Raw genomic sequence first — 67,016 nt, 5'->3', positions numbered from 1 at the left:
CCGGAAGGTGGCCCTGGCAGCGTGCCCTGCGGGGAGGGGTGGCTGCAGCAGCAGGTGCACCTGAACTTGAGAGAGCAGTTCTGCCAGTCGAAGGGGAAGTCAGTGACGGAGATGGGGCAAGAAGAGCGGAAGATGGCGGGTGGCAGCCAGTACACGTAGCCCGAAGGGTAGAGCAGCACATTGCAGGAGTAGGAGATCTGGAAGGAGCCGTCATTGCTGGGGGACAGGGACAAGGGCCACAGTGAGCATGGACCAGCTTCAAACGAGCAGTGCTGGGGGACGCAGAGGCCCTAGGGCAGGCAGGAGCTTGGGGCTGGCGGGAGGGGCGCTGAGGCCGCAGGAAAGGAGGCAGAGCGACGTGGGGAGGCCAGGGAGGGCTTCGGCTCAACTTGTTCTCCAGCACGATGTCCGGGAGCCACACGAGATGAGCCGGCAGGCGCAGAACGCTGATGTTCCCGAATTCTTCGGCGTCCCACTGCAGCCGGCTGTCCGTCCAGCCCTGGAAGCCGGGGGGAAGGTCAGCAGTAGGCTCTGCCGTTGGCCCGGCTCCCTTACTCCCTGCAGTTTCCCCGAGGGAAGACAGGTCAGCATCTGGGGCCATGACAGAAGAGGTCTGGGGGTGGGTGGGTGCAGGTCCCCACATACGGCTGCATAGGGAGCACATGGCACAGCCACGGGACCATTATTTCTATTTGGACAGAGAAGACTTATGTCTATACTATGAGTTTCTGACAGGTGACAGAGGGGGTTTTCTAATAACATCAGGATACGATGACAATTTTCTTGCAGATGAAGAATCTCATCCACCCCAAGGCAGGCTCTGTCTGGGCTCGGGGCGGCACTAGGTGGAGGGAAGGGTGAATGGGCCATGGTTTCTCTTCAGGCAGGAGCCAGAGCCTCCTGGGGACAGTGTCTCAGGCAGGCTGGGGATCCCCAACCAGAAGCAGGCACAGGGCATCTAGACCCTGCCCCCTCACCGCATCCCACCCTCGGCTCTGAGTGGGATATTCTCCTTACATGCTCAATCCACACGTTAGTGGTGAGGGTCTCCTCAACTTCTTTCTGGAATCAGACAGGAGGGCTGTCCCCCAAGGGCCAGCATCATTCTTTCACGGGCTCGCATTCACGAGGCACCTCCTCCCCACGCCCACCCGCACCCCCCCACCCCAGGAAACCATGGCAACCGGCCCAAGCACTCAGGAGTGGGCAGGCAGATCAGGGAGCAGGAAGGACACATGACCTCTGAAGTGTGACAGAGTGGCAGCTGGAGGGGAGGGGCATCAGCCTGAGGGCCTGGGGGCAGCACAGGGTATGGAGAAAGAAGCTGCCATGGGCCGGGCCACCCTGGAGCCTTGAGCTTCCTCCATGGCCCTCCCAGTGTGGGAGAGAGCCAGACCTCCAGGAAGCTGCCCCTGCCCTTCCGTCCCCAGCCTGGCCCTGGAGGGGCAGCTCACCAGGGAGATGAGGTTGGAGAGGGTGAGAGCCAGGAAGATCTCCACGCTCTCATCTTTGTGAGCCACGGGCCGGAGCTCCTTGTTGTAGCCTTTCTCCTTAAACAGGTGCCGGATCAGCCGCTCCTCCTCATTGAGACCCCAGCTGCCTGGGGGTGGATGGGACAGGGACAGGGACAGGGTGCCTGCTGGCCAGGGTCCAGGAAGGAAGCTGCCCGGAGGTCCTGCAGGGGCACCCATCCACTCCCCAGAGTGCTGGCCCTCCAAGAAGAAATGGCAGTGGGAGTGGGGAGGGGGCCTGAGGCTGGGGGTGGGGGAACCACCATGTAGGAAGGGCAGGAAGGGACCGTGCTGTGGGGGACATGGGGGGTGGGGTGATGTCCAGTCTTACCACGCACGACCAGGATGGCCAGCAGCCCCAGCACTAACACAGGCCCCTCCATCCTGCCCCTCCGGCTAGGCGCTGCGTCTGCTCCTCCTGTCTACTGGTCTGGGGATGTGGGAGAGTGGCAGCCGGGACAGGTGCAGAGTGGGGGTGGAGGGACCAAGGGAAGAGGCAGCCGGAAGTGCAATCCGATACCTCTGGGCTCTGCTGCAGGGTAGAAAACCCTGGGCAGGTGATGAGGGGGTGGGGACAGGAATTGGCTAGTGGGGCAGAAGCCCAAGGACATGAGGCAAAGATCCCAGGCTAGGGGTCCCCACAGCTAGCAGTGGGGTGAGAGCTGGGGGAGGCACTGGACCCTGGGGGCAGTACTGGTCAGCCAGGGACAGGGAAATGGCGACAGGCAGATCCGCTACCATTTCTGGGGAGGCAGACAGGTCTGCTCCGATGGGGCTTAGCAGCCTTCTGTGTCCTTGTGACCTCTGTCAATTGCTCCTTGAGGCTGGCCCCTACTTGGCCTCACTCCTAGAGAGCTAGTATCCCCTCACCCAGTTTCCATCCCAAGAAAGCTCCAGAGTTGCTCCGTGCATCATAAATAAGATTTATTAAAGCAACTGTGATTTTCTGATGACTCATCTGCTAAGACACATGGGGCCCAGGACCCCCATCCCACCCCACACGTCTGGCCAGTTGTGGCCATGACAGTTTGTCATCCTGCTCCCTGACCACTCCCGGCCCCTGGGAGCAGTAGATCCTGGCCAGGGGCTAGGGGCACAGACATGGCTCATGGCTGCTTGGCTGGGGGCACCTGAGAACTAGGTGGGTGGTGTTCCTTCCCCCCATAGGCTCTGGCTCTGTCTCACATCCGTCCGGGCTCCTTGGGGCTCTCTGCCTTGGCCTGAGCAGCCAAGCGGAAGGCCCGCAGGAAGGCTTCGAGCCAGTGTGGCTGCCTCCAGGCCCACCAGACCACCGAAGACCACAGGCCAGCGCCCCAAGTCAGCCCGAACCCAGGCTTGGAAGAGCGAGTTACGGTCTTGGAGCCCAGATCAGCCAGGACCTGCAGATGGAGGAGGGCCCTCAGGGGCCCACAGCCCGACTCCTGGTTCCCTCCTCCTGGCCTTCTAAACTCTCACCCAAACCCACCCCCTTCCTTACCCTGCACAACCCTGCACACTTCCTGCTCACTTGGACACCCCCATAAGCCCCTCTACTCCCCCCTCCCCCCTCCCCACCACACCTTCACACCCACCCAGCACCCCAGCTCACACAGAGCTGCCCTCCCAGCCCCTTCCCTTTGGACTCTGCTCCCCCTGCTCCCACCCGGGGCTGCAGGGGGGAAGGTCCTCCTTCCTGCCGGGGAGGGTGCCCCTTCTGTCCCCCTACCAATCAGGGCTGACCCGCGTTCGCCTTCAGAGACCACTGTGAAGGAGTCTGAGAAGCCTAGCGACCTACCTCCTGAAAGTCCATGGCCAGGCGCTCCGAGGGGACCTGCAGAATCCAGGCATGGGTGTCCTGGAGGGTGGCCAGCTTCTGCCGCAGGGGCTCCAGGCCAGGGCAATCTGCAGAGAAAGAGAGACACCAGCAGGGAGTCCCCACCAGTACCTCAGGACCACCCCCCAGGGGGCAGCTTCCCACGCTCAGGATAGGGAGACAGAGGCTCAGAGCGATGAAGTGATAACACAGAGCCAAGCATTTCCTGACACTGATGAGGGCCCAAAGCCCCAAGGAGCCCCAGAGAGTCATCCGCCTGCTGCAGGGGATGGGGAGAGCGGGGCTGCCCGTGGCCCCATGGGGCAACTGCTTCCCAGCGCAGATCCCAGGAGACTCTCCTCCGGACCTCTGCCAGCTCTCGGCCTACTTCCCTGGCGACAGCCGACAGGCGGCGTGCTTACCGTGCGCGTCTCGCCGCTGCTCTGGCCTCCGCGTCGGCAACCCCGCGCCTGCAGCGGGCGATCCTGGGGAATCACAGGATTAGGGGAAAGCCTCGGCCGCGCAGGAGTGGGACCGGGGCTGGGCTGCGAGGGCTTGGGGTACCTGGGTGCAGCCGCTGCTCTCGGGCGGGGTGCCTAGGAAGCTCCCGGAGCGACGGAGCGCGGCGAGCCGGGGCCGGAACCAGGGGCCACATCCCCGGGCGCGGGCCGAACAGCTCCTGGGCGCTCCGCAGCAGCTCGGACTGTGTGTGGGCCAGCGAGCGAAGCTCTGCGGGCGGGACAAGATTGCTGGAGGTCAGACGTGGGCCCGGACCCCTGCTCCCCGGCCCGCCCCGCCCCGCCGCCGGCGCTGCAGGCACTGCCGATGCGCTAGGGGCGCACCGGTGCCCCTGCTTCCCGGGCACAGGTGGGAGGAGAAGGTGCAGGGTGGGACAGCGCTGCTGGGGGCTCCTCGGGAGGTTCCCAGGCCAGAAGCTCCCTGCAGCTGGGCTCTCGGCTGGAGGGGGCCGCTGCGGAGACCCGCAGGGGCCAGTTCACCCCCGCCCCCCGCCCCCATTTTGAGTTCTCACCCCGGAAACCCTGCCCTGGGGGGAGACCGGCTTTCGGGACGCAGAGCGGGACTGAGGGTAGGCAGAATGGAAACCAGATCGGGCTCGTCCCAGAGCGGGAGCACTCACTGCTCACCTGCTCCTGGAGCCAGGCCTTGAACATGGCCACACGGGGGTAGACCCCAGGCTTCCCTGGCTCCCCGCATCCGTCCCCCCAGGAGGTGACTACATACAGGACCTCCCTGGGGCGGGGGTCAGGCTCAGAACAGGTGAGGGGGCCTCCGAAGTCACCCTGCGGGGGCCCAAGCCAAAACGAGGCAAGAGAGAGGGCACTGCATCACCCCCACCCATGTGTCAGCCTTACACCTGGCAGGATAAGCCAGCTCGGAGCTCTCCTGGGGTTGCCAGTCCTGTACCCATTTCAGCCACGAGGACACTGAGGCTCAGAGAAAACGAGTGACAGCCTGGCTGTAGAAACAAAGCAGGCTGTCCTGCCCCAGGCGGCGGCCCACCAGCGCGCTCCGACCAACTGGGGCTCCTACCTGGCAGGAGTCGATGCTCCCGGCCAGATAACCAGCACAAAACATGGTGCTGCGGTGCAGGCCGGGCCCCAGGGCCCTTCGGCAGGTGTCAGCGCTGAGCAGGGGCACGCGGGCCTCCCTCACGGCCTCAGCCTCGGGCCGGTCTACAGGGAAGCTGCCACGGGGCTCAGGCCTGGAGGGCAGGGCCTCCGCTTTCAACGGCCCCTTTGCCACCGCGTCCCCTGATTCCCTCCCTTTTGCGAGCTCGGGCAGCAACTTTGCGAAGACAGCTAGGCGGAGGTCCGAGTCCTTACTCGCCGGCCTCTCCAAACTCCACCAGCCACGTGCGCGGCTTGCCCAGGCCTGGCCCTGCCGATACCTTCGGAGAGAGCCCCCCAGCCCGCAATGGCGCAGGCGGTGCCGGCAGGGGGCTCCCGGGTTTCCTGGGGGGCTCGCAGGCGTCCACAGTTGCACCAGGGCAAGGTCGCTGTGGAAGGTCCGCGGGTCAAACTAGGGCAGGAGCGGCAACGCAGTGCCAACGAGGTGTGGGGTGAAGACCCCGTTCCCAGCTCCGAGGCCGTCGGGGCTGCCCTCTCCCCTTAGGGTAGGGCAGGATGCAATCCACCCGCACTTCCTCCCATTGCTCCTCCCGGGGCCTCGGGGCCAGCTTCACCGTCCCCAGAAGCTCGTTCGGGAAGCTGCGGGGCGAAGGCTGGGCGATGACTCGGGGCCAGGGTGCGGCGAGGTTCCGGGAGACCCTGCTCCCCGCCCAGGGGCACCACGCAGGGAGGCCGCCCGCCGGGTTGTTTCCCCGTCTGGGGGCAGGGAAGGCGGGCATGGGAGAGGCCGCTCCAGAAAGTGGGCCGAGCCCGCACCCTGGGTGCGCGGCGTGGACGCCTCGAGGCCCGGGAGCGGTGGAGCAGTTGGGTCCGGGGGGCCGGGAAGCCGGGGAGCCGGGGCGCCCGGGAGGGGGGCTGTCGCCGCCAGGGGGCAGCAGAGAACGGCCCTGGCGCGTGTCGGCCACCCAACGATCTAGGAAGAGTCGGACCACGAGTTGGGGACCCGGACGGGGCAGGGGCCTGGGGGCCCGGCGTACCCGGCAAAGCAGTGCGCCGCTGTGAGCATCCAGGACGCCGCCACACAGGGGCTGCCCGTTGAGTTGCAGCCTCACCAGGCAGGACCAGGCCTCAGGCCCTGAGCTGCCCCCCACAATGCGGCCCTGGGCCTGCGTCACATTGACGGGGTCCTGACGCCTCTCGCCACACAGCCCTGCACAGGTGGAAGCGCTGCCATGAGAGACAACTCCTGGCTGCTCTCACCAGCCAGCCCCCTCCAGGGTCCACCTGCTCTCAGCCCTGCCCCCTTGAAACTGTTCTGCACCCAGGGCCGGCTGACAAACAGACCTTTTGAGCTTACTGCGACTCTCCCACCTTTCCTCTACCCCAGGCTGGGCCCAGCCCTCTCTCTGCCCTGGGTTCCCCGTCTCTTGCCCACCCCTAGCAGCCAGGGTCTGTTTCAGCAGCTGTGAACTTCTCGCTGTTCACCACAGGGGCCCAGACTGCTCCTGCTTCCCTGCCCTTGCGCCAGCTTGCCCAGACCCTGGCACGCATGCCCTCTCCGCTCGGAGAGACCTTCTGTCTCCCAGAGGGAGTCGAGTCTGAATGGGGGGGATGGGGTGGACGGGAGAACAGCCGGAGCAGTGGGTGCAAGCTCACCTGCGCAGGGCGTTGTGTGGTTGGTACAGCCTTGGCACTCATGCAGCCTCTGCTGGATCTCCATCGCCACTAGATTTACCGCCCGCCGGGCGCTCCTCTGGGCAGCCTGCAATGCCTTTGTCCCCTGGGCTGACAGAGCTGCTGGGACATGGGGCACAGCCATGCGTGATTGGGGGAGAGCCGCAGGCTTGTCCTCTGTGCCCCAGCTCTGAGCCCTGCCTTGGGAGACCCACAGGGGAAGAGGCTGGACTCCAGGAGCACTGGGGTGGAGTGGGGGGAGACGGGCCCAGGGGCCCAGGGGCCCAGGGACCAGCACTCAGAGCTGATGGTTCTGGATTCCCAGCCCAAGGTAGCTCTGCAATTCAATCAAGCTGCACTGGGGTCTTTGCTAAGGGTCTCTCCTTAAAAACCTTGAAGGAAAAACAGCTCCCTGAAGGCACAGACACCGCGGAACCAGACATACTGACACAGAATGACTGGTTGGATTGCCCACCTTTGGGCCCACAGAGCCAAGGGGATGCTCTGGGTCTTCTCCCCCTTGCTGAACCTGGAAATGTCCCAGTGCATACCCTGGCTGGCTGCCCATCTCTTTCCACCCTCATCTCCTCCCTCCCTCTCCTAACCAGTGTTGCTGGCCCCCCCTCCCGGCAGGGTGGGTCAGGGGAAGCCAAAGGACCTTGTGAATATCAGTGGTGAGCTCCCCTTCCTTCTTCCTCCTCCCAGGACCCACTTCCTCTCCACTCCTCCCTCCTTGGCCACGCCCTCAGACCCTCCCGGCTCACCTTGCAGGGTGCTGGGGGGCAGGCACATGTACAGAGGGTGCCGGTGGGCAGAAGGTGGGTCTGGGAGGGACAGCAGCAGCAGCACAGCCAACAGCATGGTGACCAGAAGCTGGGGCACCAACCTTGTCCTATTTCCCACCGGGGGGGTCCACCCTCCAGGCCCTTATCCTGTGGTGCCTGCCTTTCTGTGCCCCGGGGCACTGAATTCTTGTCCCTCAAACCACCTGACCCTCTTCTCTCAATCAAAGTTACCACTTCCCTTGGCCATCCCTCACCTGGTCCTTCACTACTGGAGCCCACAGGGGAATGGGGCTTGGGGGGCTACATAGAGGAAAGACTGGCAGAGTACTGGCAGTGGGTCAGGGCTGAGGGAGGGCACAGGGTAGTGGGTTTGACCGTCACCTTTGAAGTCTCATCATCTGGCTCTGAGGCCCCCACTTCTGTCAAAGGAGCCCTTGTTTCTGCAGTTCCATCAAAGGGGCCTGGACAGCCCAGAGAAGCTGCCGGTTGGGCTGGAGGCCAGGCAGAGAGGGGCCGATGGGCAGGGGTTGGCTCTGTCTCCAGGACTCAGATGGGGGTGTTTGCATTTGTCTTGACTCCCCGAGGAGTTCACAGCTATGCTGGGGGCAGATACTCTTGCAGGGAGGTGGGCAGGGGGTGCCTGAGGGTCCTCTGCAGCCTCAGCCCCTGAGTAGGTGCCCGAGCTCCGTGCTCCTCTGCCCCTAATTGCTTGGCCGCATCCCTGCCCAATGTGGCCATTTCTAAAGATGATCAAAGCACCCTAGTTAGTGCAGTAATTGCCATACTGGGGGGAGTGGGGTGGGCATAGGCATAGGCAAGCAGACATGGAGTGGCCTCCAGTTCATGCCGCTGATTTCAGGAAGGCGGGAGATGAAAGGCCCCACCAGTGGCCCAGTTAGGGGAGGACCAGTCCCAGCAGCTCCTGACGCTCTCCCAGGCCCCAGGCCCCTGTGCAGGGCCCGCTCTGTCTGTCCAGCATTGTTCTCAGTTGCTATGACCCTGACCTGGCAGAGGGGGTCTTCTGGAGTCTCACAGGAAGGGCCACAAATGGACAGCTTCTCCCGGGACCAAGTCCCCACCTGAGGGCAGAGAGAAGGTATCCTTCTTCTCCACAAAATGTCCTGGGGTCAAAAAAAGAATTCTGTCACCCAGTTCATGCCGCTGGTTCCAGGGCAGCTTTGCCAGGCCTGGTCCTCCCCCAGAGTGGGTTCTGTCACAACATCTCGTTGGGAACACACCGTCCTTTCTTCTCCAGCCTTTGTTCTTCTGCACAGGTGAGCCTGCCCCACGTTACGAGTCAGAGCCCCAGACCTGCAGAGGTGATGGGCGAGATGCAGAAACGCGGCAGCCAACTCCAGCAGCTTCTCCAGCCTCTTCCCTCCTTGCCACTGGGCAGTGCAGAATGGGTCTGGCCTCTTTTCCTCCCCCAAACTCGGTCCCCCCTCAATCACTGTCATGTCCTGGTGGTCCCCCACCTCTCCAGGCACTGATCACAAAGAGAGGCCCACCCCTCAGAACTCCCCTGGGGGTTGCCCGCCATCCCATGGTACCCTGGAGTCGGCTTCTACTGGCTCCTGAGAGACCGTCATGGTCCTCTCTTCCCAAGCCTCTGTTCAGTGACATCGCATTGGTAGCTTGAAATCAGCCATGAATTTGCACCATGGAAATCAGCAGACACCACAGATTAGAGCTCTTTTTCCTGGAGAACCAGAGTTCGGCCTTTATGAGCACACCATTCATTATACAAACTGTCCCCAGATAGGAAGTGTGGCGGTCCTCTCCCCAGGTAACAGCACACTTCATAAAAATAGTGCCTCTGATTCAGGTACATCAGGAAAATGCTGCCTGGGTACCGAGTATGCTGAGTGAATGTTATGAAGTTGGAAATTACCCTATTCATCAGAATATCTATCCTAGGTAGAAACTATATCTAGATAGGGTATATCTTTTTCTCTATAATCTCTAAATTCTTGCGGGGTGGGGGGGTTCAACATGCCTGCATTTGAGAAACTGTCCAAAGGACAATTATCTGTGGTTTCATGAGAGAGCCATCAAGGTAGTAGACCCAGAAAGCAGAGAAGGTGGTAGGGATGCTTCACAGTCCCTGGCATTGCTTCTGGTTGCAGAAAAGGAGCTAGAGCCGTCAGGGCCGCAGCTGAGGTTCTGGGACTCCGTGGCCCAGGCAAGCCCGAGCAGGTGCCCCTGCCTCTCTCCCCACCAAAGAACAGAGAGTTAGGGGAGACCCCCCCCCCCCCGCTTGCATGCTCACTGCAGCTTCTTAAACTTGACCTGGGCCCAGAGAAGGAAGAAGAGCTTTGTAGCCAGCAAGGGATTGGAGTTTCCATGGACAACGGTCAGGAGAAGGTTCTAACCTGGAGGTGGGGACGGCTCAGAATCCAGCCGTGTGTTGGGAAAGAAGCTGCCGCTCCAATGAGAGAAGACCCTGGCCCAGCACAGTTGGGGTGGTGCCTGGAAAAGTCCAATCAATTTAACTCTATATCCTGACGCGTGGAGAGTCCCCAGTAAGCTGGTGAGAGCCTTGGCAGTGTGAGCTTGGTCAGGTGTCCTGTCTGCTGTAGGAGGCAGGGCTTCCTGTCTCCTCCCTGTGTGTCCCCAGTACCTGGGACAGAGCCTGACACACTGCTTGCTAAACAAAAGGAAATGGCAGCGGTCAGCACTTGACCCCCCTTCCTGCTCCGGAGCTGAAATCCCTGCTTCCTGTACGTCAACCTCAATCTGCCCAGATCGGCCCCTGGGACCCCACACCCTGTCAGCTCCCCGTCCATGCAAGGGTGGGCCTGGGCTGCTGCCCCTCTCCTTCTTGCCCACACCAGTCTGCTCATCCTTTTCTTCTCCCTTGGAGTGTGGGTCCAGGGGACAGAGGTGATATCGCTTGTGTGTGCGCGTGCGGGGTGGGGGGCAGTAGGTACCAGCACTCTCCACAGAATGCGGCCACCCAGCCTCAGGCGGCAGAGCTGGGGTCTCCCCTCCACTGCTGTTCCCACGTTCTTTCCTCTTTGCCTCCCCAGTTTTTCAGGGCATGTGTGTGGCCATCAGGGTACAGGACGGATGCAGAAGGGACTCCAGGGACCTGTAGTGACATCTGCAGCCTCTGGATTCTCAGCCTCCCCTCCAGGCTCCAGGCTCCTGCCTGGGAGGGGAGCTGGCCTCGTCTGCCATTGGCTGACCTTTCTGGCCTGGTCCTCCCAGGCCACCGAGGCCACAGCTGCCCCACCTTGATCCCTCCAGCAGGTGGAGGAGGCCAAGTCTCAGATGCAATTCCCACTCCAAGAGGAGGGAGGGAGAGAAATTTGGACCTTTTTGTCTCTGGAAAACCCCAGCAGGCTCGTGTCGGGAGGCTCCAGTGGGTGAGCACAGACCCCTCTCTAGGAGCAGAGGAAGAGGGTGGGGCACCCTGAGCTTCTGGAAGTGGGGAAGACAGAGCCAGGTGCTTGCCAGCCTGAGACAGAAACTGTCTTTCCAGGTCTCTGCACTTGTCCTCCGGGCAAGGACTTTCCTCTTTTCCCTGCTCAGGACCCTCCATGTCATGGTCCTGTTCACCACTCCCTTCCCCCCAAACTGCCCTGGCCTTCCAGGCCCTACTGGGAGATGGGCAGAGGCTGATGGCAGGGAGACTTGTCTAAAAGCAGACTGACTCCAGGCTGTGTGTCTTAGTTCTTAAGTTGAACCATATGATGTTGACATTCTTTCCACCAAAATGATCAGAGATATTCAAAAGAGCACTGGACAGCCTGCAAGCCAAGTGTCGCTGGTTCGATTCCCAGTCAGGGCACATGACTAGGTCGCACGTCAGGCCCCCAGTTGGGGGTGCGAGTGAGAGGCAACCACACTGTGATGTTCTCCCTCTCTTTCTCCTCTCCCCTCTCTCTAAAAAATAAATAAACAAACAAACAAGTAAATAAATAAAAAATTTTAAAAAGAGCACTGGAACAGCTTTATATAAATCTATGTCAGTACTCACAATGCATAGTAAGTTACACCTTTCTTCCCACTGAAGCATGATGGAAACCTTTAGGTAAAGTGGGCATGTCTAGGCAAAATTATTTTAAGTTGCAAATGTATACAATTCGAATATCACTGTTCAACCTTCTGATGAAAGGAATGCAAACCATGTCACGAGTCTGCCTGCTCATTCTCCTTGTCTGTCTTTTGTCTTCCTCTCTTGTGACCCATCAGTTTTCGTTCCCTTTGTCATTTTGCTATCAGCCGAGTTTCTCTGAAACTGGCTAGTTTAACGCCTTCCATTTTTACTATAATATTCAAATTTCTCCTCCTCCTCCATGATAGGTTCTCCCTAAGCAATTTTTTTTTTCTTATTGCTTCCAGACCTTTTTGTTAGCATAAAATGATCTTTTTAGAAAACACTGTCTTTTTGATGAAGAGACATTCACTGGAGTCGTGGTTTCCCTTTGGTGTTACTTCCATTTATTTCCTCTTGTTAAAATAAAATTAGATTTAATAAATTATAGTTAAAATAGTTAATCAGATCCCTTCTTACAGCAATATTTCTATCCATTTATCTCTCTAAGCTTCTATCTGCATCAATGCAAAAGAGATTTCTGGAAATGGTGGTTATTCATTAATCATGGCTATTTCTGATAGGGAGATTTATTTTTATTTTGTTTCGCTTTTTACTGTCTTCTTTGTGCTTTCCCCTGTTGCTCAAATTCTTTAAAGCCAGCAGGGAGCATTTGTACAAATGGAAAACCTGAAGAGTATAAGAGAACCATGCGGGGCCTCAAGAAGAAACCTTATCAACGACACAAAGCCTGTTGATATGACATTTCACCCAATGAATATTAATGTCAAAAACTGGTTAAAGATAGGGGATTCTGTGGGGCTCCTTGTATTACAATTTCATGTATTATAAACCTTTATAATAACTATTGAGACAGGTGTTACCAGACCTATTTTACAGATAAGGCCACTGAGGCTCAGAGAAGGTGAGTGACATGGTCAAGACCACATCGCTACAAACTGGAGAAGCGGAGATTAAGAACGGTTCTGCCCGTCGCTGAAGGTCACCCCCCTGACCTCTGCCCAGCCCTGCCTCCTGAGCCCGCAGATGCTCCTAGACTGTGCAACCTGTCGGGTCTTCAGGGGCCCAACACAAAGGTCAAAGTTCTTCTAGAAAGGGAGGAGGGCTCGCCGCGACGAGGGGGAGAACAGCTGCGCCAAGGCAGGAGGCGGCCAGGCGGGGTGGCTGTGAAGGCACCTGGGGCTGGAGGTGGGGGCCTGCAAATGTCAAGCAAAGCAGAGGGTGGGAGACCGGGGACCCTGGGGGGTTGGAGTGAGGGGGAAGAGGAGAATCCAGGACCACGGATGCCACCCAAGTTTCTCCAGCACCCTTGTCGCACCCCCAGGCAGCTTTACCACCCAGGACACCTGAGGTCCGGGGGGAGGTCACGTCGGGGGTGCCCCAGCCACTCTTTCTGAGTCCAGCTGCCAAGCACAGCGTAGAGGGGGGAGTGCACAGACTCCAGGGACTGCTGGGCAAGGCGTCACCGCCCCCAGGCTGGGCCTACTGGTCCACTGCCTGGAGCTCCAAGCCCATCCTGGGGCGGGGGAGGGCAGCAGAGGCCAGAGGCCAGGGCAGCAGAGGACCAGAGGCCAGGGAGTGGAGGATGGAGCCAATATATCCCCCGAGGCAATTATGGCGCTGAGCGAGGCATAAATAAGGCGCTTTGCCTGCCTGCAGCCTCCCCTCCCTTACACACACACACACACACACACACACACACACACACACACACAGAGCCCATTTTCAGGGTAATGGCTTTGCGACAGCAGAAATTATCTGCAGCATTAGAGGCAGCCAGGCTGGGTGGGGAGGGGCACAGGCTGGGTTTTCTAAAAGAGGAAGCAGGTGCCCATGGGCTAGGAACTGGGCCCCCGGGGATGCTGCAGGGCTAGGAGGCGTGGCAGGAACCGCAAAGGGCTTGGTGACTGGCAGGGCCAGATGGACAGCCCCTGCCTCTAGTGCCCATGGCTCTTTCCTTCCTGCTTCCAAGGCCTGGAAGTGGACAGATCACCAGGGGCACTGACTCGGGACCTGGCACCACAGCTGAGCAGCTCCCTGCTCCTGTTCTAGTCCCTGGGTTGCATCCTGCTGACAGCCTAGAGAGAGGCACCCGGGGTGACAAAGGGACCCAAGGGAACCCCAGGAAGGACACGTACTGTGGGTTTGGTGATGGGGATGGCAGAGTTGGCATCAGTTGACAGTTTTCATCTGTACTGTCATGGAAATGAGGGCCGGGGTGCCCAGCAGTGCCAGGGAGGAGGCGAATCAGGAGGGAGTACCCCCTCCTGCCCCAGATCAGATAACTGAAAAGAACCATCACCTGGTCTTCAGAAAATGCCTCTCAATGCCCACTGCAGGTACAGATGTCCCTGTCCTCCCATAGTCAGCTAGCCTTGGTCGGGGCAGCAAAGCCTCCGTAAAGAAAGAGGGGCAACTGGACCTTCCAGGCTGCTTGATACCCTGAGGCTGCGGTACTGTGGGAATGGGGCTGATCCCTGCGCTCCCCAGTATTCCACCCTGGAACTCAGCCAGGCCTGGTGTCTGTCATGGGGTCGCTGGCAAGGCATGCCCATCAGCCTGACAAGAAAGCCAGGCTCCATGACTCTGGCAGTGGCAGAGCACCCTGCCACCTGCGGGCACACCCATATTGCATTTGCTGAAACACATTGCTCGAGAAAATAAATCCTGCACACATGATTAATGGGAGATAGGGAGGCAGGCAGCCACCACAAAGAGTCACTGGGGAAATGGAGTGACAGTTGGGCACAAAGCCAGTACAGCCATGGGGCCTCTGGGAAGGGGCTCTGGCCACTGCACAGCTGCTGGGGTCACTGTGGCCCTGGCATTGCCACCAAACAGGGAGTCTGAGCCTACAAGCCAACAAGGCCCCTGGAGGCTCAAGGCCAGTCCCCAGCTTGGCTTCCCATCATGGAAGGTGGTGCAGAGGGGGTGGATCTTGAACTTGGAGTACCTCTGACTTGGGCTGACTGCTCCTGGTGATTGGGGGTCCCCACAAGCCAGATAGGGGAGTAAAGCCAGGGTCCCAGGAGAAGCAACAAGGTGGGGGGGAAGAAAGGATTTCCCTTCTGGCCAGCTGTGAGTCCTTGAGCAAACCTCCTCCCATCTCCGAGCCTCAGTCTCCTCACCTGTTCAACGGAGCGAGTTCCAGTGCCTCCCTCAGGAGGAGGTGTACGGGCACAGCTGGGCCACTCAGGCTGCAGAGAGACAGTCTCCTCATTGCTCGGGGAGTGCCCAGTGGTTCAAGCGCCACGCTGGGTAACTGGCAACACCTGCCGAACACCTGCCCGATTACAAACATTCTCATTCTGTAACTACTACTCCTGCTCAGGACATTTTAGCCTATAGATCCGTGCAAAAGCATGCTTATGAGATGATGGGTATGCAGAGATGTTCACTGCAACATTGTTAGAAGGAGTGAAAAAGAAGCAACCACCCAGTTACTCACCAAAAAAGGACTCAGTTAAATAACCCGTGTGCAGCCACACAGTGGAATACTATGCAGCCGTAACAAAGGAACAAGGAGTTTATGAAACAAATGTCAGGATAGATTTAGCGAGAAGAAACTGCAGAGCAGTATACGTAGTATGCTACCATTTGTATAAGGAAGGAGAAAATGAAGGAGCATAGATTTTTTTAATTTTCTTTAGAAAACTGCACAGGAAGTTACTAAAAGTGGCCACTTCGGCTATGTGGAGGGGAGCAGGAATCAGGGGTGTGGGGACGGGGTGGCAGAGAGGCTTTGATTTTGAATCATTTGGATGTATTTTCTACCAATTTTTAAAAATAAATAGTTAAGTGATTTTTTTTTTTCTCCTGGAGGGCAAAGCACAGGTTGGTGGGAGAGGGGGAGGACGGGGGGAGTGGGTTAAATTTAGATTCCACCCCCACCCCCCCGCCCCGCCAGCTGGGGTGGCCTAGGAGTAATTATTCTAAACAAACCAGATTCGGGAACAGTCCATCCATGAACCTTCAGGGATCAGAGGGTCAGAGGAGGTGACCTGCCCCAGGGGTGGTCTCCCCCGGCCCCGGACTCAGCGGGACTCAGCTCCGCGTCGCAGGAAGGCCGAGCGCTCCGCGGGTGGGGCCTGGAGGAGGGACCGGAGCCGAGGGCCGCGGCCGCAGCTAGAGCAGCACCGCGGAGAGTGTCTGGCGGGACGCCGGCCCCGGCGGAGGGCCGGGAAGAAGAAGGCGCGCGGCTTTGCGCAGCGCGCTCGCTCGCTCCGGGGCCGCGCCGCACGCCGTCCAGTTTCGGCCCAGCGGAGGTCCCTCCTCCCGAAGGGTGGGGCGCGGCGGGTCCGGGGCCACGAGGACAGGGCAGGCGTGGGGCGCCTCCTGGTGGCGCTCCCTGAGACACGCAGGCCCTGAAGGGCCGGGAAGCCACGGACCAAGCCCCAGCACCCCAGGGAGGTGGGGGGACTAAGTATTGGGACAAGGGATTTGAACCTAGGAGATTCAGGGGGAGATCTCAGGGCCGTTGATGGAAGGTCTCAGTGATCGTGGCTCCTCCCAGTGACCACCCCCCCACCCCCACCCCCGACTATGGACTGTGGGAGTCTCTTCCAGAAGCACCGCGCAGATGGCGACCCAGCCCTGTGCCCAGCAGAAGGGCACAGCCTCTGCCCTGTATTCTCCTGGGGTCCTGGGGGCGAGTCTCCTCCCGTTCCTGCCCCCTGCCCCCTCTTTCCCAAGGCAGCCCCTTTCTTTTCTGAATGGCCCCTCGCTGCTCAAGCACCCGCGCCCCAGCTTTGGCACGTGAGTAACCCTGACAGAAAAGTGGAGGACCGACTGCATACTCCGCAGGGCCCCTTGTTCGACAATTATCCAGAATTTCAGGATGGCAACGGTAGAGAGTTAAACAAAGCAGGGAGTCTGAGCCTGTCATCCAAGAATCTGAGAGGGACCAGAGGCCAGGGACACAGGCCAAGGAGGTGCTGGAGGGAGGGGGTGCAGAGGGCCCAGGTAACTGGGCTCCTGATCTTTATTGTCCTGCACAAAAGGCTCCGGGCCTGGGGTTTGGCCCCTCCTCTCATCTTTGTGTCTGAGCATCTGTACTTGGGGAGGCTCCCAGGCCTTCCCTGCTCCCCACTGCCTGTGCACGCACGCACACACACACACGCACACACCTGGTCAGAGAGGTCCTCAGAGCAGAGCACTGGGGCCTCGGAACGGGCCGTTGCAAGCTTTATTAAGTAATTATGTGTGCCAGCTCCACTGAGACTCATGGCTCGCCCATCTTGCAGATGAGGAAACTGAGACAGGGAGAGGTTGATGGCTTACCAAGGTGAGCTGGATTCCACATCTGGGCAAGAACCACTGGGGAGATTTGCAAATCCCTAGAGCAGGGATTTGCTCTAGGTCACCTTGCTTACAGCCCATGGCTGGGGACCTGAAGGAAGTAATACAACAGATCTGTGAAGTTCACTGAACCATGAGCATGTGCCAGGTGCGTTCTAGGCTTCCTATGGGCACTGACCGAGAGATCCCTCACAGAAGCTTCATGCAGTAGGGACCACGCTCACCCCACTTTACAGACAGGGACAGTGTGAGGCCCAGTGAGGACCTGCGTGGGGTCACACAACAGGAAGGGCGGAGCAAGGACTTGAGTCCCTGCAGGCGAAGGCCTGCTGTCTGAGCCAGTACACAGTGTACCTCTGAGGGTGCCAGGGGAGGCTGAACCTGGTCACAGAGGCTCAGGCTGTCCCAGGGTCTGTCTGGGGTTCACCCCCACCCCATTGTGCTCTCTCTTGGCCCATCATCTCTGAGCCACACTGTCTCTAAGTCCTGCTCTGGGTCTGGGCCCATCTCCTCTTCCTCCTCCAGAGCTGCCCCGCCCCCACCCCCAGCCTCCCTGCATCACAGGACCCCCAGTCTATGGGGGAGCTGAGGCTTGATGAGGAAGGGGCTCCATGAGCCATGCCGGAGCCTGTAGCTGGAACTAACTCTGTATTCGCCTCTGTCCTGACCCTCCTGGGGAGGTCTAGTCCCCTCTCCTCCAAGGAACAAGCTGCCCAGGGTGCTGTCCCTGGGGCTGGAGGCCCTGCCTCTTGGCCTCAGCCAGTTTTAACAGGGCCACCATCTCCACCCAGTGTCCTCCTGGCCCAGGAGGCTCAGGAACATCAAAGACCAGGGCCAGCCTTGAGGCTGGGCCTCCAGCTGGGCCCTCCCTGGAGGCTGATCTCCACCTGCCCCCCACCCCCACCCCCTCCGCCAGCCCCCGGCCTTGGTGGCCTTACCCTGAGTACAGGCTTCTTTTCTCTCTCCATCCTCTCTCTGAGTACTTGTTTGTCTCTCTGTCCATCTCTTTCTCTCCCTTTGCCCCTTTCTCCCCGCCACCACTGCCCCCTCTCTGTCTCTCAGTGAGCTGGGTCTCTGTCTCTCTCTCCCATCCCCCCTCCCTCTGTCTGTCTGTCTGTGTCTCTTGTTCTCTCTCTGTGCCCTCCACCATGCTTCCCCAGCCCCAGCCCCTCCTCCTCTTCCCAGGCTCTCTTCCCGGCCTTGGCGGGGGCCGAGGGGGAGCCCGAGCACATTTCTTGTTGTCCAGGCCTAATATCTTAATGCAAGGCCATTACTCACCCGGGGCCCAGGCAGGGCAGGCCTCTCCCCTTCTCGTTTGTCATCCAGAGTGAAACCTCTGCGTTGTTCCTTGGGGATCAGATTAAGGGACTGACAGGCTGGATGAACAAATCTAGCTGCCAGCGACACCCACCTCTTCACTCCCCGCTCCCCTCACCCTAGCTCTCAGGCCCCGGGTCCCTGAACTGTCAGTAGGGAGGTCTGAGGCCTTCGAGTCCTTCTTCTCAACTCCACTCCTCCTCAAAGTGTCCAGCAAGGGGTAAGGGATAGCAGAAGCATTTTTTGTGAGACAGAGAAAAGCTGCGTCCAGAGGAACTTGGACCCCTGGAGGCTGTTGAGGATTTACTATAAAAATAGAACAGCGGTCACTATATCTAGTCCTAAAAGCCTGCCAGGCCCTGTTTGCAGCCCTTTCCCCGCGGTCACTCATTTAATCCTTACAGCAACCCTAGGAGGTCAGCATTATTTTTATCCTCATTTTACAGGTGCTCAGAGAGGCTAAGTGACTTGCCCAAGGTCACATAGCTGGTGGAATCTGTGTCAGGCATAGTGCTTTGTTTCTTTGTTAGTTTTTTCAACATATCTCTGGGGAGGGGCTAGTATCAGCCCCTTCTTACAGATGAGAAAACTGAGGCTTGGCCCAGGTCTAGAGCCCTCCCTTTCTCCTGCTTCCTGGGAACAGGTTCAGTTCTTCATGGCTGTTCGCAGAGCAGGTATGGCTGCAGCCAATCTGGGGAATGCAGGAGTGTGAGGCTTCCTGGCGGGGCCTGTCTGCCCCTCAGCCCCCGTCTCTGGGGTCACATACTCCATCCACCACGGCTCTTGGTTTGCAGGGGCAGTGTCCAGGGTAGCCCGCCATCATCACACCTCATTCAGGCCTTGTCACTGGCCATCTGCCATCGAAACCCAGAGCCCAGCGCTAAAAGCTGAGTGCTGCTCTGTGGGAGGGGCAGGGAGAGGCGGTGGAGCCCACCTGGAGCCTTCCCAGTGCTGCCTGGACACCAACTCTTTCCACTTTCCACATCGGCTCAGTTCCCATAGTAACCACTGGCTTGCGGTCTCCTAGCAACTGAGTGGTCCTCAGAGGGGAAGGCAGAGCAGTGAAGAGGGGCTGACATTTGAGGCCAGAGAACTTGGGTTCAAATCCCAGCTCTGCTGTGCCATCGCTGTGAGGTCTTTGGAAAGTCACCCAACCTCTCGGTACCTCTGCTTTCCCATCTGTGTAATGGGGATGATAATGTCCAGGGGTTAAGCATTTTGGGTTACATTGTCAGTCTGTGGAACATGAAGGGCTACGCAAAGGTGTGGAATTAATGACAGAGGCCAGTGGGTAGGAGCAGAGGAAGGTGAATCTGGGTTCAGGTGGGTGCCTGGTGTGGGTGGGCCTCCTCATTATGAGGGACCCCAGCCTTGCCCACCTGGCGGCCCCATCCGGACTCCTTGGCCCTTCAAATCACCACAGCCCTCAGTGGGGTGCTTTGGATCTTTCCAGAGGAACCACACCCGTGACAGCTCTGCCTCCCCCTCATAAACTGCAGTGTGCTGGCTTTTAGAATTGGATGTAACCAGTGTGACAGGTTCCACTTACTCCTTCCCCGCGTCTGATGTGGAACCGGGCTCAGCGAGGTTAAGTGACATGCCAGGCCTAGCAGCTCACAGGATGAAGAGCTGGGTCTGGAGCCCGGGGCTCCGACAGCCTGGCCACATCTTTCCTGCTGTGTCGGGAGAGTTAGGGAGGAGAGTGGGGAGGCAGGGGGGACCCAAGGATGGAGGGGGAGGCCAGAGGACAGACCCTGCAGGACAGGCCCGGGAGCGCCTGAGGTATGGGCCCGGGGACCCGACGCAGAGCCAGCCAAAGCGCCAGAGCGGGAGGACATCTCTACGCCTAACCCGTTCTGAGAAACTGCATGGCGCCCCGGGAACACGCTCGAGAGGGAGGAGGCGGGGCGGGTGGGGGGGGGGGCGCCGCGGGGTGCGCTCGGGAATTAGCCGCTTTTCTCGGCACCGTCGGGTGGCGGCCAGGACACAGGGAGCCGTCAAACCCGGGGCAGGTGGAGGAGACGGCGAGCTGGCGGCCCGCGTGCTCAGGGGCCTGGAGGGAGAGCCCCCGGACCGTGTCCGCAGGGCCCTGGGCCGCGGCCAGTCCGCCGCCCCCAGTTCTCCCGGCGGGCGCCAGGCCCTCGGTCTGTGTCCGCCCGGGGCTGGGGGTTGGGGAGTCGAGCGGGCCCCAGGCCTGCGCTCCCGGCCCTGTTCTCGGCGGGCCCCGCCCCCACGCCGCCCTCCAGGCTGAGCACCCACCCCCGGCCCAGCCCCCAGCCCGGCCCGGCGCAGCCGAGGTCGCTGCGGCAGTTCGAGCCGCTTGATTCAATTAACTAATTCCCGATAAGACAGATGTGCCATTCCGCGTCGCCCGCCGTTAGGCGGAGCGGGACCGGCCCGCGGGCGGGGGCGGGCGGTGACGTCACGGCCTGGCCGCTGACGTCCCGGGCGTGGGGCCAGGACTCTCGCAGCCGCCGGCCAGTCCTGCCCTCTGCAGTGAGTGTGTGTCCGCGTGCACGCGTGGGCGTCCGTGCGCCGTACCTCTGGGGGACGTCTCGGCCCGAAGGTCTCTACCGCGTCCGCGGTTTGGCCCAGTTAGGCAGACTCCTATTAGTGCGAGCTCTGCATATTCTCGTCCAAGCCCTCCTCTGTCCTCTCGGCCACCCGAATGTGCTACCCTCCCGTGGCCCTGGCCTCGTGTCTCTCACCTTGGTGAGCTTTCTGGTGGGCGCGTGCACAGTGAGGTCCTTGAGTGTGCGCACACACACAGGCATGCACACACATGTGTGCACGCAGGGCCCACCAGGGCACCAGATATATGCCCACAGGAGGCACGCGGAGGTGCCCAAGTGCACACCCAGGGACCCACAGCAACGCCTCCCAGCCTCACGGGCACACACGTGCACGCACAGGTGCACACACATGCAGCTCCTCACCCCAGCCCGCGACTTCAGCCCCTCCTTAGGCTCCCGGGCCTCCTGAGGGGGTTGAGGAAGGGCCAGCAGAGGGGGAAGGGAGGCCTTGTCAAGGACACCAGCAAGGAAAGGGAAAAAAAAAATGAAGTGGAAGAAATAAAATCAAAAGGCTTTTAAGGCTGCTCTCCCCAAGTAGTTGATGTCTTGGCTGCGATTGCCGGCGATGAAATATTGTGCTCTCTGATCGCTTAATGCACGGAGTTCCGCAGCCCCTCCCCCAGCCCAGAGGCAGTCCCCTGCCCCTCCCCCTCCCCTCTTTCCCCGGTTTCCCTGGCAGAGCTGCCTCCTCGCTCCCAGAGGGCCCAGAGCGTGTGGTGGAGGGCACAGCTGATGCCCACTTTCAGCCTGGCACTGATGCCAGGAGGGGGCTCCGGAAGCCACGGCTGGCATGGGGTCCCCAGCCCACAGTCTGGGCAGGAGGGGAGAGCCCAGCTCCGGGCTGGGGGCCCTGCCCACGCCTGGCAGTTGTGCTGCTCTGGGCTGTCCCTGCAGAGATGCTGGGTCCCTGCTGAGGCACCTTCGAGCAGCAGCGAAGGGACATGTGTGCTGCACAGGGATCCCCAGGTGCTGGAGAGGATGAGGCTCTGTGTGTGTGGGGGGGGGGTATATGGGGGGTGCAGGGGGGTGAATAGATGGGGTGCGTGGGAGGATGGGTAGAGGTGATCCTGGCCTAATTCTCAGCCTTTAGTTAAAAACTGAGCTCAGTTATGGTTAAAAGGCCTGGCTTTCTGCCTCAGCTCACACTCCAGTCCATCACTTCCTGGCTGTGACCTTGGGCCAGCTCCCAGCTCCTATGCCTAAGTTCCACACCAGAAGGGATGGAGCAAAGAATAGAGCTGGTCTCGTAGGGTGATTGGAGGATGAAAATAGAAAATATATGCCAAGTGCTTAGCACAGGGCCTGTGCACAGTGGGGGAGTCATGAGTGGGGTAATTATCTCTGTAATGTCCCCACTGCTCCATGCCCCTTGCCCAGGACTTGGAGGGCAGCTGGGAGCAACCTGAGATGTGGCTGCCCACTGCCCCCTTCCCCTCCTCCTCCTCCTTCTCTGCCTCTGCCATTCGTGCTTATGGAGACCTTTCCCCACCCCCAGGCAAATATTCACTGTGCCTTTCTGTCAGGGTGGCCAAATTGGCCAAATCTCCGTAATGCTAAAAAATTGGCCCATTAGCTGGCAGGGAACATTGACAGGAGGGAAGAACAGCGTGCATTTGTGCCACAAATGTGCGGGAAGGGGGGCTGGGGAGGGGGCAGGCTCCCCAGGGAGCCAGCGATGCCCAGGGAATGGCCAGCAGCCAGGATGTGGGTGGGTGTGTGGGTGGCGAGGGCCCCACTATATGCCGGACCTGCCGCCTGGCGCCTTCCCAGCACCACCTCATGTAAGCCCCACAGAGCACAGAGGTTGGCCCTGTGATTATCCCCTTGATGCAGGTGAGGAAACTGAGGCTCAGGGCCAAGAAGGGCTTGAGCAAGGTTGCTCGCAGGTGTCAGGGAGAGGACTGAACCCCTGGTCTGAGATTCTACTGGCCTCCCTGGAGCCCCCTTCCCAAGTGTTCAGGAACCCCAAATGCCCTAGGAGCCGAGTTCCTGCTGTTTGCTCTCTGTCCTGCCTCTGGGCTCTGCCCCATGGGGTTTCTCACTTCGCAGGCCAGGTGGACAAGGAGTGGTCTCAGTGGGATCGGCCATGCCCAGGTGCTCCTCAGTGCAGACAAATGGGGTGTGGGAAGGAGGTCACGGGGTGCCTGGAGGGGAGTGGGAGGGGGAGGCTCAGGGCTACCAGCTGGTCCCAGCCTCTCCCCACCGCCGAGGGTGCTTGGAGGAGGACTTCCCACCGGGTCATTCCCCAGCAGAGAAGCCCGGTCATGGGACCAGGCCCTCCCCAACCCTCCTTGTGCATGATCTCAGGTAGACCTCATTATCCTCATTTAAAAAAAAAATTATTTATTTTTTGAGAGGGGAAGGGAGGGAGAAAAAGAGGGAGGGAAGCATAGATCAGTTGTCTCTCTCATGCCCCCCAACAGGGGGCCTGGCCTGCAACCCAGGCAAGTACCCTGACTGGGAATCAAACAGGCAACCTTCTGGCTTGCTGGACAATGGCCGACCCAAAGAGCCATGCTGGTCAGGGCTCATTATCCCCATTTTTGGATGAGGAAACTGAGACTTAAAGAAGCCAGGTGAACTGTTCACAGGTAGGAGATGGTGGTGCTGGGATTTAATCCAGACCCCAGAGCCCAAGGGCCCTCCTCACGGTGGTGTCCCATTGGGGCACAGTTATCATCTTGAAAGTGTTTCCAGTCATTCTTTTATTCCATGAATATTAAGTTCCTCCTGGTGCCAGCCCTGTGCCCTGGGGACACATAACAAGTAAGACCCTTCCCTGCCCCCAGTCGCAGCTGCTGCAGGCAGCTGAGCCAGCCCTGCCTCATTCCTGCAGACCCAGGGGTCCCTGGCCGCCTCCAGCAGCGCTTGCCTCTTCTCTTCCTCCCTCGCTCCCTGGATCTGCTTCCATAACGATGCCAGTGCACTGAGCTATGTGGGCACCGGGTACCCATGCCTGCCCTAGAGAGGCTGAGGCACCTGCTAGTGGGTCTCAGGACCCTTCTGGTCCTCTCTGCAGTCCCCAGCCCCCTTCCCCCCATCACATCAGACCTCAGGCAGAGAGGCAGGTTACCTGGCTCATCCCTGAGGCTCTGGCTGCCCTCTTGGCCTCCCAGTGACATCAAGGCCACGGCCCTGGGCTAAAGAGAGGGAGGTTAGTGGCCTGGGAGGATTCTTCTCTCTTGGTCACAGTCTAGTCCTGTGTCCTGAGACATGACCAAGGGCCCCACTGGGCTGTGGTATGTCCTGTACTCCAGGACTGCCACCTCCCTGCCCTCCACCCCCAACCTGACTGCCCATCCCCAGCTTGGCTACTATCCACGAGAGGTGGACAAGCCCCAGGACCCAGCCACAGCCCAGAAAACGAGGGAACGCTCGGGGTGATGGGACAGACTGACCTCAGTTGGGCTGGAGACGTAAAGGCTCCTGTCGACCACTTTCCTACTGCAGCCCCGGCCAAGTTAGCTGGGCCAGGAGGAAGGGTGAACCCGAGTGGACCAAGTCTCTCCTTCCCCCATGTCCTCTGGCTTCTTTCCCCAGGTTCCCCAACTGAGATGTGGTGACATGTAGTGGTTATGACTTTGGGCTCTAGTACCAGGCAGTTTAGGTCCAAGTCCTCCCTCTGCCACTGCCTGGCTCCGTGACGCTGGGCAAGCTCCCGCACTGTGAGCCTCGGTTCCCCCACCTGTGAAATGGGAGGGTAATTCCGGCAGCCACTTCTTGGGTACTGTAAGGATTCAATGAGCTCAAATGCCTATTGTCTTAGAACAGTGCCTGGTGTGGTGTGAGTCCTGGTGGCGGCAGCGGTGGTGACGGTGATGAAGATGATGGTGATTTTGGCGCAAATGGTGATGTTATGATAATTAAGAAGGTGACAGTCATAATCTGATAATGGTGATGTTGGTGGATGGAGATGACAATGATGATGAATTTGGCAAAAATGACAGTAGAGGAGGTGGTGGCCATGATGATCATAGTTGACAGTGGTGATCATGGTGACAGTGGTGGTGGTGATGACGGTGACTTTAATGAAAATATGATGATGATGACGATGGCAAATTTGGAGAAAATAATGAAGACAGGGAAGGGGTGCTGATGGTGCTGGTGGTGACGTGATGGATGTTGGTGGCGGCGGTGGTGAGGATGAGGACGATGAGAAGGTTGGAGTGATGCAACTCCTGGCCAAGAGGAAGGCAGAGAACAGAGAGAAAGGGGGTGCGAAGCACGGAGCCTCTCAGCTGCCCCACCAGCGAGGCCCAGCTGCTGGGCACCCCTCTTCCCCAGCCAGCCCAGGAGAAGGTCTGGGCCTTGGTCCTTTCCCGCCTGAGCCTGGTGGGGCATTGGTCCAGCTCTGGTCTGGCCGTGGCCTCTTGGCTTCTTCCAGGCCTCCAGGGAACACCCATAGTTCCTGATGGACAGGGAGAGCCCTGGGTCTCCTGGCCTGATGACCCCATCAGCAGTTGACCATGGGGACAGGCATGGAACTGGTGCATGGGCCTTGGGTAGGTGTCCCAAGGTTGTGGCCCTTCCCTCAGGGCTCAGAGGAGGGGGAGGGTGGGCTGTGGAACTCGGGCAGGCTCTGCAGGCTGGAACAGTTATGTGGGCTGGGGTGGGCTGCTTGACACAGTGCTTCTGAGTTGGGGTCACCAGTTCAAATCTGGTTCCACCACTGACAAGCTGGGCAGCCCTGGTTGTTGCCTCATCTCTCTGATTCTCAGCTCTGTCCCTGTCCTGACCCATGGGATGGTAATGGCATCTACCTGGCAGTAGTTATTTTTGCAACAATCATAAGTTAGGAGCTCAGAAAAACACCTGGCATGCAGGAGGCACTTGTAGAAGTCACTGACTTCATGGGTTTTGGTGACTCTGATGGGCTGCACGTACCCTGGCCAGGGCCAGACCCCGGGTGCTCATGTGCTGGGCCAGGAGCCAGGCTGGGGACTCCGGCCGCTGGACCTTCCGCAGGCAGATTGGGCCGGCAGGCTGAGCTCAGCTGCCCCCCTTCCCACCCCCTCCCTGTGCCAGGCTGCCCGGCCCACCAATGCCCCCACCTCCCCGCCTCCCCCTGCGCCCTCTCCACAGGCTGGCGAGGGCTCTGACGTGTGAAATAAAAAGGGATTTTAATTACCTCTCAGCAAAACAGCAATTAGAGAAAATCACAGCAAAACAGCGGTCCCCTCCTCCACCCCCCCCCACCCCCGCCAGGTCTGCTCTCTCCCCTTTATTTCCAGCCCCCACCCAGCTCCGAGGGAGCCTCCAATGCAGCTCGGCCTCCCTGCGCCCCAGGGCGGGGGTGCGGGAGACAAAGGACAGGAGGTGGTCTGTGCTGGGGACAGGCCTCGGGGCTGGACGCTCAGGGGCGTCCACACCGTGGAGACCGCCAGGAGCCGTCGCTGTGCGCGCCCTGGGATGCGGCCGTCCTTGTGGGAGTGCGAGGCTAGCACGTGCGAACACCGTGGGCGCACAGGAGCGTGCGGCCGCGGGGCAGAGCAGCCCTCGGGAGGAGCCAGCCGCGCTGGGAAGGCTGCGCCGATTCCGACAGGCTTTTCCAATAATTGCCCGTGACCCTGAGCCGCAGCTCTCTGTCCACTGGCCGCCCCTGCCCCAGGCCCCTGCTGCCAGGGGTCCCTTCTCTGCCCGTGCGAACGGCCTGGGGCTCCTGTTCTGCACTTGGGGAGGGGGCCAGGGAGGGCAGGCCCGGGCCGTCCCCACAGGTGGCCGGAGGCCGGGGCGGCAGGTGGTGGGTGGCTGATTGAAGCGGTAATTGCAGGCAGCGGGCTCTAGCTAATGCCTGTAATGATTAAGCCCCATTACTGAGGGAGGCAGCTCAAGCATGGGAATGGGGGTGGGGACAGGGGAGGCCAACTGTGATGGTTGGGGCTGGGGGGGGCGGAGCTGACTGACAGCCTTTCTCATGGTGGGGGGAGCAGGCAGCCACTGCCACCTCTGTGGTCCCCTCCGCCTCCAGAGCTGTAGCCAACAGAAGCCTGCCCAGCAGAGTGGGGAGAGCCAGAGCTTAGAAGTGGGAGGGGCACCCCTCAACATACACACCGGCCTCTGGGCAAAGGTTTGAGAGCCCTTATTTGGTTCTCTAAGGGGCCCAGCCAGCCCTGGTGAGAAGCAGTTTCCTGACCATTAGTCTCGGGAACAGAGGCACCCTGGTAATCAGTGCCAAAGAACATCATGCCAGCGGATTGCCAAGGCCACGATGGCTGCAGTTAGACAGCTGACATCAGGGACCCCAGTCTCACCTCATCTCATTGGGTGTCATAGGTGCCAGTCACGCACTGCTCGTGCCCACTGGCTGTAGCTAGCCAGGCCAGAGCCTGCTTATCCTCTGACATGAACCCTGGAGTCTGGCCTACCTGTCTATGGGGAACAGGCCTCAGTGCCCTTCATTTCACAGAGGCCCAGAGAGGTTATGCAACTTTCCCAAGAACACACAGCAATGCTGACTCAGACTTTGTGTTACCCTAAAAAGCAATTTTCAACCTGTGTGCCATGGCAGATACACTGGTGCCGCAAGGATTTTTTCCCCCCCTCAGGGGAGGGTGTGAACGCAGCCCTGCGCTACCACAAACTATGGAGTCAGATTTCCCACATTTGGGGAAATCTCAGTGGTCAGCACATCCGGAGTGCAATGGATAAGCCTCGCCCTGGGAAAACCACCTTCCTGATCACGGTACCTCCCCTGCCAGGTAAGCATCACAAGGATTTTTGAAATATGCAACCCCTGACTATTTAGTCAGGGCACTGACCTCTTTCCCTTAGACTGTCAAAAAAAAAAAAAAAAAAAAAAAGACAACATTCAGCATAATAGCCATCTGGTGTGAATGAATCAAAATTATATTTATTTCTTTGGTCGGATCAGCAAAATATATATTATTTGGTGTGCTGCAGAATTTTAGTAAATAGTTTATATGTGCCATGAGATTAAAAAGGTGAAAAAAAGCTCTGCCCTAGCATCGGAGCTTGGCCACTTACTGGCCATGTGACTTGTGAGGCCTCTCAGGGCCTCAGTTGCTGCCTCTGTAAAATGGGGACAACGGGAGGACCTACTACTGGAACTGTGAGGATTAAGGGATCCAGCCTAGCACTACAAGCTCATGACCTGGCCCAGAAGTCAGATACAGGTACTAGCATTCTTAGCATGGTCTTTGCTCTTTGACCCATGTCCTCTATGGGAGGCAGAATTTGCAGTTCGCCCAAGGTCCCCAGCCCCTGTGTGTGCACATGCTCACTCCCCCTATTATGGGTCAAACGCAAACCTAGGGATTTCACAGATGTAATTACTTGGGCTCTTTAAAAGCTGAGTTGCTCCACCTGGTTGGTGAGAGGACAGACTCTGAGTATGACAAGGATTCGATTTCAGGGGATATTTTCCATCCGTGACATTGGAGATGGAGGGGCCATGCGGCCAGGGAAGCAGGCGACCTCTAGGGCCTGAGAGCAGCCCTAGGGTGAGGGCCCTCAAAGAGGAAGGTACCAATTCTGCACCCAGAAGAGCTGAATTCTGCTACCACCAGTGAACTTGGAAGGGGAGCCTAAGCTCCAGGTGGGAGCCCAGCCCTTGTGACCCTGACTTCAGCCCCGTGAGACCCTGCACAAAGCACCCAGCCCTGCTGTGCCTGGACTTCTGACCTCCAGAAGCTGAGATAGTACATTTGCATGGTTTTAAGTGGCTGAGTTGGCAGTGTTTTGGTACAGAGCCACGGAAAACTTGTAACCCTCTTTGGTAGTCCTGATGGAAGGCCCCTGAGACATCCTGCCAGGAGGGGCGCTGGGAGCCAGCCTGAGGGCAGCCCCCCACCCCAGGAGAGGCTGACTGGCACTCAGAGGAGTAGGAGTGGGTGTGTCTGGGCAGCTGGTTCCTCTGCGCAGGGCAGAGGGGAGGGCGGAGACAGGCAGCCAGGCTTCCTACTCGGGGCCAGCCTGGGGCTGGGGCTCTGGCCTCCTTCTGCCTGTGTCAGATCTGACCTGTTTCCGCCCCCGCAGGATGTCTGTGGGACCCTTGCCATCCACCACCCTAGCCCCCCACCCTGGGGTGGGCTGGCAGTAGGCAAGGGTGGGTGTGGAGGCCCCAGGGACAGTGTTGGATGGCACCCCCAAATCCGGTGCTCTTGACCTCTGTCCCACAGTCCCACTTCGAGGACTCTGACCACGCTCCCCTCCAAACACAGCCTAGAAGGAGGCTCCACCCAGGGCCAGCCCCCCGCCCCAGTCCCTCTGAGCCCTGCTATCTCCTCCCCTCTGCAGCCCTGCTCTCTCCTGCAAAGGGACAATTAGTGGCCTCAGCTTTAATTAGCTAACGATCCCCCTCAGCTCCAATCACTTGAAATGTTGATGGAGTGCTGGGGGAGGGGACCTCAAGTGACCCTGGGAGGCGCGGAAGAGGACCTTTAGGTCCCACTGCCCTCTCTGGGCTCTGTCCTTCCTGAGCCTCCCTCCTCCCTTTGGAGTCCCCAGCAAGAGCCAGTGGTGACTCTGACCGAAAGGGGTCCACCTTCCTATATCCCCTCAGCCCCATGGCCTCATTTGCATCTTGCATTAGAAGCTGAGAGGCCCCTTGTGGCCTGTCCATCAAACCGGGAGCCCAAGGGACCTGGCTGTCAGGGCTGGAAGCCTCAGACTCTCCACCCCCTCTCCTCCCTGCCCTCCATGGCCACCACCCTGCTTCGGCTCGCTCAATCTGGCCCCTTCCCCAACTGCTTTGTGGCTGAGGCCTGCCTGGCCCCTCAGGCTGGGCAAGAGGACAGGGCAGGGAAAAGCTGGGGTCCCAGAGGAGCTGAGAAAGAGAGACTGTGAAAACAGCAAGTTACAAGCTAACACCAGGTGGGGATGGATGCGGTACAGGGTGTTCCCCAAGCAACAGAGAGAAAAGGACTGCGGCCCTGGCTGGGGTGGCTCAGTGGATTGAACGCTAGCCTGTGAACAGAAAGGTCACTGGTTCGATTCCCAGTCAGGGCATATGCCTGGGTTGTGGGCCAGGTCCCCAGTTGGGGGCACACAAGAGGCAACCAACCAATCAATGTATCTCTGGCAGATCGATGTCTCTCTTCCTCTCCTTATCCCTCCCCCTCTCTAAAAATAAATAAATAAAATCTTAAAAAAATTTTTTTGTAATTATTTAAATGGGTAATATGTGTGCACGGCTGGGTAAAAAAGACATTCTGGGCTCTGCATTGCTCTCTTGGATCACTCTAAGGGGAACCAGCTGCCACCTCGTAGGACACTGAAGCCGCCCTTTGGAGGGGTGGACACGCCAGGGACTGAGGCCTCCTGCCAATAGCCACTGCGGGAGCTTTCAGCCCTGGCCAGTCTTTCAGACGACAGGAGCCTCAGCCGATGTCTCGACTGCAACCTGATGAAAGACATCCCACTCCTCAGCTAAGCTGCTCCCTAGTTTCTGACCCTCACAGAGGGTGTGAGGTAATATTGTTTCAAGTTTGGGGGTAATTTGTTACATAGCAACAGATGACTGATCTAATCACCATCTCTGACCCATCTATTGGAGAACTTCCACTTCCTGAAGAAAGGAACCCTTAGAAGTGATCTACAGCAGTTACCTTAGGTCTGTGGGTTGCCCACCCACCTGTGCATCCCTCGCACATGGATGTTTCCCTCCCTCTCTTTCTTCCTCCCTTCCTCTCTCTAAAAATAAATAAATAAAATCTAAAAAAAGAAAAGAAAAGAAAAAAAATGACCGGGCACGTCAGATGGAGGGTCCAGGAGGTGGGCACATCGGGGGGTGCATGTCAAGGCCCGGTGGTAGGTCCTGGGATGCTCCCTGAGGTCTCTGGGCAAAGCCAGCATTGGTGCCTGCGTGCCCCGCCCCCCAACACAGTTCCTGGGCTGAGGTCACAGCCAGGCTCCTGTGTGGCTTTTACTGTGGTTCTGAGTGCCCTGCCTGTCCTCCTGCAGAGCTGTCATTTCAGCGCCCGGGCCCGTAGTGCGCATGTCCCTGAGACCCTGGATGCGGCAGCCGTGGGCTCACATCTCAGCTTTAGTACTAGCGAGCCGAATGAACTTGGGCAACTTTCTTTCCTTCTCTGGGCCTCAGTTTCCTGCTGCATGAACTGGGCGGTTACTGGGAGATGCAGAGTGGTGAAGCAGGTAGAGAACCTGGCACAGAGCATGGCGCTTAGGAGGTGCCCCACATGTCACCATGGGGGTTCCGCCCACACTGTGGGAGGCCCATCCAGAGTGGAGTGGGGCCTGCTGCATCCAGCTAGGGCCACGAAGCAGGCTCTGCTGGGCTCCAGAGGGATGCACACCTCTCCCTGCAGGGACAGCTCCTCGGCAGGCTCCCTGGGTGGGGACCTGTGCAGCCATGGGACTATGAGGGGACTCTGGAAGCTTGACACAGGCCTAAAGGAGAAGCATTTAGGGAAAGGGGATGGCTTGAACAAAGGCACAGATGTGAGGATGCAGTCCCCTTGAGGAGGGACATTCAAGGGACAGTAAGCCAGGTGGCTGGAAAGAGGTTTGGGGCCAGACGGAGGAGGCTTTGGAAACCATGAGGAGGGGTCACAGAGGTGTGTGGCAGGAATGGGTAGGATGCAGCAATGCTGGGGGGTTCCAAGGGGAGGAGTCCCCCTCCTTCCAGTAAGGAAGAGGATTAGGGCCAGAACTGAGAGAGGATGGAGGGAGAAAGGGTAGGAAGCAAGGGGCCTTTCTAAGGCCGAGAACCCAGGACTTGGCCCTGATGTGCTGAAGGGGAGCAGAGGAGGAAAGTGAACGACGAGACGGAGTGCAGTGAGCTCCTGGTGCGGGCAGGTGCGGGTGTCTTCTGGGGCCAGAGGGCAGACTCAGGAGCCATGGCCCTCACCCGCACACAGCCTCCAGGGGTTGCAGAGGTGGGGTGAGGGCAGGCCCAGAGTGAGGTGAGAGGCAGGACATCAGGTATGGCCTCAGGATTTGGAGACCAGACAGATGTGATCAAGGCAACCAAAGTGTCCCTTAGTTAGGGACAGTGATGCTGGGGACTTCTGTTTGGAAAATGCTGGTATAGGCCTGTGGACACAAGGCACTAAACTGTATTTATGTAAAAAAACAAAACAAAACTGAGATGCCCACAAGGGTGCAGCGCCAACCTGAAGTGGTCACAAAGCTTCCCTTCCCGTCCCTGGGGAAGGCCTGGAGGGGGACATGTGTGAAAAAGGGTCTTCACATCTGCCATCGACAAACGTCTGTAGTTTAAATTGTTTCAAACACTGTTGTATTTCTATATTTCTTGTGTGAAATAAAAACCTGATCTAGAGGTTAGTAGGTGGCCCCAGAGGAGTCTGTGCCCAATGGTGATGGAACCTACCATAAAGCAGGAGAGTGGCAGTGAGGGGGACAGGGGAGGGGAGGAAAGGGCCCTCTTGTTGCCTGATGGGTCCCAGAGCCAAGGGAAGGTATGGGTAGATCTGAGAGTCAGTGCAGGTGTGTAGGTGGGGATGCTGTGCCTGGTGCCAGGCCTGGCCCTGGGGGATACTTCACGCAGGAGGTTCCCTGCTGTGTGAGATCGGTCCACATCCATAGACATGTTGTCTTTGCTAGGCTCTGGGCTGCACAGCTGATTAAGATGCTGGAAGTATAGCCGGGACCCAGGGAGGACAAGTCCACAGCTCGTGGAGGCTTTACTGGACCAGACAGTGAGGCTGACATCCCAGGAAGGAAGAGTGGCAATAAGCCAACAGAAGAGGTGACGGGAGAAGGGTGTTCCAGGCAGCTGGAATAGCATGTGCTAAGCCTCTGAGCTGTGTGAGAGCCAGCTACATTCTGGGAAAGGAAACGAGGTCAGAATGACCAGAAGGAGGGAGAGGTAGGGGTGGGCAGAGAAGGACAGGGAAGAGGCCACTGCATTGTGGGCCTTGTTAGGTATGTGAATTCTCTCATGAGGGGTGAGGAGGGAGGCCCTGGGAACCGGAGCCCAGTGGCGAGGGGGCAGCTGTCCAGCCTGGAGAGGGTGACCCATGGCAGAGTAGCTCAGCTAGGGGTCTGTATAGGGGAGACTCTTAAGCCCAGCCCAGGGAAGTCCAGGAAGTTTGGGGAGGAGATGGACCAGAGCAGGGAGCTCAAGGCTGCCTTTGAGACCCAAGAATCTGAAATAAGTGAGCACAGGGTCCAGTCCGCCCTAGCCCACTGCCTGGCCAGGAGCAGACCCCCGCTCAGGCAGGACTGACAGGTGCCCACCTGCCCGCCCTGGTGGTAGGAATAAGGAGCAGAGAAGCAGGGCGAGATGAAAGCAGCAGCAGGGTGGTGGGGTACTGGGCCATTGGAGTCCCCCGCGTCTGCTGTGGGCACCCAGATTTCCAGTAAGAGTCTGAGTCAGCACCATGGTGGCCACCTCATCCTCCGGGCTCCAGCCTCCTCCCACCCCCGCCCCCACCACCCCAGCCACTTGGGAGAGTCATTTCATTTCTCAAATTAAAAATCCATTTTGTGCCGTGAATAATAGATGGGCTGAGCCCTGCGAGGCGGGGCAGAGGACAGGAAGCTGGCTGGGGGGGAGAGTGACTTCCAGGGCCCAGAAGATACTGCAGAGCTGTCAGTGGTGGAGAGGGAGGGGTGGTTGGCAGGGAGGAGGCAGGGGGGCACCCCCAGAGCAGAGGCTGCGCTAGGGGTTCAGCTCCCAAGGGGCTCCAGCAGCAGGCAGATGGGGGCGCAGTCTGTCCCCCAACATGTGTGTGCCAGAGAGGCACAAAAGGGCATCTGATCATCATCACGGTGCCTGGTCAGGTCGGTGCCCCTCTGGAGTGAAGGATTTAGCAACTCACTCGGTACTAAATGCAGATTTAAAGCACAAAGAGCCACTTTGGTACTGCCCTGCCCTCCCCTCAGGAGAGGGGAGCCATCACTGTGAGGGCTGCTGTTCCCAGGGAGTTGGGGCTGCTCTGCACCCCTGCCCCAGAACCTGATCCTGACCTGGGTCGGCTGGGCTGGGCCATGGTCAGGCAGGGAGGGGTAGCGGGGAGGGGTTCAGATGCTGCCCAGAATCCCTACCCTCTGTCCTTTGTACCCCTCAAGCCGTCTCCCTCCCAGGCAGCCCTGGCCACGCTCCCTCACTGCTGTTTCTCCCACCCCCGGAGCTGAGGCACCCATTGGCCGCACCCAGGGCTTGGCTGGACGCTGCTGCGTCCCAGTCATCTAAGTCCTTCTGCTGCTCCTCTGGGGGTCACCTTGACAATGAGGCAGAAGAGCTCAGGAAGCCTCAGAAAGAAAGTGAGGGAGTTCCAGTCACCTCTGTGGGGTTCTCCTCCTGAGAAAGGGTAGGGGAGCGAAGGAGGCAAGGCCTGGGGTCGCTCTTATTGGTGGGCGTGTAGGGCCAGTAGGACTGAGTGGTCATGGGCCCAATCCTGGGGTGGGGGTGCTGGCTCCTGAGCTCAGGGCAGGCAAGTCAGACCCCGCAGGCAGGGCGGCCCAGCCGAGTGGGGACAGCTCCATGGCAGCTGAGTCTGGGAGAGGGGTGGCCAGAGGAGGTTCAGACAGTTGGCCTGGGCGGAGGGAGGGGCACAGGAGGAGCTGAGGGTCTGGCCCCCATCCCCCCAGTGGCTGGGCGCACGGGGTCCCTGGGCGAGCAGATTTGCCTTTGCGCCTTTCTGCCTTTTGGTCGGAAGAGAGTCGGCTCCCTGAGACAATATCCATTTTTATATTTCTTGGAAATTTCATGGCATTCATTTCGGGGAAAATAAAAGCTGTCATTGCTGGAGAAATGATACCAATCAGGGCCTGAAAAGGCTGGAAAATTATCCTTCTGGAGACAAAACGTTGAAGGAAAAATGCAGATTAAAAGCACAAAGAGCCACTTTGCCACTGCCCTGCCCTCCCCTCCCCCCTTACGGAATCACCAGATTTTACATAATTCCACCTCTCTTCGGTAGAATTAATTGGGCCCAAGGAGAACGTAATGGGCAGAGGAGGACTCTGAGATGCCCAGAGGTGGAGGCAGAGAGTATCCAGAGCAGTGGCTTAGAGATGGACAGGCAGACAGACACGGGACAGGCAGAATGGGGACAGAGGTGACCACTCAGGGTTAGGGACCTGATAAGAAACCCCAGGGACGGCATAGGGCAGTGGATCCTTGAGTCCTTGCTTTGCAAGATTTTTATCAGATGGGGCTCCACAGCAGTCTTAAGCCGTCAAATATTGTTTAGGCCAGTCCTGCAGGCCTGGGAGTGCTGGTGCTTTGTGGGGTCCCCTCTCGGGACACCGGAAGCAGAAGGGGAAGCCACGCAGGGCAGAGGAAGCTGAGACCCCAGCAACAGTAGCTACGAGTTCTGTGGGGAGCCAGGCAGAAGTGGGCTCTGCCTCAGAGGCCGGACCCTTGGGTGGGAGGCCCCGCTTTAAGAAGCAAGTAGTAGGGGAAGAAGGTAGTAGGTGGATAAAGTTGGACGGAGTCCCCGTCACACCTACCTGTCCTCCCACCAGTCCACACACCGGGGTCCCGAGGCCCAGGGCCTGTGTAAGGGCTGGGCTGCAGGGCACAGCAGGCAGCCTCCCTGTGGCCAGCAGGGCCGCCTCTTTCTTTACTCTCCAGTCCTTGTCTTCCTCTCCGGTCAGGGGCTTCCCGAGCAGTGGGTGCCAGGGCCAGTCGGGGTTTGGGGGGAGGGGTGCGGTCTCCTCCCCAGGCTCCGTTCCTGCAGCAGCCTCCAGGGCTCTTCCTCCACCAGGGGCTGGGTGAGGGTTGCACTGGCAACCGAACCCCAGATGTCCTTACGGGAGGTCTGGGATGGGCCGGGCTAACGAGGAGGACCAGGAAGTCTCCTAGTTGAAGCCCGCGCTTCGCCCAGCGCTGTAAAGGCACATTCTGCAGCTTTTCGGGGAGTCTTCTCTGGGCGGTCCGAGCTCCAGGCGTGTGGGCAGTGCTGGGACGGCCCGTGTGCTTCACCTCCAGCTTGAGCCCCTTATCGGAGGGCGGGTGGGCAGCCCCGAGTCGGGGCATGAGATCGGAGGGGACCCCTTCCAGGGATTAGCAGGAGGCTTCACTCTTCCCGGGACGCAGCTGGAACTGGAATCCCCGAGCCCGGAGTCGGTGCAAGACCCTCGGGAGCGTGTGCCCACCGCCGTCCTCCCCGCCCCCGAGCTTCCACCGAGCTGACAGGTAGCTGGGATGGAGGCAAGAAAAAGGAGGGGCGGGAGGGGGGCTGCGGGCGGAGGAGGGTGGAGCAGCCGGCGCGCCCCCTCCCTCGGGGCCGGCGGGCGGCGCGGCGCGGCGCGGCAGCAAAGGAGCGGCGGGCGCCCGGAGAGCGGCCGCCCGCCCCGCTCCGGCTCTGGCTCCGGTTCGAGCTCGGGCTCGGGCTTGACCCGCTCTGTTACCGCTCGGCCCGGGCGCGTATCTGATGGGTAAGTGGCACTCTAGTCTTCTGCTGCCACGGCCACCAACGCAGCCACCTCCACCGCCGCGGCGAGCCTCTGGGCTTTGTCTGCGTCCTCGCAGCTCCGACTCGGGCTGCGCCTGCGACTCCCGGGCTGGGCTCTCCAGCTCCGCGGACTGCGGGCGCGGCGCGGCGCGGAAGGCTCAGCGCCCAGAGCTCGGGGCGCGCGGGGCCGACTCCCTCCGCGCCAGGGGTGAAACTTCGCCCAAGTTTGGGTTCCGGGGAGAACCTGTTGGAGCCGGGAGTAGCCCAGGGCGCGGACGGGGAGGCTAGGGACGGTACTGGGTCCGGGTTTATTGGGCCGTCGGGGGCTCCCCTCCTTCTTGGGCCCGACGGCAGGAAACGCGTGGGAAAGGGGCTGGTGGACATGCTAGCTCATGGACAGGAGGAGGACAGGGCCGAGGGTGGGCCTGCTGACATCCGCCAGGGCAAAGTTTGGTTTTTCAGCCGCTTTTTTGAACATCTAGTTCCAGTTAGGGGAGCTGAAGGCGGCTTCAGGGTCCGCGTAGACGTGCCCCTGACCACCCCTCCTTTCCCCAGCCTCCGCTTTCCCCCTCCCCCACCTGGCATTGGACAAGAAAGGCAAAGGGAAGAGAAACAGCTTTCATTGAAGGCCTACTACGTGCCAGTTCCCATGCCGGGTGCTCCCAGCTTTCCACCAGGGGACTCCCAAATCTGCGACAGGCATAGGCGTTCAGGGAGAGAGGAGAGAGGTCAAAGGCTGTCACTGCGCGAGCAGGTGGTGGCCACTCTGAGCCTTCCCCTTTTCCATTCTCCAGTGGCGCAAGGAGGCCAGACGCCAGGCCTTCTCCCTGTTGGGAACTCGGGTGACTTCCAGTCTCTGGACATAGGGCTGCACCCCTTTTCGTTGTGCTTTTGGGCCCGAGAGGTGCCCCTCTAAGTGCCTCTTTAAGCCTGTCTCTACCCTTCCTGCAGCGGCGGCCCTGGGGGCGATGCGGAGGCCAGCCAGGAGGCCGGCGGCCGGGTGCATCCTGTAGCCAAGATCGCCAAGGGCTGCGGGGTAGTGTCAGCAGCGCCATGGAGGCCCCGTATTCGATGACTGCGCACTACGACGAGTTCCAGGAGGTCAAGTACGTGAGCCGATGCAGCACGGGGGGCGCGCGCGGGACCTCGCTGCCCCCTGGCTTTCCATTGGGCGCTGGGCGCAGCACCACTGGGGCCCGGGCTGGGCTGCCCCGCTGGAGCCGGCGAGAGGTATGCCTGCTGTCGGGGCTGGTGTTCGCTGCCGGCCTCTGCGCCATCCTGGCCGCCATGCTGGCGCTCAAGTACCTGGGCCCGGGCTCGGGAGGCAGCGGCGCCTGCTCCGAGGGCTGCCCGGAGCGCAAGGCCTTCGCGCGCGCCGCCCGCTTCCTGGCCGCCAACCTGGACTCCAGCATAGACCCGTGTCAGGACTTCTATTCCTTCGCGTGCGGTGGCTGGCTACGGCGCCACGCGATCCCCGACGACAAGCTCACCTACGGCACCATCGCGGCCATCGGTGAACAGAACGAGGAGCGCCTGCGGCGCCTGCTGGCACGGCCGGTGGGTGGGCCCGGCGGCGCAGCCCAGCGCAAGGTGCGTGCCTTCTTCCGCTCCTGCCTCGACATGCGCGAGATCGAGAGGCTCGGCCCGAGGCCCATGCTTGAGGTCATCGAGGACTGCGGTGGCTGGGACCTGGGCGGCACCGCCGAGCGCCCGGGGTCCGCGGCGCGCTGGGACCTCAACCGGCTGCTGTACAAGGCGCAGGGCGTGTACAGCGCCGCCGCGCTCTTCTCTCTCACCGTCAGCCTGGACGACAGGAACTCCTCACGCTACGTCATCCGCGTGAGTGTCTCGGCTCCCCACGCACCCCACCAGCGTCCAGGGATCCGGGGCGCACGGCCCCCCGCATCCCAGAGACCTGTGCAGAAGGGGAGGGGAGAGGAGAGGAGAGGAGAGGAAGGGAGCGTGCGTTGGCAGAGCGCAGGAGGAGGGCGCAAGTAATTTCTCTCGAGCAATTGCGGTGTTTAGTGGAGCCGCGGGAGCTGCAATTTCACAGCCCGGTGGCAGGCCGTGAGAGCACGGAGGGTGTGTGCCCTTGAGTCCTGCAGCGCCGGCGCAGGCCGGACACCGGGGCCCCACATGTCAGTGCGAGTGCCCCGCACAGGTGGGGAAAGCAAAGGTTTACAGGAGGAAAGATTACGGGGCGGGGGACCTCCCCTCTCCCATCCGCAGTAGACCAGTAGGGATGGGGGCTTTCATTCCCTCTTCTCGGGGGCGGAGGGAGGGGCTAGAGGCTTTGTGCCCCAGGAGCTACGACAATGGATGTCTTGCCTGCTTGGGCATTTGAGTGGGAATTCAGTCTGTTTGTCTGAACCTGGCTTGTTGACTTCTGACCTCTGAGCCCCCACCTCTCTCCTCAGATTGACCAAGATGGGCTCACGCTGCCCGAGAGGACCCTGTACTTAGCTCAGGATGAGGAGAGTGAGAAGGTGTGGGGCCATCGGGGCAGGGCGCAGAAGCGGTCTGGGGCTGGGGAGGGGTGAACCCGGCCTCGCACCGCCACCCCCCCCTGACGTGCCCGGCCTGGTGCAGATCCTGGCAGCGTACCGCGTGTTCATGGAGCGCCTGCTCAGCCTGCTGGGCGCCGACGCCGTGGAGCAGAAGGCCCAGGAGATCCTGCAGCTGGAGCAGCGGCTGGCCAACGTGAGCAGGGCGACTGCTGTGGGCTGGGGGGAGGGGACAGTCGGGCAGGGCTGGGTCACCCTGCTCTGCACCCCAGATCACGGTGTCAGAGTATGATGACCTCCGTCGAGACGTCAGCTCCACGTACAACAAGGTGACGCTGGGGCAGCTGCAGAAGATCACTCCCCATGTGAGTGTGGTCCAGCCCTGGTTGGGGAGGTGAACTCCTGGGTCGTCCCCTCTCCAGGACTCCCGCGTCCTCTTGTTGGATCTCCCTGTCCTTGTCCCTGTCATCCATGGTCCTTGCCCCAGCCAGCCCTACTGTTCCCACCCGTGGCCCCACAGCTGCAGTGGAAGTGGCTGCTGGACCAGATATTCCAGGAGGACTTCTCGGAGGAGGAGGAGGTGGTGCTGCTGGCCACAGACTACATGCAGCAGGTGTCCCAGCTCATCCGCTCCACACCCCAGAGGTACAGCGGCCCATTACCTACCCAGGCCCTTCCCTTGCGCCCCATCTTCTTGGTCAGCTTTGAGTTCCCAGCCCCACCTCTGTGCCGGAACCACACGGGGGAGGCAACTGAGGAGCACTGGAGCAGGAGTCCTATCCCTAGTTTCAGGCATGGCTCTCCCAACTGCTCTGGAACCCTGGGCAGGGCTGTGAGATCCCTGAGCTGCAGTTTCCTCATCTGGGGATAGTGAGGCTAGAGTGGGTCTGGACATCAGAAAAGGCAGATGTGGCCACAGCTCTGCCACCCCAGAGACACCAGGGAGGAGGGAGCCTCCATCCTCTCTGCCTACTTTAAAGAAGAGTAGAGGCCTCTCAAGGTCAGTTTTGAGGCGCAATCCCCCGAAGTGCCCACTGCCACCCATAGCAAGTCAGAAAGCAATGCTGGCCTGTGACCTGTCAGCATCAGGTGCTCTGCTCGGTGGCCAGAGGTGTGTCCCTCTGTGTGTGGGCCCAGCCCTTTTCCCTCACTAGGACACTCCAGGTTCTGCCTCTGCATGCCTGGAATGACCCTCACTCCTGGGGGTGATAGGTCCAACCCCATGCTCGGGAGTGTGTGGGGGGGGGCAGAGTGGCGCACTGGGGTGGCCCAAGCATGTGAGTTTATCTGGACCCCCAGCTACTTCACCTGCCCTCAGAATCCTGCACAACTACCTGGTGTGGCGCGTGGTGGTCGTCCTGAGTGAGCATCTGTCACCGCCGTTTCGAGAGGCACTGCATGAGCTGGCACGAGAGATGGAGGGCAGTGACAAGCCCCAGGAGCTGGCCCGTGTCTGCCTGGGCCAGGCCAACCGCCACTTTGGCATGGCTCTCGGCGCCCTCTTTGTACACGAGCACTTCTCAGCTGCCAGCAAGGCCAAGGTCAGGCCGCCTTGGACTTGGGGGTGGGGGGGTGGGTGCTGAGGTGGGCATGGAGTCCTTGCACGGCCTTGGTCTGAGGATTGGGAGCCGTACCCATCTCCCTGAGCCAGGGGCAGCAGGCTCAGCTTAGGGCTCTGCCCTCTCTGAGGCTCCAAGCTGCTTTCACCAGGCCTCCTCCCCCAGGAAGCCTACCTGGTCTGTCAGCCACAGGAGGCCCTCCCCACCAAGCTCCTGTCTACCCTTCTCTGCCGTGCTCAGTAGCCATGGCCTCAGGAATGTATGTGATCTTTGCTGGAGCAGTTTGCCCCCTTCCAGACTGGGGGCTTTTTGTCTGGGGTACAGTGCCTGTATCCCCACCTCCAAGGTCTCCCCTTGGCACTCAGCACTGGCCCTGAGCTTAGGAAGTGGGGCTGAATGATTAGGGGGACTCCTTGTGCCAGGCGCTGGGGGTCCAGAGCTAAGCCCCGCTTGGCTGGTCCTTGAGCCCCGAGTCCTGGCCCTGCAGGTGCAGCAGCTGGTGGAAGACATCAAGTACATCTTGGGCCAGCGCCTGGAGGAGCTGGACTGGATGGATGCCGAGACCAAGGCAGCGGCTCGGGCCAAGGTGAAGTGGGAGCCTCTTTCCGTTTGTTGGTTCCACCCTTACTAGGCACCGACCATGTCCCTAGTGCTGGGATAACAAGAGACAAATGTGCCTTGCCCTGCCCTACTGGATCCTTGAGACCCACCCCTAAGCTGGAGCTAGAGCTTTCTCCTTGGTGGGCGGGGGCTGCTCCCTGGGGCCCTGGCCCGCTCTCACCGCCTTCTCCACGGCAGCTCCAGTACATGATGGTGATGGTGGGCTACCCAGACTTCCTGCTCACGCCTGAGGCTGTGGACAAGGAGTATGAGGTGGGCCTGCCCCCTGGCCTGTGCCTGCCCAGCTCCAGGCCCCTGGCCACGACCCCCAGGGAGCCCACCACCACTCCAGAGAAGGAGCCACAGCCTCAGCTGATGGACCGCGGGAGGGCAAGTGGCCTGCGGGGCACCGGGCTGGCCCTGCCCCTGGCTTGCCGCTGAGTGCTGCCTGTCCCCGGTGCAGTTTGAGGTCCACGAGAAGACCTACTTCAAGAACATTTTAAACAGCATCCGCTTCAGCATCCAGCTCTCAGTCAAGAAGATCCGGCAGGAGGTGGACAAGTCCACGTAGGTGCCGGGCTCAGAGCTGGGGTGGGGGCAGGGAGGTGCCATGATGGGGAGAGGGCACCTTCCTGACGCCAGGAGGCTGGCGGGGCGAACCGCTTCATGCCATGCTGGTGCAGGGAGCACAGGGCCTGTGCAGGTCCTGAGTGGGTGCTGTCAGGGTTGGGGGCCATCGGAGATCTGCCTGAGGGAGGCGCAGGACGGGGCTGTAGGCTGGGCCGCGAGAACAGCCCTCAAGGAGAAATTGGCTAGGAGGTGAGGGAAGTCGGGGAGCGTGGGCCCCCACAGCTGACCTCAGCCTCCCTCCTCAGGTGGCTGCTTCCCCCGCAAGCACTCAATGCCTACTACCTACCCAACAAGAACCAGATGGGTAAGGGGCGGGTCCTGAAAGGGGCGGGGTTTGGAGGTGGGCGGGTCTCCTGCTGACCACACCCTCCCTGTAGTGTTCCCGGCTGGCATCCTGCAGCCCACCCTGTACGACCCTGACTTTCCACAGTGAGTACAGAACCTGGACTTGTCTGCGAGGTGGGTGGGGCTGCTCACACTGTCCCCGACCTGGGCCGGGTCCAGGAGCCATGACATCTGCAGACCCTGGGTCCCCATCGTCCTACTTTCTCCTTGGTTATTTAGGGAAAGTGTAGTTTCTTTCTTTATTTTTCTTTTTTCTAATGTTCTGAGCTCCCCCTTTCCTAGTTTGAGGTTTCATTAGGTGTTTCAAAAGTGGAGCACCTAACCTCCTGTGGGATACCTCAGTTCCCCCCTCCCTCCTTCCCACCCTGTCTCCTCCCCCCACGCCAGCTCTGTGAGATGTGATTTCCTAAAAGGCACACGCACAGGCACCAGTGGCCCCTGTTCTGTATCCCACAAGGAAGCTGAGGCGGGGGTGCCCTGGGGCCCTGCGGATACCCCCAGGCCTCCCTGGGTCACCTCCTAGCCTGGGCTGCGCCTCCCGGGGCCTGGGCAGCAGCAAGGTGCCTGACGCTGCTGCCGTGGGCCCAGGTCTCTGAACTACGGCGGCATCGGCACCATCATCGGGCATGAGCTGACCCACGGCTACGACGACTGGGGTGAGGCCTGTGGGTTGGGGCTGGCAGGGGAGGGGGAAGACAGGCAGTGGGAGGCAGGGTGGTGATGGGCTGACTGAGGCCCCACGGGGCCCCTCCGTCTCCGTCAGCTGGTGGGTGGGGGGCGAGGGGACTCAGTACCCAGCCCGGACAGTCTCCGCTCGCCCCGGCCCGTTGCCCACAGGAGGCCAGTATGACCGCTCGGGCAACCTGCTGCACTGGTGGACGGAGGCCTCCTACAGCCGTTTCCTGCACAAGGCCGAGTGCATCGTCCACCTCTACGACAACTTCACCGTCTACAACCAGCGGGTGAGACCCCCTGGCCGCCCTGCGCCCCTGCCTGGCTCGGCACAGACCAGAAGCATGCACTCCCGCGCGCACACACATGTGCCCGAACAAACCTGTGCAGGTGTGTGCACACAGGCCCGGGGTGGCATGCACGCTGACGGGCACACAAACATGCTCACAGACTCTGCAGGGCCACAAGGCGCAAAGGGATTGGAGTTCCTCCCAGACCCTCTGAGAAAGGGGAGGAGTGGGCAGGGCCCCTGCAGCTCCCTGGCCTTTTCCTCTCTCGGCAGGTGAATGGGAAGCATACACTTGGCGAGAACATCGCAGACATGGGGGGTCTCAAGCTGGCCTACTATGTGAGCTGTGGGGCCTGGCCTTCCTTCACTTCCGGGGAAGGGTGGGGGCTGCTGGGAACACAACCAGAGATAAAGGCCCCTCTTCCTCCCTATCTTGCTACCCTCTGGCCTAGGCGGTGGGGCCTGCGCAAACCAGAGAAAAAGGAGGAGCGCCTAGGCTCTGCACTCAGACAGGAGGGAGGGCTGCGTGGAGGGGGTGGCGCCTGCCTGGGGTCAGCCTTCCTGGGAGGGAGCACAGCTCAGACAGCATGGGAGGCAGAGCAGGAGGCCAGGGTGGCGGGTGTGCGCAGCGCCAGGGCTGGCCGGGGTGGGGGTGGGGTGAGCCAGGTCGTCCTCCTGTGGGCACCACAGCCCCACCCTCTGCATCCCCAGGCCTACCAGAAGTGGGTGCGGGAGCACGGCCCAGAGCACCCCCTGCACCGGCTCAAGTACACCCACAACCAGCTCTTCTTCATTGCCTTTGCCCAGGTGGGCCACGTGGGGGCGGGAGAAACAGCCTTGTGGGGTCTGATGGGAGTTTCAGACCTGCTGTGCTGGGGCTTGTGGGGGGGAGGCTGCAGGGCTTGGGCGGTGAACACCGGCCTCACCTCCCGCTCTCCTCCCCTGTACCCCCACCCCGGGCCCAGAACTGGTGCATCAAACGGCGGTCACAGTCCATCTACCTGCAGGTGCTGACCGACAAGCACGCACCTGAGCACTACAGGTACGCCCCGTGGGCTGCTTGGGCCCCGCCCCCTCCTCGTGTCTGGAATGGGACAGCTGAGGTGTGCTGGGACCCACACCTGTGGGTCTCTCCTCCCACCCCAGGGTTCTGGGCAGCGTGTCCCAATTCGAGGAGTTTGGCCGGGCCTTCCATTGCCCCAAAGACTCGCCCATGAACCCTGCTCACAAGTGCTCCGTGTGGTGAGCCAGCTGCTCGCCCACCGACCCGCACGCCCCCGCCCCCTGCACGGATTGCCCCCTGCCAGCCGCTGGACCTGGGACTGGTCCCGATCTGGGTGCCACATGCCTTCCCAGCCCCTCCAGGACCTGGCCCCCTGCTGCCCCTCTTTTCAGGGGGTACCCAGAGCAGGGATGAGGCTGGGTTCCAGGATGGCCTGGGAGGAGACACTGGGGTCCCCAGACTTGGCTCTAGGCAGCCAGAGCCCGTGGCCAGGCTGGACTTTCCAGACCCACTCTTGCTGTGTTTTTGCTGCTATGCCTGGTCAATAAAGCTGCTGTACCGTCACCTCAGCCTCTTCAGGGGTCCCCAGAGAAGGTGGGGCTGGAGGGACCCCTCTGGGAAGAGGTTCAGATCCTTAGCACCGGGACCCTACGGACCCTCTTGTGACCCTCCTGGTGACCTTGGCTGAGCTGACTGTGCCCTGCCTCCTGGGCTCCTCTGTCTCTTCTTCCAACCACCGGTTCCTCCCTTCCCCCAAGTCCTGCCCAGGCTCATCCTCAGTTCTGGGGGTGCCCCGGACCAGAGCACCTGGCCCAGTGACCTGCAGTCCCCTATGATGCGGAACGCACTTCCCCTGAAAGTCCAGAGTGGTGCCCCACCGTCTCCCCCAGGATGAGTTTTTGTGGGGTCCCTTGGCCAGTCAGCAACCGCTGGCCTTGGGGAACCCTGACTCACACTTACGGAGAGGTGGTGGCCAACCCATGTGACCTGGAGGCCGCCCCTCCAGCCTGTGGTGGAGGGGGTGGAGAAGTCCAGCCTGTCACTGGTGGGAGGGCAGAGAGCTGAGGACCTCCTGTGGGGAGCCCCACGGGGCCGCCTCAGGCATCGGCAGGTGATGGGGGCCTAGGGGCCACCTGCCCTTCCTCCTCCCTGGGGTCAGCCCCTCCCTGAACACTTCCCGGGGTGCCTGACCCCATCTCCCACCGCAAGGGAATTCCCTTGCCAGCCAGTTCTTGTCTTGATGCTTAGAGAATGTCTGCTGCCATCTCAGCCTTGAGTGAAGTTTAAAAAGCTTGTTAGCTGAGCCTCGGGCGCACCCACCTGGGGAGCAAGAGACAGCAGCCATGGCCGATGGAGCCAGAATGGAGTAGGGAGGACAGGCTCTCCTGAGAAGAGACAGGATCCCACGGCAGTGACCGAGTTTCCCAAGACCCTGGAAGCCTCGCTCACCAGTCTGGGTCCTGGATTCCTGCTCAGAGCCGCCTTTCCAGTGTGGAGGTGGAGCCTGCAGGGGTCGGGCCACATGGAGGTGCTGATATGAATGAGCCGGCCTTGGATTCCCCTTGAAGCCCCCTTTTCCCTGGGTTGGGCACATACATGTCACTGCCCTCGGGTGGCTGAGGCAATGGGACAGCTCTCTCCCTACCTTGACCTGACACCCAACTGGGTGGGACCTGGTGTCTGGGACCCTCTGAGCCCCACGCCCTACCCAACCCTCTGGCCTGGGGCCCGGCTGAAATCGGAATCCGCAGGCCCGGCCTTCTTGCCCCTACCCTCCTGTCCCCCTGCTGGCTTAGGGGAGGCCTTGGTGTCGGGGGGCCTGCGAGGTCACTTCTGCTCTATGGGGAGAAGTACAGTGAAGCCTGGATGCCCCACCCCCCATCTGGGCCCAGCGGAGGGGCCCATTGAGGGGTGGACATGTGGGAGAAGGTGGGCTCAGGGGCCCTGGGAGAGGGGGCATCAGGTTCCCGGCCTGCAGGCTGGTCCCGACTGGGGCCCAGCTGCAGGGTGGGGGCCTGATGCCCAGTGTGTGCCCCAGCCTGCTGGCGGGGCTGCATCCAACAGGCCATGAGGCCACCAGAGACCCCTCAGCCTGACAGGTCCCTGCTGGGCTGTGTTGCTGTTGCCGCTACCAGGGCTTCGGGGCTCCTCACACTCCTGAGGGGAGAACAGAGGGAGGCCAGTGGGTCAGAGGGAACACAGGCCAAGGATGTCTTGGGGACAGAATCCTGATGCTTAGACACAGCCCAAGACAACCAGCCGGGGGACGCAGAGCCACAAGGCAGCCCAGCAGGGCATGGGTGTGACATTTTGTGTCACCCACTGGTTCCCAAACTGTCCAGTCAGAGCAATAAGGGCATCTTCAGTGCAAGTCAGTGAAGTGGACAGCGACAGGGACAGCCTCGCTGACAGATGGGAAGCCGGAGGGCCACGTGCCCGGCCCAGGGTCCACCGCTTGTGTCAGCTGGTGGGCGTGTCTTGGTGGCCCCTTTCTTGGCTCTGGGGGTCCATGCCACGCTCAGCGTCAGCTTTCAGCCCGTCCTGTTAAGAAGCATGTCCTAGCAGCCCCACTGAGGACTGGCTGACGGCTGGGACAGAGGAGGTGAGAGAACAGTGCAGCTGCCCGCTGGGCCTCTGTTTCCCTTTTGTTAAGGGAGGAGCATGAACGTAGTGGTGAAGGCCCTTCCTGCAGGGATGCGGGGAGTCTTGTCGCTGCCTGAGGCGCCCACGCAGGGCGGGCTGCACCCATTCCCCGTGGGGCGGCTGCACCAACCACACACAGGTGGGTGCACTGAGCGCCCCGAAAGTGCCTGCTCTGGACAGATGTGAGAAGCATTTGAAGTCAACTGAAGACATGAACTTGTGCCCAAATTCCCGTGCCCAGAGTCTCAGAGGAGACACGAGTGTCAGCAGCCCGGGGGTTCTGCAGCACCCGGGGAGGGGCCAGTGTGTCTGGCTCTGCTTAGCCCCCAGGAGCCCCAGGCCTTTCTGACCAGTTCTGTGGAGCCCAGATTCAGGTCCCTGCCTCCCATGCAGTCGCTTCTCTGCTGACCAGATGTCCGCACCCTGGGGGTTCCAAGTGTCCCAGCTTGTGAACTGCCCCCGGTGCAATATTTTTAAATGGCTTGAGCCTCTGTTCCAAATATGCTGGGAAGCCCAAGGTCCCTTGTATATTAATACCTCCAGGGGTGGGTTTTCAGGGGGCTTGGCTATTCCTCGGCCCTCTTGGGTGGGCTGGCCCTTTCCCTCCCTGTGCTCTCTGTGCTGGGCAGCACCCCAGATTACCCCCCTCTCCAGGGACCATTGCACCAAATGGGTGAAGTCACAGGCTTTGCTGGAGGTCTAGGGTGCTAGAGGGGGCGTGGCCCTTCCCTGCCTCCCTCTCTCCTTTCTCCCCTTTCTGGGCTCCTCCCCCCTCCCCCAAACAGGCTTGAGAAGCCCCCTTTTTCTTGATTTATTAAAACAAGCAATTTCCCTTTCCCCTGCCTGCTCTTGCCTGGTCCAGAGCCTCAGCGTGGGCTACGCCCCAGAGGCTGTCCCCTCAGGCCACTCTGCAGCACAACAGGGCAGTGGGCAGGGCTTGGGAGTCCAGCTTCACTTCCCCTGTCCACTCCCTGCACGACCCCTCCTCCGTGGGAGCAAGGCTGCCAGGGAGGGGCTCATCAGCCCAGATGTGAATTATGTCACCTCCCGCCCCTTACCAAGCGAAAGAAACTACGATCAATTTTTGTTGAAATGGCATTTCCCCTTCCTGCACCTCTTCCGTCACCACCCCAGCCTGTGGGGCATTCAAAGGGGCTCCTGGAGAGACCGAGACCTGTTAGGCTTTGGAACCAGGCAGCCTTCCTGGGTTGACCATACTAAGCGGTTCTTGGGAGCATTTTACAGAGAAAAATGCAGCCCACTGAGCACGCGCCATTATTCCTGAGGGTTTGAGAACCATTCGAAACTCGGCCTGTCCTTCCAAAGGAAGTCCTTGCTCTCTGACTTTACTCTTCACTTGTGGAGCCCACAAATTCAACAGCACACCCCTGAGCGGCACCTTGGCATGTACTTTGCCTGCAGCTCTGTCCCTGGGTCACCCAGGCAGGGACTCCATGTCCCTAGGCCCCCTTCTATTTAGGGAACATTTGTTGTATCCTGGCTTGGCCTTTCCTGCAGTCCTTTCAATGAGCAAGACTCCCTGGTGTCCTGGTGGGTCCTTGTCCTGTGACCCCTCTTCCTGTGGCCTGGGGAGGACCCCCTCCAGGCCCAGCACCTGCCTTTGTCCCAGCTGTGGTCAGTTCATGTGACATGGGGTGAGGTCATCGCGGGGCCCCCTTATCTGCCTGAATTGTGGCTACCCAGCCCTCGCTTCTTTATAGACCATTTTTGAGGCTCTGTCTCACACGTTCCCCTGGCCGTGCCCTGCCCCGCTGTCGGGGTGTGCCTCACTCTGTCCCGTGTCACCGGCTCATGTCACCTTTTGGCAGGTGTGCTCTGCTGTAGCAGAAACACATAGGCCTTGCCCTGACCAGTGTGGCTCAGTGGGCTGGGCATCGTCCTGCAAAGCCAAAGGTCTCGGGTTAGATTTCTGGTCAGCGCATGTGCCTGGAGTGCATGTTCAGTCCCTGGTCGGGGTGTGTTTCAGAAGCAACCAATCGATATTTCTCTCTCACATCGATATGTTTCTCCCTCTCTCCCTCCCTTCCCCTCTCTCTAAAAATAAATAAATAAAATCTTTAAAAAAAAAAAAAAAAAGAAGCACATATGTCTCATGGATCCCTGCCTCCTCAGGCTGCTCCTTCCCCTGCTCCTCCCCTCCCCCAACCCGCACCCCCTACCCTGCACAGGGTGGAAGGTGCCTAAAGGGCTACACAGCACACTGGTCATTGCTTGGGTCAGGGTCCCTCTGAGTGACTCCTGTGAGCCGGGCTGGTGTCCAGCATGAGCTCCTCTGGTCGGAGGGGTGGGGCAGTACCTGGCTTCTGGAACTCAGCTGCCACCCAGGACCCAGGAGCCTCAGGCGGCAGCTTGGGCTAATTCACTGGGCTCGCAGGCCGCTCAGAGCCCCAGACTGCTGTCACGTGGTGCTGTCGCTGCGTCTCTGCCTGCCTATACTTTGCATCAATAATAATACAACTCTCCCACCTTCCTGTGGGGCCAAACCATTTCAGGGGCGCTGGCAGGGATCTGGGGCTGTGGGGATCTGAATGAGGTTATGTTCTCTCTCACTGGGGGGCCCGGGCTGGGTGGAGGGTGGGGGTGCTGTGCTAGCTGGTAACCAGGAACTTGAAATCTGGTGAGCAAAGAAAGGGACAGAACAGAGTGCCAGCACCCAGGTGCCTCCCACTGAGGGCAGACGGTGGCCTCACATTTGGGACAGGGGGCAGCTGTTTCCTCCCTGAGAGGCAGGCAGCTCAGGAGACAAGGGATTGGTTCCTGGGCCTCGTGCCAAGTGTGTCGCACAGACTGGGCATCCCCAGCGGCAAGGTCACACAAGGGGAACTCTGCTGCTTTTGCAGGGGCTGCCGCCTGGTTTGTGCCCTGCTAGCAAACGCTGAAGCTCTGCTCCGCAGGAGTAAGCAGGCCCTGACGGTGCCCAGGATCAGAGGGGGCAATAGAAAATGCTGAGCAGCTCCAAGCAGGGAGGCAGGGACTCCGGGAGGCATCAGCGACCTGTCATGCAGATGCTGACCAGGGGGGGAGACCTGTTTCCGGAACCGGGGCGAGGAGGCGGGGGATGATAGAGTCAGATGGTAATGTCAGCCCCCAGGTCAAGACATGGCACATCTAGCATCCCCTTGTCCCTAGAGTCTGTGAGGCAGGGGGCCTCTTTTTACCTATCAGGACGCTTCCTGGCGGGCCACCAGAGCCACGCTGGGCTGGGCACGAGGCAGGGGCGCTTGGTCTAGCAGTGACTGGGCCTATGGCGCCCTCTGGAGTCAGGTATGAGCTCTGCAGGCAGTTGCTAGGCTTGAAAGTCCGGTCAGAGCCCAAGCACCTCTGGTCCCCACTCAGATCTCAGGCGTCTCGGTGAAAAACACAGCAGGTCTTCCTGGTGTGTCCTGCGGTCTCCCACGCATCACCTCCTTTGCAGCCTCACCACAACCCTGGGCCGGGGCCACGCTAAGATGGGGAGAAGCAGCATTGTTCATATGTATTTAAAATCTAGTTCCATGCTGGCACCTTCACCTCGTCTTCCTGGCACCCACCCAACGTGGCTGTCAGGTGTCCCGGGAGAAGAGTGGGTGGGTGCCGCTGGCAAGGGGCGGGCACCCTCTCCCTTCCCCATTTGCTCACTTTTGGTGGATTGTGATGTATTAGACTTGAGTGTGTCTGGCTACATGGATTTACGGATTATATGATCTATTTTTAAACAAATTAATCCTCCAAAACAATCAAGTGGCTTACAGAATATTCCCGTAAAAAATACCAATAATCCATACTCTGGTGAATACCACAGAAGCAGCAGCTGAGACACTTCCTCCCTCCTGACCCGAACCTGTCACCCCCCCACCCTGCTCCCGGAAAACACCTGTTGAGAAGTCAGCCTCAAATACATATGAAAAAATGATGGTAAAGCTCTGGCTGGCGTGGCTCAGTAGGTTGAGCATCCTCTCCCAAACCAACAGATCACCGGTTCGATTCCTGGTCAGGGCACATACCTGGGTTGCGAGCCAGGCCCCCAGTCAGGGCCGTGCAAGAGGCAGCCGGTCAATGTTTCCCTCTTACAATGTTGTTTTTTTCCCCTTTCTTTCTCCCTCCCTTCCCCTCTCTCTAAGGAATAGATAAAATCTTTAAAAAAAAGAAAAGAAAAAAACAAAACAAAATAACTCCTTTAAAAAAATAATAAATAAAACTAAACTGTTTGAAGTACCCCAGCCCCATCATCACACTGAAGCTTGTTCTGGATGCCTGGTGCCTTAGCATATTAGCTGATGACAACATGGAATCCTCATGGTTAGCAAGGCATTTAAAAAGTAAGCTGTCCTGGCTGGTGTGGCTCAGTGGATTGAGTGCCAGCCTGTGAACCAAAGGGTCACCAGTTCGATTCCCAGTCAGGGCACAGGCCTGGGTTGCAAGCCAGGTCCCCAGGTGGGGGCGTGCAAGAGGCAATCGATCCGATGTCTCTTTCACACACTGATGTTTCCCTCCCTCTCTTTCTCCCTCCCTTCTCCCCCTCTTTAAAATAAATAAAATCTTTAAAAATAAAAAATAAAAAGTAAGCTTTCAGGAGCCCGGGTTGTGGGCCATACAAGAATCAACCAATCAGAGTAGAACAGCAAATCGATGTTTCTCTCTCTCTCTCTAAAAATTAATTAATTTTTTTAAAAAAGGAAGCTCTCAGAACATGGAGATGACCCCTGTGAGACAACTCCCTGCCGCCTGCCCCAGCGCTGCTGCTCAGCCAGTCCTCCTAGATATTTACCTAAGCAACGACAAATATTTGGAAAGCTCTTTTAAATTTCTGGCATAATAGCAGGAGACAAAAAACAACCACTTATTCTTTCTGCTGCAGTAAAAGTGGCAGAAACAATGAACAGAAAATGATCTGTCGACAAACCGGAAGGCATTTCTTTGTCAGCAAATACTGTTGGAAGATGTAGAGAAAACACTGCCGTAGATTAGAAGGAAATGTTAAAGCAAATTACCCAGTGTGGGAGGTTTGTTATACAGTTGGCTGAAAGTACTGCTGTTCCTAACACATCTCAGCTTAAGGTATTTGCTGAATTCTGCTCCAATAATGAAATACACAAACCACTTCTCTTTTTTTTCGTGGGCCACTAATGGAAAGATACCGCAGAGAAGACATATTCCCAACAGTAAACTTCTTGTTTAATAAAAACAATGTCATATGGGGAAAACAGTGTAAGCGTAACCTTTGATGGAACAGTTACTCAACAAGGACTTTTATTTTAAGGGATTCTGGATGAGGAAAAGGTACAGAGCTAGCAGCACCTGCAAAACTCACCGGGTGGCCCATCCATGGTCAAACCATTGCGGGGAAGGGCGAGAAGCCTCAAGGGCAGGTAAAATGCTGTAGGAGCCTCTGTGGTGTTAACTTGATAAATGCAAGATTGTAATGTGCGGGAGGAGGAAACTTTCCCTTCTAGGTTCTTCTGGCTAATAATCAAATAGACAGGAGACAGATTAACAAGAGAAAAAGGACCAAATTTAGTTACATTTGTATGGGAAGCCCACATACAGGAGTCAGAGACCCCCGTACGGGAGAGGTTCAGACAGAAAGGGAAAATGAGTCCTAAATGGCGTTCTGAGCAAGGGGTGAGGTCAGCCACCCGGGGCTTCAGAGAGGAAGATGGTCACGATAAGGAGAGCAGATATCCAGTAATTAGAAACGTGCCCTGCCCTGTAGAAAGGTCATAAAACATTATTTCTGATAACTCTTATTACGGGCAAGGCCCCTAATTAAAGTTCTTTCAGGGAGCGATACGAGTTTCTCATGAACCTGCAAGGTCTCAGTTGCATTCAGCTCAAAATAATCCACGTGCCAAAGAGGCACAGTGTGGGGAGGCCTGTCCTGAACCCCTTTCATCCTGCCTTTGAAACTTCTGGAGGAGCTGCACCTTCTAGAGGCTGGGAGGCTAGGCTGCTCCATATCTTAGTTAAACAGTTCTGTCTTGAGAACAGGCCAGTTCAGTTAAACAGTTCTGTCTCATTGTGGGAGGTGGTGGTGCCGGTGGGCTCCTAACGTGAGGCCTATGGCACAAGCAACCGGGTACTTACTAAGAGGCATCTCTCTGGAAACAGCAGGAAAACACTGGTGATGATTGGAGCAGACTGTACTCCCGGCTCTGAGTTCTGAAGGCTGTCGGCAGGGAGAGTTCTAGGTGTCTGGCTGGAATCTTCTCCAAGAAGGGTGAAGGCAGGTGGGACAGTCTGGCAGAGCCTCCTGGTTTGCAGTTGGAATGTCTCTGGTGATCTTTCCGCCACAGGCACGAAGATTGTCCGGAGATGAGGCGCTGTGACTTCTCTGAAGCTCATCGCAGGCCATCCCACTTGCGCCCGCACGGCTTTGGAGAGGGCAGTTCTGGTTCTCAATGATTCCAAGTCAAAGAAAGATGGGAGAAAAACTGGAAATGTTAGTTTGGGGAGTTGTGGCTAGACTTTGGAGGAAAGTAGGATCCAGTCTAATTTACAGATAGAAACAAAACCTCAAGACAATGAATGGGCCCTGGCTGGTGTGGCTCAGTTGGTTGGGCATTGCCCCATAACCGAAAGGTTGTTGGTTCAATTCCTGGTCACGGCACAGCCTGGGTTTGATCCCTGGTCTGGGTTATAGGATCCTCAGTCCAGGCAAGTACAGGAGGCAACTGATCCACTTTTTTCTCTTTCACATCAAGGTTTCTCTCTCTTCCTTCCTCTCTTTCTAACATCAATGAAACCCTAGCTGGTGTGGCTCAGTGGACTGAGCACAGGCCTACAAACCGAAAGGTAACCGGTTTGATTCCCAGTCAAAGCACATGCCTGGGTTGCGGGCCAGGTCCCTAGTTGGGCGGTGAGCGAGAGGCAACCGGTCAATGTTTTTCTCCATCCCTTTCACCCTCCCTTACCCTCTGTTTAAAATAAATAAATAAAATCTTAGAAAAAATAAATAAAAGCAATGAAAAAGTGTCCTTGGGTGAGGATTAAAAAAAAAGACATGAATGGCATTAAAATCTAATAGCCACAAAAGTGCATTATTGAGACATATTTTTTCTCTCTAAAATCATCCCCATTTTTACCAAAGATAGTCACATTAAGACTAACTTGTTAAAAATAGTAGTTTTAATAAACGTGGTCTATTATTTGTATAAGCACAATAAGAATAGCAACTGACCGTAGAGGCTCTTCAGAATCTGCTTCACTGGATGGACTTCTTCACGCGGAATCTCCAGACTTTAAAAGGCCTCTGATGGCGAGCAGTTGCCTTGGCCTTCAGCTGCGATTCCTACAGACTTGGGCCAGTTCCTCTTTTCTCCATGTCCCCCAAATATTTAGAAATTCCTGCACCTGCCAAGAAGTGACCTTCTTTATTCACCTGGTGAGGCTGTTAAGGACCCTGTGAGCAGGGTACCAGGCCACCATTTCCAAGGATTTTATTGGCTTCCCCAAGTCAGTCCTAATTCCTTAAAGCTGCCTGGTCATATCCAAGTCTGTGCGCGTCTCTCTCAAATATGACATTCCAGTCACAGCCTTGGTAATATAACTAGTTTCCAATTGCTTCCCATTACAAGGAGACTTCTTATTGAACCCATGCAGATAACAATATTTCCATGAAAATAAACATGCAGAGATTCCGAAGTCTGGAGGGATTAACCAGAAAGAAAAAGAGAAGTGTTTCAATTCTGCTCACAAAGGTGTAATTTACCAAATTTCTGTAGGTCATAGTTTAAGAGAAAAGGTTTCCTTGTAGCTGGGGAAAAAAAGAAAGAAAAAAAAAGAGAAAAGAAAGGAAGAACCAGCCATGTTTCAAACAAAAATTCATAAAATTGTAATCATCCTCGTCAGGTCATTCAGTCTCATGTAATTAAGATTTCCCCTTGAACCCAGTTTTTTTATTAGTTCTCGAGACGTCGCCTGATGACTGAGGATGATGGGGTCAGTGACAATCCCCAGAAGTTTGCAGGGCTGAGGTTCGTCACGGCTCCTGTGATTCGCTCCGCACAGTGAGGCGCCCCGATCACTAGGGGCTGTGGAAGGCACACGCCAGGAGGGACACAAGCCTTCCACCGGTTTCTCTGTCACTGTGAGGGCATCCGCCTCGTGGCAGAGGAAGGCTTCCACCCGTCCAGGAGACACACGTGGAACTGCGAGCGGTCCTGACAGGCCTGCTAAGTGGCAGCTGAGTGACGTCTGGCTCAGATGCACCGTGGTGGAGGAAGGGACGCCAAAACCTAAAAACGGGGCTTGCCAGGGAGCGGGAAAGAAGCGAGGGCTGTCCTGGGCTTCGGGCTTCCCATCGCCCTTCTGTGAAGTTTAGTCATTGTTTACCCACCCTCGTTTCTCGCAAAGGCAAATAACGACTATGAGGCAGAGGATGCACCTGTGCCATCTGACCTTTGACTCAAAGAAAAGCATTACAGCAGGAGGGCATCACCCTCAGAGGAGGAGCCCTCCCTGCACCCCCTCCCCTGCCAGGGGGAAAGTCAGGATCACCCGCAGGTGAGGGCCATGGGTGGTGATTGGAGGCCTCTTGTGGAACTCACCGTTCATTGGTTGCCCAGAAACACACACACAGTAACTGCTTTGGCTGATACTGATGCTGGATGAACCCTAACACATGGTAACCCTAACAAAAGTGTTCTGATCTCCTCAGGGCTATAAACAGCTACGGAAGCCAGACTGTGATGATTAGAAAGACCTCCTGCTGGTTCTGCAAATCGGGTGCTCTCCCCTTTGGGACTATGGTGTCTGAATCTCCCCAGTCCTGGAGGACATGCTGGGTACTGACCTTTTGCGAGGCCAGGCTCTGCGAACCTCTGTTGGAAAATTCTGCCTCTGAGTGTGAGTGAGCAGATCAGTACCGAGAGGCGGTGCCGGCGGAGCGCCAGTCAGTTGGCCTCCGCGGCTGCCACACGGAAACAAGGGAACGGGGAGCGCTCCGGGAACTCCGCTGTATGGCCCTTGTCTGCCCTGAACACAGTGTCTTTAACAGTCCAGTGTGGCTGGGGAAAAAACCAGAAGCCTCGGAGAACGGCAGGGTCTAGAGAGAACTGATTAAAGTGGCGCCTTCTATTGACACAGCTGTACCCAACACGCAGACTGAGCAGGCCACGTGGCCACGGAGTGGGTGGGCCGGGCTCCGCCTGGCCGAGGCCTTCCTAGCGTACCCCTGGCTGACTGAGCCCCAGGCTCGTTTGCCTTTACCTAGGATGGGCAACAGTGGGCCTTCCAAATACTCCCCGTAGGCTACCCCATAGCCCCACCGCGTGCTGTGGCCCGGTGGCCGGGACTTCTCACTGTTTCCCTTCCCGGCCCCTGTGACATTATACTGATCACATAAGGCTCACAGGTGGAGATTCGTCTCTGCCACAGAAACCTTATGAGCTTTGCTGACCACCTACAACAGACAGGATGGGCAGCGAATTCACAGACAGTTCACGGTCCAGGCCCCAGAGCGAAGGTGTTGGGAGTCACGTGGTCGGGTAAGAACCACGTGTCTCTGAGATGGTCATAGGCAGAGTGCACTCTTGTCCCGTATCAAAAAATGTAAAAGAGGTCCAGGCTTTTGTGGGGATTATTGGCAAACTTTTACACCCCATTTAGTGCAATGCCTAGTGAAGAAGGGGCGTGCATGGGACTGGGGGGCTGAGCAAGAAGCCGCCTCTGAGGAAGCAAAAATACTGTCCAGAGAAAGCTCTTGGAATCTCACCGGCGGGGCTGCCATTTGAAGTAGATGTTTCGGTAACCCTGGGTGTCAGGGGCTGGGCATTAGAACAGCAACAGCACCCTGGCTGGGGTGGCTCAGTGGATTGAGCGCTGGCCTGCGAACCCAAAGGTTGTTGGTTCGATTCTCATTCAGGGAACCTGCCTGGGTTGCAGGCCAGGTTCCCAGTTGGGGGCATGTGAGAGGCAGCTGATTGATGTTTCTGATATTTCTCTTGCACATTGAAGTTTCTCTCCCTCTCGCCCTCCTTTCCCCACCCTCTAAAAATAAATAAAATCTTAAAAAAAAAAAAAAAAAAAACAAGAACAGCAAAGGAAGAGCGTGCCCCTTGCATTTGGCCCCAGCTGTGGAAGGGGGCAGAGACCAGATATGTCACAATGGGACAGCCAGTTCCAGTGAGAAGTTCCCTTCCTGTCACGGGGTGGGTGGGCAACATGTCCCATCTTTGCTGGCTCCTGTGAGCTGTCCCAGGATCCTTCCACTGAGCAGCCTCGGGTGAGCAGTAACCAGCCAGTGAGGGTCCCGCTCACAGTAACGGTTGGTTGCGACCGTGAAAATTTCCCAGACGGCCAAGAACCAGAGCTGTCATGAGTTTTCCTCCCTCTCTTCCTAACGTCCCCTCTTTCTTCGAGATCAATGTGCTCACATGTCTTAAAGTGACAAGAGCTATCAGTCTTAGGCACCCGATGAAAAACTTAACACACTTTCTGCCAGTCTGCCCCTTCTAGGTAAAGACGATCAAACAGATGTTAGGAATGTTTCCATGGACACCTGACTGGGCGGCCAATATGAGTTTGACAACAAACCCTGTCATACCTACACATTTAAAAAACTCGGAAGCAGCAACTATATTATAAAATTTAGATTTAATTTACATACCATAAAATTCACCCTTTGAAGCTATACAGCCCGATGTTGTTTAGAATGCTTGAAGCTGTGTGGCCATCACCACCAACTCCAGAATAATCTGTTTCTAAAACCTGCGGAGTGTGAAAATGTAGGGTTACCGGTGGTTCTGAGCCCACTCGTGGAACGAACAGACGGCACCTTCCCGCCGGTCGGTGACAACAACTCACTGACAGGGAGGACAGAAATAATAGCTGGATCCTAACACAAGCCTTTGCACGATGGGTGTGGAGTTTCAAGTGGGTGTGACGACTCAGCAAGCCCAGCCAACGATGCCCCCTCTCGCTGTGCTCCCACATTTCTGTGACAGCCACTAAAACCCAGAATCGGAGTAAATGTCCTGAGGGCCAGGCCTTCAGGTTGACGTCAGGGTTAAATCAAAATCTCAGTAAGTAAGGAAGCAGGCTCAGTCATATTAATGTGTCTCACGAGAGCCAAGTTGTTTCCTGCACCTTTGTAGATGGACACTTCAATTTGTAATTCTTTTATTTATTTTTTAACTGTATGGTTGCCTCTCACTCGCACCCCCAACTGGGGACCTGACGTGCAACCCAGTCATGTGCCCTGACTGGGAATAGAACCAGCGACACTTGGCTCGCAGGCTGATGCTCAATCCACTGAGCCACAGCAGCCAGGGCTCAATTTGTAATTCTGTTAAAATGCATGAAATATATGGTTGATGGCCCCTTCCTGGGATTCTTTTAGGTGTCGCCTTTGGGCAGGTTAGAGGCTCAGCAGGGGCTGCTGCACTGGGGCGGGAGGTCCGGAGGGCTGGCCTTGTTCGGGGTGGAGGCCAGGCAGGTTGGCATCTGCACCTCGCCTCGGGGTTTCCAGCTCCTACCTCTGCCCCAACCCGCCAGCAAAACCGAACCGAGTGGACGCTTCTCCCCACGGAGGCCAGGGTGACAGTTTCAGAGCCAGGTCAGGGTATGCCCGTGCGCAAGTGCAAAGCCTTCTGATCACAGATCACCCTGTGGATCCAGGATCCAGTTCCAGCTGCCTCCCCCCCTCCTTATCCCTCACTTCTCCCCATGCAACCTCCAGCTTTGAGCAAGCTCTTGGCTTCAAAAATCACTGGCTGCCCCAGGGCCTTTGTTAGCATTGCTCAAGCTTCTGCCCCTCTTGGCACATCCGTCTGCTCTTCAAGGGGCCCCTCCCTGACTTCCTGATCTGAGTCACCTTCCCTGGCCCCTCAGACACACACACACACACACACTCTGTGGCCCCACATATTAATATTTTTTTCTAGAACACATTGGCGTTGGCATTACATTGTCTAACAGTTTAGTTGGACTGGACGTCCCTCCCAGAACAGAGGCCTCCGGGGCGCCCACAGTCCGCCCCATCACGAGGTGGCGGACAGGAGGGGGCAGCGCTGCGGCTCATTTACTGCCAGCAGCTGAAGGTCACTGAGGTCTGGAGCTGGAGGCCTGCGGTGCGTGTGTCGCGGACCCGGGTGGAGGCGGGGCGGTCAGTGGGCCGCGGTCCCCAGCACCAGGGGCAGCAGCGCCCCGGCCAGCAGAACCAGCGACGGGCCCGCGGAGGGCCCGGGCTGCGCCGCGCCGCTCAGGCCGCAGTTGGTGTAGGGCTCCAGGCAGGCGGCGAAGGCCATGACGTGCGCCACGAAGTTCTGCTCCCGCACGCCGTGCATCAGGTGCGCCTGCGGGCCGCGCGCGAACACCGCCACGTCCTCGCCGCCGTGGGTCTCGGAGTCGAGGAGCACGGCCGCCTGCTGCCTGTAGTTGGGGTCCCCTGGACAGACGGTGAGGGTTCAGGACTGGCGCGCGGGCGGGCGGCCCCATCCCGCGACTTCCCCCAGTGGCCCCCGTGCCCGGCCCCCCGCCCCGCGCACTCACTGCTCTGGCTGTCGCTGACGTCGGGCCGGGCGCCCCCGCTGATGCCGCCGGGGCCATTGCCGTAGAGGATGGAGGTGTAGCTCTTGCCGTCCGAGGCCTTGCTGGGGGCCAGCCCTGCAGGGAGGGGGGACGGTGACGGCCCCACCGCCGCGCTGTGCGCCCCCTGTGCGCTAAACCCGGCATCGCGTGCCCATTCGGGGGCTTCATCCGCCCAAGAACCCTGCAAGGTCACGGCTACCCTGACCCGTCGACAAAAGAGCAGGCTGCTGCGGAATTTAGGAAACGGCCCCTGCCACGCTCTGTCCCCCCCCCGGCCTACCGAAAATGGAGCTGCCGCGCAGAGTGTAGCCACCAAAAGAGAAGACGTGAGAATGGTCTGCGGTGACAAGGGTCAGTGTGTCCTTCTCGCTGGTGAGCTGGCCGGCCCTGTCAATGGCGTCATCAAAAGCGACAGCTTCGGTCAGTGCCAGGTGAGCTCTGCCCTCATGATGACCTTGGTCAATGCGACCCCCTGCAGAGAGACCACGGGGAGGTGGGGGATGGGGACCCTGCCCTGAATCCAGTCGCGTCCCCGCCCTGCTCAGCCAGAGGCTGCCTGCCATGCACTCACCCTCCACGAAGAGGTAGAAGCCTCGGGGGTTCCTGCCCAGCAGGCGCAGGGCTGCCTCTGTCATCTCCATCAGGGACGGGTCCTGACTGTGGTTTCGTTTGATCTCATATTTCATGTCCCCCGGCTCAAAGAGGCCTGTGGGAAAGGGGGGCTGGAGTGACCACCCGTTGTGGAGTGGGGCCCATGCGCACACCTGTGCACACATGTTCAGCCATCCCAGGACCCAGGAGGGAGGACGGGGCAGGAAGGGGAGGGTGGGGTCATTACCCAAGAGGTGCGTCACAGACCGGTCCTGGGACGCCTGAATGAGCGCCGTGCGGTTCCACACATACCGACCACTCTGGGAGGGACGGGGCCAGGCCTCAGTGCTGTGGGCTGTGGACCAGTGGCCCTGCCCTTGTCCCTGTCCCCCATCTCCCATGAGTCCCCCTCACCTTGTGCTTGTCCTGCCACTTCTGAACCAGGTTCTGCTTGTCTATCCTGATTCCGTTTAGTGTGGCGTCATCAGGGTACTCGGGGTCAGGGGTCCCCGCTGGAAACATGTACTTGCGGCCCCCACCCAGGATCACCTGGGGCCAGAGGTTTAGGGCGGGTTAGCTGGCTCTTTGCGCCCCGATCAGACAACCCCTAGGTGCTCCCACCTGGTCTGTGGCAATAACCTGGCAGGGCTGTGCCTGCTACACCATCCCAAGGCCCCTGAGACCGTGCCAGGCCCCAGGCCCCATGCCCTCTGCCCAGGTCCCCGCTGCCCGTCGTGACCCACGTCAATGTCCACGTTGGAGATGAGCTGAGCGGCGATGTCCAGGCAGCCCTCCGCCAGCGCCTGGGCGGGCATGTTGGCGTCCGAGTACCATTCGCGGTTCACCGTGTGCGCATAGGTGCCGGCCGGGGAAGCGTGCTGCACCCTCGTGGTGGTCACCACGCCCACCGACTTCCCTGCGGTGGGTGGCGGAGGTCAGGGTGAGCCGCTGGGGTCTCCGCCCGTCCCCTGCCGGCCCGCGGCCCCAGGCCCACCTGCCGCCTTGGCGCGCCTCATCACGGAGATGACCTCATTGCCGCGGGTGGTGTTACACTGGTTGTGCCGGGCTGCCGCGCTCACCCCGATGGTCTGGTAGTTGCCCTTGACCCCACACAGGTAGGCCGTGGCTGTGCCCGCGCTGTCTGGCACCTGTCTGTCCACGTTGTATGTCTGGGGACAGAGATACCCTCAGCTCCACTCTGGGACAGACACCCAGATCATGACTGGGCCCTGGGCCCCCACACCTCAGGCCTCCCCCTCCTGGGGCTTCCCTCCTGCCAGGCTCCCAAGGCCCAACCCCACCCCTGAGCTCTGGGGCACCCTGAGGCTACCCAGCCCTTACCTTGGCAAGAGCCACGTATGGGAAATGGTCCATGGCCAGGGGGGTCTCAGGTCCCGGCTTGTTACTCATCTGTCCCTTTAGGATCCGAGCTGCTGCCACCGTGGGAACCCCCATCCCTGAAGGAGCAGAGCCTGTCAGGCCTGAGTCCCCAGCGATGGTGTGTCCCTAGGCTGCCTTGGGGGCCAGGCAGGCCATGTGCACTCACCATCCCCCAAGAACAGAATGAGGTTCTTGGCCGCTGTCTGGATGGGCTGCAGCTTCCTGGCGGCGTCCAGGGTCTGGGCGGCCTGGCGGTTCCAGAAGTCCGGGTTCTCCTCCTCCGCTAGCCAAGGGGACAGGGAGGCCAGGTCAGCCTAGGGGAGCGCCCTGCCTCTGGGGACTGGCCGGGAGGCCCCAGGTTACCTGGGATGTCACCGAGGGAGAGCCGTAGCCTCAGGCCCAGCAGCAGCAGCACCCAGCCTCCCTGCATGTCTGTGGGGTGCCGGGAAGGTGGTGGAGCTGGGACTCCAGAGGGGCTGGGACCCTGGTGAGGCTGGAACCTGAGCAAGGCTGAGACACCAGAGGACCAGCCGCAGTTCAAGCTGTTGGGCTTAGACCTGGGGAGGACTTTGTCCCTGGCTGTAAAAGGCTCCATGGCCCTCCCAGTGCCCCAGGCAGCCACTCTGACCCTGCCCCTGCCCCGCTGGCAGAGGGGTGGTGGCAAGGTGTGACCAAGTCTCCAGGTACCTTTCCTGAGCAAGCAGGGCCATCCTGCACACAAGCCCCAGGTGTCCCCAGAGTAGAGTGGGGACAATGGGCAGATGCCCCCTGGGTGAGGAGCATTTGCAGGGTCCTGATGGGGCCACCCCAACCCCCTGTCCCACAGTCCTGGGGACCCATCCCTTTTTCATTTACCTCATTTTCGTTCTGTTTTCTTTGAGCCCATGGGGCCAGGCTCGGTTCTGGGTTCTGAGGGAGGGGGTGTGCGGACACAAGAGGGGACAGGAACCTCACGGGGTGATCTTATCACTCATTTCCTGACCTGGCAACTTGTGGTGAACATATAACTTTAGTCAAAGGTTATATTTGTCTCAAGTACGTCCTACCCCTTGTCTCCGTGCATCTATGTTAACACCTCTCTGAAACGCCTCTTCTCAGATTTCTCAGAAGAAAAACCAGCCTCAAGGGAGCACATGACCTTAACGCCCCCGTACCCCAATCCCCCCCTCGCTTTCTCCTGCCTCCATGGCCTTCCTATGTTTCCTCCTTAATTCCAAATGCATAAAGGAAGCTGCGCGCTGCCGTCCTATGGAGTATTATTTTTCAGTCGGTTGAGATCTTGCCTCCAGGAGTCCCTTTGTTTAGCTCAAATGCCTTTTTAGAAAAGTTCTCTACAGGTTCGGGCACTCTTACATTGGCACTGGGTTGACGCAGCCTGCAGGACTCCGGATAAGCCCGCGCAGGGCCACCACGCGGACGTGGGCCAGGTGGCAGCGGCGCCCACGGTGTCCCCACGGGCTCTTTGAGTCTCATGAGGTGCACTTGGGTGCATCTAACCTTGAAATCCATAACCCACCTGCTTTAGGGAGCAGATCCTGACTCTGAGTTGTTCTTAGGCAGCTGCTTTGAATTTCAGGTTTTGAAATTGGTTCAAAAGAAAAGTTAAAATTACCATGGGCACCCTGGCTGGTGTGGCTCAGTGGATTGAGTGCTGGACTGTAAACCTAAAGGTCTTGGGTTCGATTTCCCATCAGGGCACAGGCCTGGGTCACGGGCCAGGTCCCCAGCTGGGGGCGTGCGAAAGGCAACGGATTATCCCTCACACATCAGCGTCAGCGTTTCTCTCCCTCTCCTTCTCCCTCCCTTGCCCTCTCTCTAAAAATAAATAAATAAAGTCTTAAGAAAAAATTACCATGGAAAATCGTGCCTCCCAGGCTGACCAACTCAGGTTGACAGGCCCCAGGACCGTCAGCCCCCCTCAGTACTTGCACGGGCTTAATGTGTGATTTGTGCGGGGCCTCAACTTGTGAGTATTTACAGAAATGGGGCGAGTTAATGAAAAGTGATGTCAGCTGAAGCCGCACAAAATGGGGCTGTTTTGATGCGGTTACCTTTTGTGCACACAACTGGAAAAATCTGGCTCTAGGATTGAGCTGAATGAAGGGGATGCTTACCTTCATTAGTAACTAGAAAGCTCTAGAAGGAGCACAGATAAATGTTCTTCATTTTGGGAAGTTAAGAAAGCCTTAGAGATTGTCTCTGAACTCTGAACTCTCGGACACAATTTCTTCTGTTGAAGGAAATTAATAAGAAACTTTGTGTGCTCCTTGGGCAGCACATATACTAAAACTGGAAAGATACACAGAAGCTCAGCATGGCCCCCGTGCAAGGATGATATGCAAATTCGTGGTGTTCCATAATTTATAAAAACCAACATCTTTGGAGACTGTCTCTGAACTAAAGGCTTCTGAAGCTGACCGGTGCCTCTCCCTCCGCCCCACTCCGTTCGGAGCGCCCTTTTCTGGACTGGCCCCCCACCCCTTTCTCCCTCTCCTTTCCTCTCTTCTCCTCTCCACCATCACCCTCTACTGGCTTAGGGAAACATGATAGAAAGCCAGACCAGGACAGGCTAGAGAAACCAGAAATTCCTGTAGCTTCCTTTAGAGAAAAGCGAGTCTCAGGATGAGTGGAACCAGCAATAAATTACTCCCATGGACTAGGGCGGAATTAAGGAACCTAACTACAGATTTTCCCAATCCTAAGACTCTCTTGGGTTCGCAAAGGAATCTGATTTAATTGTTAGACTACGTGATCCTGGCTATTCTGACCTCGTCCAACTAAATACACCTGTCAGTTTCTGAGAGCAAAGCAGCAGAACGGTTAAGTAAGGTCTGCTGGAAAACTCCTATAGAGGATTTACGTTTTTTTTAAAAGACCTTATTTATTTTATTTTTAGAGTGAGGGGAAAGGAGGGAGAAAGAGAGGGAGAGAAACATCCATGTGTGGTTGCCTCTCGTGAGACCCCAACTGGGGACCTGGCACGCAACCCAGGCATGTGCCCTGACTGGGAATCGAACCTGAGACCTTTAAGTTCACAGGCCAGCACTCAACCCACTGATCCAGCCAGCCAGGGCTAGAGGGTTTTTTGTTTATTGTTTGTTTGTTTGTTTAACAAGGAGAAACAAGTCAACAAAAGTGCAGGGAGTTCAGCCCAGTGGCCTCACCAAACCATCCCTGAGATTTCCCCCCAGAAAACAGAGTGGGAGAAAATCTGGCCATACCGACGAAAACTGGATGAAACCATATGTGACTTCTTTGAATGTTTTGAAAAGACTTTCCAAAAACATCCAGGATTGCCTCCCGACAGTTTAAAGGGTCATCAGAAGTGATCCAACGCTTAATTCAGCACTTCTGGAAGGCTTAGATGAGGCGCTTGTCACTGATTAAACAACATGAGTGAAACTGGCCAACCACATCCGTTAGCAATTCTGACAAACTAGCAATTCGGGCCAGCAGTTATTTGAAACTAGTCAAAGGGAAGGAAAAGATAAAGCTACTAACAGGATCGATTTACACCTCCAGTCACTAAGGGATCAGATCTGACCTCCCGGAAGGACGGCAAGGAGGTGAAAGGAGAGTCTGTGTTTACTGTAAAAAGCTGCACCTTAAAGGAAGATTGCAGAAAATGGAAATGGGACTTTGGGGGGAAAAAAGGAGACAGGAGCAAGTAGGGGTCTTCTCCGGGGACATTCCTCCTTCTCGTGGATGCTTCACGAGAAACTGAAATCACCATGAAGGGGGGAATCGGAAAGGCCCGTGCAGACACTGGGGCTACTTGAGCCGATCTTAAACGCGCCCACGTAAGGTGCCGTCTCCCTGGGAGGAAAGCTTCCGTGCCACTGGCAGGGTTACCTAAACAACTTATGACTGTTTTTAAATCTGTACCTGTCCCCTTCCAACGAGGGGACGTTATGGGGCAATGTGTAGTTTTGCTGATCAAATCTGCCCCAATTCACCGGAGAAGGCGCAGTTTCCTTATGAGCCCTGATGCCCACACATCCTTTTCTCAGAAGACTGAAATGTACTTAGAACTAAATGGATCAGCTGCTGAATCAATTGGGAAGATGATTTTAAAGGAACCTCCACAAGGGGACACTCATCTTGAGACTGAACATTTGCTGCAGGACACTCCTTCCGGTACAGATACTGGGAAGCCGGAGTCAGCCATTCCTATCAGGATGACTGGCGGCTGTACTTTGCCTCTCCCCAGCATTTGCCAATATTCTGATGTGCTGGCTGGACTTAAGCTCATTATACAAGGTTACTTTATAAGGGGTTTGTAATTCCGTGTAGGAGCCTCTGTAATTCTCCCATTCTCCAGTAAAGAAACCTAATGGAGCCCTGGCTGGTGTGGCTCAGTGGATTGAGCACCGGCCTACAAACCAAAAGATCACAGGTTTGATTCCTGGTCAGGGCACGTGCCTGGGTTGCGGGCCAAGTCCCCAGCTGGGGGCGTGTGAGAAGCAACCAGGCCAAGTTTCTCTCACACATCGATGTTTCTCTCCCTCTCTTTCACCTTTCCTCCCCTCTTCCTAAAAATAAATACATAACATCTTAAAAATAAAAAATAAGAGAAACCGAATGGAAAAGGTTGGAGATTTGCATAGGCCCTCAGAGCTATAAATAAAGTAGTTATCCCCAGACACCCTGTGTCTCCAAACCCACATACCCTGTTATTATCAGCCATTCCCATGGACTGCAGTAGTTTTCATGAGATTTGTGTGCCTCTTTGAGCATTTCTATAGAAAAAGACAGTCCACATCTCTTTGCCGTCACTGCGAAAACCACCAGTTTACTTGGACTGTAAGGCCCAGGGATGTATGCAGAGCCCTGCCCATTTCCCTCTGATACGAAAGGCCGATTAAATGATTTTCCCAGAGATTCCACTCTAATCCAATACGTGGATGACTCGCTTCATGCCCTACGACATAACGAGACTCCCAAATGGACAGTTTACTTATTACAGCAGCTTAAGGCCATAAAGTCTCAAAAGCCAGGCTTCGATTCTGTTTGCCTCCAGCGAAGCACCTGCTCACCTCATAGCTAAAGATGGGCCATCGATTCACCCTGAAAGGCTCAGAGGAATCCTATCCGCTTCTCTTCCGAGAACTGAGAAACAGCTCAGGGGCTCTGTAGGGATATCTGGATACTGTCACAACTGGGTTCCAAAGTTTTTCAGTAATGGCTCAGCCTCTATATGCTTTATTAAAATCATATCGAGGCCCTGGCTGGTGTGGCTCAGTGGATTGAGCACCTGCCTGCAAACCAAAGGGTCGCCAGTTCAATTCCCAGTCAGGGCACAGGCCTGGGTTGCGGGCCAGGTTCCCAGTTGGGGGTGTGTGAGAAACAACCACACACTGATGTTTCTCTCCCTCTCTCTCTCCTTCCCTTCCCCTCTCTCTAAAAATAAATAAATAAAAAACGTTAAAATCATACTGACTTGATCCCATTCAGTGGCACCTGGAAGGGAAACAAGGTAGAGAAGCTCTAGGCCAGTGGTTCTCAACCTTCCTAACGCCGCGACCCTTTAATACGGTTCCTCATGTTGTGGGGACCCCCAGCCATAAAATTATTTTCGTTGCTGCTTCATAACTGTAATTTTGCTACTTTAAAAAAATTATTTGTTTATTTTTAGAGAGAGGGGAAAGGAGAAAGAGAGGGAGAGAAACATCACTGTGTGGTTGCCTCTCAGTTGCGCCCCCAACTGGGGACCTGACATGCAACCTAGTCATGTGCCCTGACTGGGAATCGAACCAGCGACATTTGGTTCACAGGCCGATGCTCAATCCACTGAGCTACACCAGCCAGGGTTGCTACTGTTATGAATCGTAATGTAAATATCTGATATGCAGGATGTATTTTCATTGTGACAAATTGAACATAATTAAAGCATAGTGATTAATCACAAAAACAATATGTAATTACATATGTGTTTTCTGATGGTCTTAGGCAACCCCTATGAAAGGGTCGTTCGACCCCCAAAGGGGTCACAACCCACAGGTTGAGAACTGCGGCCCTAGAGGAAGCATGGTTTGACGCTCCCACTTTGACACACTCTATTCTAAACTTCCTTTCTACCTTATTCTAAACTTCCTTTCTTCCCTCTTCTACATGAAAATAAAGGAAGTGCTGTAGGAATTCTAACTCAGAAATGTGGAGACCACCATGGTGCGAGAGGGTGTTAGACCCCAGCAAGTAGATTCAGTAGCAAAAGGGGTCCCTCCCTGCAAGAGGGCTGGTAGGGCCACAATATGCAAGCAAACACTTAACCACTTATGTTCCTTCTTCTGCCTGGCCTTTGCTAACGAAACTCTCACCATACTCAG

General features: G+C 58.0%; 4 protein-coding genes and 2 non-coding genes across 7 annotated transcripts in view; 2 read left to right on the top strand and 4 right to left on the bottom strand.

Moving 5' to 3' along the window:
- CHRND (cholinergic receptor nicotinic delta subunit) overlaps positions 1-2,030 on the bottom strand; it is a 6,370-nt gene extending 4,340 nt beyond the window's left edge. Inside the window, exons 1-5 of the mRNA XM_090284990.1 lie at positions 1,843-2,030; positions 1,455-1,600; positions 1,018-1,062; positions 390-499; positions 61-216 (exon numbers count right to left, since the gene is read on the bottom strand). Of these exons, the coding sequence (XP_090141116.1) occupies positions 61-216; positions 390-499; positions 1,018-1,062; positions 1,455-1,600; positions 1,843-1,894 (509 nt within the window). The 5' untranslated portion in view covers positions 1,895-2,030. The remainder of the gene's footprint in view (positions 1-60; positions 217-389; positions 500-1,017; positions 1,063-1,454; positions 1,601-1,842) is intronic.
- A 388-nt stretch (positions 2,031-2,418) lies between these two features.
- On the bottom strand, positions 2,419-7,427 carry PRSS56 (serine protease 56). Its single transcript, XM_090269421.1, is given in 17 exon segments — positions 2,419-2,756; positions 2,758-2,857; positions 2,860-2,890; positions 3,286-3,392; positions 3,726-3,788; positions 3,868-4,030; positions 4,096-4,208; positions 4,211-4,273; positions 4,442-4,604; positions 4,855-4,997; positions 5,213-5,274; positions 5,276-5,345; positions 5,434-5,531; positions 5,930-5,965; positions 5,967-6,105; positions 6,501-6,686; positions 7,331-7,427. Coding segments are annotated over 17 exon segments (1,773 nt in total). The 3' UTR covers positions 2,419-2,617.
- A 19,717-nt stretch (positions 7,428-27,144) lies between these two features.
- LOC150022798 (U1 spliceosomal RNA) lies at positions 27,145-27,305 on the bottom strand. Its single transcript, XR_016513686.1, has one exon. It is a non-coding gene; the product is annotated as a U1 spliceosomal RNA (small nuclear RNA).
- Positions 27,306-35,248: 7,943 nt separating this feature from the next.
- Positions 35,249-44,112, top strand: ECEL1 (endothelin converting enzyme like 1). The gene is made up of 18 exons (XM_090269408.1): positions 35,249-35,687; positions 36,898-37,785; positions 38,364-38,432; positions 38,536-38,646; positions 38,723-38,815; positions 38,971-39,095; positions 39,769-39,991; positions 40,497-40,595; positions 40,808-40,882; positions 41,073-41,176; positions 41,485-41,543; positions 41,617-41,668; positions 42,173-42,240; positions 42,422-42,546; positions 42,819-42,884; positions 43,257-43,352; positions 43,511-43,587; positions 43,692-44,112. Exons 2-18 carry the CDS (start codon positions 37,000-37,002, stop codon positions 43,789-43,791), a joined length of 2,328 nt encoding a protein of 775 aa, XP_090125534.1. The 5' UTR covers positions 35,249-35,687; positions 36,898-36,999; the 3' UTR covers positions 43,792-44,112.
- A 13,930-nt stretch (positions 44,113-58,042) lies between these two features.
- Positions 58,043-61,255, bottom strand: ALPI (alkaline phosphatase, intestinal). 2 transcript variants are annotated; one of them, XM_090284989.1, is made up of 11 exons: positions 61,054-61,255; positions 60,857-60,973; positions 60,652-60,767; positions 60,305-60,479; positions 60,054-60,226; positions 59,725-59,859; positions 59,558-59,630; positions 59,291-59,425; positions 59,000-59,191; positions 58,681-58,794; positions 58,043-58,576 (listed from the first exon to the last, which is right to left on the bottom strand). In XM_090284989.1, exons 1-11 carry the CDS (start codon positions 61,118-61,120, stop codon positions 58,296-58,298), a joined length of 1,578 nt encoding a protein of 525 aa, XP_090141115.1. In that variant the 5' UTR covers positions 61,121-61,255; the 3' UTR covers positions 58,043-58,295. The 2 variants fall into 2 exon arrangements, with proteins under 2 accessions (XP_090141115.1, XP_090141114.1); XM_090284988.1 differs by lacking the exon at positions 61,054-61,255 and having other exon boundaries at positions 60,857-60,991.
- Positions 61,256-62,950: 1,695 nt separating this feature from the next.
- Positions 62,951-63,054, top strand: LOC150022795 (U6 spliceosomal RNA). The gene has a single exon (XR_016513476.1). It is a non-coding gene; the product is annotated as a U6 spliceosomal RNA (small nuclear RNA).
- The last annotated feature ends 3,962 nt before the right edge of the window (positions 63,055-67,016 follow it).

Source organism: Furipterus horrens, unplaced genomic scaffold, assembly GCF_987537825.1.
Source record: "Furipterus horrens unplaced genomic scaffold, mFurHor1.1.pri manual_scaffold_1, whole genome shotgun sequence".
Lineage (NCBI taxonomy): Eukaryota > Metazoa > Chordata > Mammalia > Chiroptera > Furipteridae > Furipterus > Furipterus horrens.
The sequence above is the reverse complement of the archived record's forward strand: the minus strand, read 5'-3'. Positions and strand labels throughout refer to the sequence as shown.

Excerpts from the sequence above, each read along its gene's own strand:
- ECEL1 (XM_090269408.1), top strand. The coding sequence starts at position 37,000 with ATGGAGGCCCCGTATTCGATGACTGCGCACTACGACGAGTTCCAGGAG. Across the intron at positions 40,883-41,072 it reads CTGTGGACAAGGAGTATGAG|TTTGAGGTCCACGAGAAGAC; the intron begins GTGGGCCTGCCC and ends TCCCCGGTGCAG. Across the intron at positions 42,547-42,818 it reads TCACCGTCTACAACCAGCGG|GTGAATGGGAAGCATACACT; the intron begins GTGAGACCCCCT and ends CTCTCTCGGCAG.
- ALPI (XM_090284989.1), bottom strand. The coding sequence starts at position 61,120 with ATGCAGGGAGGCTGGGTGCTGCTGCTGCTGGGCCTGAGGCTACGGCTC. Across the intron at positions 60,480-60,651 it reads CATACGTGGCTCTTGCCAAG|ACATACAACGTGGACAGACA; the intron begins GTAAGGGCTGGG and ends CTCTGTCCCCAG. Across the intron at positions 59,426-59,557 it reads GTCTGTGACGCACCTCTTGG|GCCTCTTTGAGCCGGGGGAC; the intron begins GTAATGACCCCA and ends CCTTTCCCACAG.